A 70355-nucleotide genomic window follows, 5' to 3' on the forward strand; every position below is an offset into this window, starting at 1 on the left:
TAGATCTTACAATTGCTCATTTGATTCTATATAAAAAAGATCCTGTCAAATTGAACAATACTTGTGTGTAAAGTCTAGTAACATGCAGGTAAAGCAATCACTTTAATATTTCTTAAGTAACACTTTTGCCCTGCATCAAAGATGTGTTTACTCAAGAAATACTCTACTGTGGAATAAATATATTGACTTGCTGTAAGAAGTTAGCTTCTATAGTGGTACAAGAATTGAATGCAATACTTATAATGGACAAAAATCATGCTATATAGCACCCTAAAATCTAATAAATTTGGCAAAAAAATTGGAAGCAGCTTCATGAATTTAAGATAGATGAAAGAGTTTGAATTTTTTCTTAGTTCCAATTATTTTTAGAACAAGACCACTCTATATTTATAGAATAAATTATTTAAAATCAATGATTTCAATAATTTATTAGATGTGATTTACTACTTTCATAGGAATGTTAGTTTTATATGCAAATAATTCAAACCTCTTTTAAAAAATGACCAATATCTTATTTAAGATGGTTAAGAACATCATAACAACATGGCACAAAGTAAAATCATACCTGACTTCATGCCTGCAGCAGCAGCATCAAGAAGATCTTTTTGAAGACTCGTTAGAATTTGATTAAGAGTAACTCCCTTATTGCACAATTGCTGCAGCCAACTTATGAGATGTGGTAGTTCCATAGTCATTAGTTATTTAACTTGGCATTCCATAGAAACTCTTTGTGTAGTACCTGATGATAGATCTACCTCAATGTGAGCGATATCCAATATGTATTATTTTATTTTTCCATCAATGAATCTCTGATCCAACACCTTATAAAGAACTTTATTAGTGGGAGCATTTAATTCATACACCAACAAACGTGGTTTAAGGTACAACTTTAGAAGATTCATGATAATTATGATTTATTATATGTAAGAATTTGTCAATGGTCTCCCCATCATCACTATACTAGTCTCCACCATTGGATGGTGATTACTTCTCTGAACAAACACAACCTTGAGAAAGATTTTTTATAAAAAAATTGTATGGTAGTATTATTATTGTACAAAATGAATCATATTCAACATGCTCCATACAAAAGGATTCTTTTCTATTCGAAGTAATCCATGTAGAAGTGTAAAGGGCTATAGTTAACCACCGAGAAAACTATTATTTTTTGAAGTTCTAGCAATAATGTGTGCAACTGCCCATTGAATTGCTACAAGCTTAGGCACATTGAATTTGTTATATATGTGATGTATAAATGGCTTTGTGATGCAATCTGCACAAAAAGGAGATGCCACACCAAAATATCCTAAAAACCATTGTTGCTTTGATTAAAGTTTTGCATTCATGATCTGTTAAAAAATTTGATAAGATAAATAATAATAATAATAATAATAAAATAATAAATATGAAGAAGCTTAAAGAATCGACACCAAAGACTCGCCAAAAAAAAATCTTCTTTTTATTCATGTCTTTATAAGAGATATGGAATCTAAGGACAATATCAAGTTGATCTCAAATATTAATTGATATATAAGGACACACTACTTAGAGGATTAACAACATGATAGTATCCATTAGCTCATTATTTTTCTACAAATCTAATAAGTCCATCACCTTCAAGTTGTTGGATACCAAAAAATATCTACAAAACTATCACAAGGGCTAATTATAAATGTAGATAACATGAATACCTATAACTTTTAACTAGCATTCTAATCATTTAAATAGTGACTTTTATGACATAAAAATATAATTCATAAAGCTTCATGATGAATCCACAACAAGTAAGACAATTAAAGAATCTATTGCAAAATCTTTTTTTTGTGAAAATAGAGCAAAATGTAATGTAGATTGCAATTATTTTATAAAGAAGGATAAATTAAATTCCAAACAATGGTCAAGCAAAGTAGTCTCAAAAATTAAATAGAGAAGGTTCTACTACTACTACATTTAATTTAGCAAACATGTTCAATTACCATACTTTTGATATTATGATCTCATTAGAAATTAAAGCTAAAACTAAAGATAATCTTTCAAACCACTAAAAGAACCTTAAGCATTGGACATACTTTTTAGATCCAAGAGCAAGTTCATGGTATGACTAGAAATGACAAGCAAGGCTAAACTTAGTTTTCTATTTTAAATTATACAAAACTCATTCCTATTGATCTAAACTAATGTCATATACAAAATTGTGCAATAGAAGACGGTATTATAACTTTTTTTTGATAATTGCATTGCTAAAAATTTTAAAATCATCTTAATATTTTATGTAAATTTAAATTGGGTCTTTAACTAGAATTTATGATTATTAAAATAAAATACATCTTTTTAGTCATATTGTATGCTTTGAATATACTTGATGTTGGGAATTATAATAAGATTCTTTATTGATCATGACATCAAATATTTATAAATTTAGTATTTTCATAATCTATTTCTCATGCAAACTACAAAGATTGTCTTAATTTTCCACAATTTGCCTCTCACTATAATATCTCAAAAGCCATATTTTAAAAGGCTAGACATGATTTACCATGGAAATTGTTACTTTTAATCAAAGATAACTTATGCAAAGGAGCCAAAGTCCCTAGCTTTGTTTCAGATGGCCTAATGAATTGAGTCGGCTTTATAGCTAGAAGAGACTTTGTACTAATTAAAGTATAAGAAGGAGGCTCAAAAATCTCCCTTATCTTTTGATGTCAGCCATGCATGCTAATATATAAGTTGCATGCCTTTTTCTTCTATTTTTCTTTAGATACTCTTCTACAATCACTTGTCGTATATTCTTTATCCATATATTACGGTGCCAAGATATTTTTGTAGCTTTCTTCAACACTAATATCTTCCTTCAATGCATGTGTCTCTAGCTCTTTGTTACTAATATCAAAAATTTCTAAAGAAGACATGACTTCTTTTTGGCTATTCAATTTGAAGGAAATTTAACCAAATTTGCTATAGGAGACTCTAATTTTGAAGCTTTCACAATAATATTGACCAAATTCTTCCAACTTCTTTTCTATAATTATATAAATGAATGTCTTTTCTTTAAAGGATGTTAAGGTGGTTGTGACCTTTTTGGTCGTGTTTTTCTATCCAACAACACTTTAGGATGCTAACAATTGTCAGATGCTACAATTTTCTTTACAAACACTTAATTTCTTACTGAAGAGATTTTTTTGCCATCTAGTTTTACTTTCTCATCCTAATGACTTAGGTCTCTATTGCTAAGATGGTCAAAAGATACACTAATTGCCAAGATGTTGCTAAGCTTTTCTAATTTTTCCTATAGAAAATGCTTCTGATTCAAATTCATCTCACATTCTCCAATCTTTATGTCACTTCTACCTTCTTCATCTAATTTCATAAGACATTTTGTTACATGAGGGATTTTCTCCATCTTTTGATTTTTGAGCTATCTTAAAGCTCTCAATGGCTTTCACATCAATTGTTGTTTAACAACCTATTCAATCATCTCTTCACTCGTACTTTCATTCTTCTCAAACTTTTCTAAAATTCTACCTACAATCAACTTCACATCTACCTAAACTTTTCTGTGTACCATAGAAATTACATCATCTTCGCAACCATCACTTTGGATCCTCATTTTAAGCCATCTCATCAGTTGAATTCTATGAATGCATTGGCTTCAAATCTTGACAAAAGCATTCATCTTACCTATCATCTTGACAAAAGCATTCATCTTACCTATCATCTTGACAAAAGCATTCATCTTACCTATCATCTTGACAAAAGCATTCATCTTATCTATCATCTTGACAAAAGCATTCATCTCTTTGGCACTCTCTGGTACTTTATTGTCTCATTTCCTCCTTGTAGAATTCTTCCTTTGCCTTGTTTGAATACTTTCACCAATGTTTGGATATTTTCTAAGGAAATTGTATCTAATTGAAGATAGTTTTAAGTTGTTTTATTTATTTATTTATTTATTTTAAAATAATTAAAATTATAAATATTTCTATTCTAATATTTTGTATATAGTTATAATGTATGCATAAGGCCCTAATTATCCTATGTAGCCATGTAGTATTCAAAGCCATTAATATTGAGGGAAAAAATGCCTTTGAAAAAAATTTACATATCACTTTGTGATTGCTTTTTCTAGTGCTTTTTATGACTCCCCTTCTAAACCACCAAGGTTTGTGCCCTATAACATGTAAATTTATTTATCTTTAAATAATAAAAAATAAAAAATAGAGATTCAATGTATATAAATACTTTTATTGAATCATGAGAGAAGAAATCTTATTTTATTCATTGAATCTTTAATATTAAAGCTTTTATAAACCAATAAGATGTCTTTTGTAGCTTTCTTTAAGGATATTTATAATATGCAAAAACAAAAATAGATGATTAATTTTTTGATATATCAAGATAGTAGTCTTTTGTATGAAATATTGAATTAGAAAAGAATGGTCCATCAAAAACAGCTTGAGTCCAACAATCTTTTTATATTACATATAGACAAGTGATGTGTTTTTTGTTTTAAAAGCACGAAGGTCATGTCAAAAAATATCTATCTAATTTGATACTTTATAGAATTATCTCTATACAATACTACAATATATATACATACACATGTTAATTTTTAAAAATATCCAGATTTAAAATCAACTATTTGTTTTCTTTGAATGGTTATTATTTTATGAAATAACTTACTAAAAAATTAAACATGTGTAATTTTAACAAGATTTATTGTATTAAAATATTTCTACTTAAAAAATAGTATATATATATATATATATATATATATATATTCTTATAAAAAATATGTTATAAATTCATAAATATGTAATTTAATTGTTTACATTAACAAAGTTGTTTTGATGAAGGCCCATCATTATACATTTAATATGCATGTATATATATATATATATATATAATATTATATTAATACTATCACTATAATTTTTGTTATTCCTACCAAAACTTACCATTTATAATATACCATATATATGCTTTGTCAATGATATTATTAAAAATAAGTTTTTTTTATACTAATATTAAGAAATGATATTAAAAATATTTACAAAAAAAATTGTTGGAATAAAAAAAACTGAGGAAATATATCAAGTGAATAACAATGGTAATAGCAAAAATTATAATAAAATTAGCATTTCTCTCTCTCTCTCTCTCTCTCTCTCTCTCTCTCTCTTTATATATGTATATATAAATACATTTTATATGTATAAAATCACATTTTAAATCTATTTTCTATCAAACAGTACTAAAAATTCTAAGATATATTTTTCAAAAGTTGAAGATAAAATCAAAGAACTTATCAAATTCAAAGTTGTATAACTAAGCTATTTTTCAAATAATTGTTATTGCTAAGTTGCTCTAAAGCTAGATTTATTGATATTTTTAATTATAATTAATATATATGAAGGTGGATATGCAATAGTAGAATTTTATATATATATATATATATATATATATATTTCTTTTCTAGCATAAAACTATTGATAAGGAATTTCCAATGTTAAGATTTGAACCATTGACCTCTTTAAACCATCTTTACAATACCATCAAATGATTAGTCTTTTCTATTTAAATGGATGGATGCTTGCCTCAAACCTTCATCCAATGATAGAATTTTATTTCATATTTTACTTATTGTTATATGGTTATATATTTTTTAATTATATATAAAATTATAAATAAATAAAATATTAAGTTAATCCCAACTTTTACTAAATCAACCTACCTATCAAAACTATCATTATATCTCCTTGTGTCTTGTCCCTATTTACGTTCTTAGCACATGTGCCACATCTCAACATCCCTCTCTTTCTCTCTTCGTATCCTCCCCCCTTATCTTTGTTCTTAGTCTTTCTTCCTTGTTCCTTATTGCATATCATTGTAAATAGTAATAACAATCTTGAACAAAGATGTTTTTTATAAAATTATTTTGGGACTAAATGTTGATGATATAAATGTTTATAAAATGTTGATGATATTATATTGTTATCTTCTAATTGCAATTAAAAAATAATACATCTTGTTTTAATTGAAACACTGTTGGATTACTTGATTGTGTTTTGTATACCTATAGAACCTATTGAAATAGACATCATGTATAAAATCCATTGATAAAGGCTTTGAGGTTTAGGATTGGTTTCTCAAGTAAGAAACATAAATTGTTTTGAAAGTTGTATATCTTTTTCTATAAAATGGGAATGGGCATTGGAAACAAGAACAAGGGATGGATGTTAGGAAGAAGAATGGAAACAAGTGAATGTAAGGATGGGTTTGATATGTGGGTTGATTTAGTAAAAGCTTGAGTAAATTTTACATTCTTCTAAATAAAACCACATGAACAAAAAAGCACAATAATAAGAGATAGAGGGAGGGAGAGAAGGTGGCTTCGACGAACTCAACGGTCCGCATCAGCCATAGCCAGACGAGCAGAGGCAGGAACTACAAATGACGGGTACAGTGGCTATGGCGGGAGCACTTTAAAACCCAAGTACCCTCCACTAGCGCTCTTTTCCTGCGCCTGCTCCCGCCCGAAGATCTGCACTCGGTGTGCGAGCGCGCAGTGTGCGTTACATTCTGGAATTTGTGGTTTCGTTGGTCCTCAGATGTGATGACACTTTCTTAGTATTGTGTCGAGGAGCTCGGCGCAAGGGTTTCCGCATTCCTTGCAATTGCCACGCATTGAGATGTAGTCAATCACGCGAGATTGTTGTGCTTGGATTACGCTCGCGGTGAGTGGCACGAGAGTCTAGGGTTTCGATGAGGTTTCCTGTTGGATGCTGGACGTTGTGACTTGGTCGCGGAGAGCGTTGTGTTGCAGCGTTGGTAGAAGCAATGCTCTAGGGTGTGTACCTGAAATATTTTGTTGATTCCTCTTTCTTTTCTCTGTTTTTCTTTTTGTCTTTTTTCTTGTTTTGGCTTTCCTGTATGCAAGTCCGTTTTTCTACTCTGTGCGTACAGATTTATTCGTTACGGATCGATAGTGTCTTGAACTTGAGCAGTGAAAGGGGTTTGTGCTTGCAGTTTTCATGTGTTTCTTTTTCCGTGGTAGCAAAGTTTATTGGTTTTCTGCGCAGGGGCTACGTTTCAATACTGCTTGAATGCAAAGGACTTCGCAATTTGTAGCTCAATCAGGGTTTGGTCGCTGGGCTACAGAGGACTGGCTGTGGCCGGACTAGAGATCGTATATGTCGGCTCCGAGGAAATATCATTACATTGACAAGGGCAAGGTGGAGTGCTTAGTAATTTCTGATGAAGTATCAGCATGTGTACCATGTGGTGGATCATCATGGTTTAAACTTTATTTTACGGAATGACTTATAGAGGTTCTTATAGCACCGCACGGCGCGCGTGCGTGAAGGCGCGTTTCGGGTTCTAGCGTTGATGCGAACGAGGGAGTTTCAGCGTATTGAATGCTGTGCTATTTATCCGAAGATACTGGAGCTGCAGGTTGACATCTGACGGAATCTTAAGGAACTGCTGCAGGCATTTGCCGTTTCACACCTTATTTTCCCAGAGTTGAATATACGTGACGGAGTGATCAATATTTGATTCTGGATTAGATAGCTTCACGCGGACATGGCGATGGTGACTGAACCAGCTACGCGGAAGCGGGTGATTAGCATGCCGCAGTCAGAGAGAAATCCCTCTTGGATGAATAGTCCGTTTGTTCCCTTTACTCCTTTTGGGTTGGCCAATAGGTCCGAGATCACTCCTCCTTTTGAGAAAAGACTAAGAATTGTAGAAAGACCTGTATCCACCTTCAAGTGGGAACCGGATCTGCCTGGGACTCTGCAGTTTTCGGCTGGAAGTGGTTACAAGGATATTGAAGTGAAAACACCGTTGCCTGCAGCTTGGCAGTGGCGTCCATCACAAAGAGTATCTCAGGATTTGTTCACCCCTCCTGCTGTCAAACATTCAGGAGAGAAGTACGAGCTTGTTAAAAAAGAACTGAAAGAGCGTAATTCGTGGTTCGCAAAACTTGATCGCTCGATAGGGTTAGCTGAAAATGCCCTTGATATGGTAGGAAGTCCAGCTATGGGTCTAAAACTCACTTTAGCACCCACTGAATCATACTATCAGAAATATGTAAACGTAAAACGCGAGTTGGAGGATTATAAACGTGTGGTGCAGACCGTGAACTCTTTTATTCCTCTTAGCTCCAGTAGCAATAGCGCACCATTTTCACCTTTGAAAAATATCAGACTACGAGGGAGCAATTTAAAACAGGGCCCAAGGAATCTGTACAATATGCAAAGAGAGGTTGCTGGTGAGCCCGGATGGAGTGGAAGTTTTTTGAATCATGGCATGCCGAATGGAGTTCTGCACAGAACCCTTACAGACGATGAGGCTGAACCTGGTAAAGTCGTTTCTCCACATTCTAGTGCCCAACTTACATCTGAATCAGGTGCACTGCAAGACCAGAGTGAAGTCCATGTGTCGAGGGATGATAGTAAAGCGGAGCTTTGGCGAGCACTCTATGATAGAACTCAAGATCCTGCAAAGCAAGCTCAAAGGGAGTCACGAGAAAAGGACATAGAAGATCTCCAGGATTTATATGCACGATTACAATTGAATCGAGAAGAGGATAGCATAAGACGACAACAAGAGCGTAAAGCAAGTAAAAAGGAAGAGGTGGTATGTCGTCGTCACCTTTGGCATTTGTGTAGTTTGGATTATTGCATATTTTGCCTCTGTCGGTAGTGATTTACTACATCATGTGTATTGAGTGTTTTTCTCAGTATGTCTCATCCTTGTTGCTCCCACTCTGAAGAAAATCCTGGGATCTTCATGCTTAGTATATTGTGCTGAAAATCAGTATTTTTGGTTACAAGTTTGAGTATACTCATGTTATTAGGTCCTCTAGAAATCAGCATAGTTCGGTAGGTAGTCTCAATTCTCTCTCCCACTCTCTCACATATACACCCAACAAAGTAAAATGAATGGCTATATTACTTAACGAGAATTAAAATGTTAAACTCTCAAGTTATGCGGTGTGCTAGATCAGCTTATGTTGAAGCTAAATTCAGGATTTGTGTGTTCTGTGTCATGAGTGCTCCCAACCGTACTTGAAATTCAGCAATAAACTGTGGAGATGTTTCTAAATTAATATATCTTTTCTTATGGTTTGTGCTGTCAGGGCGAAGCTTTTATTCCGTTGCCCATTGATGCCGAAGAGGCTGTGGAGGATGCTTTGTATAACGGCAACAGGTGCTTATTTCTACCATGGTGTTGCACTTTCTAGCAACGTGTACCCGAGTAAGCTATCTTTTTTAGTAGTCATCTGCTTTTGGATAATTTTTCTCTATTCTAATACTAAGTCGTCATCCGGCATGTATTCTGTCAACAGGCATGAGTTACTTATACTTCATGAAGAGACAAACATCGAGGTGACGAGAGCCATCATACAGTGTTTGGTACCGGGTGCATGGCTTAACGATGAAGTAAGTGATTTTAGCAACCAAATGTAATCACCTGTTACTGTACATTTGTCCCTAATTGGCTAGCCGGGTTCGACACAAGTGGTAATCTAATTCTTATGTGATGTTTTTACGGCACTTGTGTAGGTTATCAATGTTTATATGCAGCTTCTGAAAGAAAGGGAGAGTCGCAATCCAGACAAGTTTTTGAGATGTCATTTTTTCAACACTTTTTTTTACAACAAGGTATTTTCGTGTCTACAATAATTTTTTGCAGCATGCTGACAATATGTTGCTATGTTGCTTCATTCGGTACATCAGATGGGTTTTTCTTCGTTTATTCCATCGGAACTGACTGCTGTGGTTTTCATGCAGCTTTTCAAGGACAAACGTAGTTATGATTATAAATCAGTTCGAAGATGGACCACACAAAAGAAAATTGGTTACAGCCTTGCAGATTGTGATAAAGTACGTCTTCGTTCCCTCTTTGTCCAAGGTCACCTGGTGTGATATGTCAAGTAAAATATTTTCTCTGTTTGGGTGCACAAATGTATATATCTTTTATTATCATTATGATATATTTGATCTTTTTTTGGAACATGGTATATTTACAGCATATTTCTGTAAATAATTGTGTTCTGAAAAGAGTTTTGATTCGGTCAATATAATGATATTTTTATTTTACAGCTGTATGAATATGAAGTGGATAATGATTTTTCCATTTGTGCAGATTCTTGTCCCAATTCATCAAGACATTCACTGGTGCTTGGCAGTCATCAATATACGGGATCAGAAGTTTGAATATTTAGACTCATTGAAAGGTCGCGATGAGACTGTTCTTAAAGTACTTGTGAGTTTTCGCCCCACAAGCGGTTGATGTGTAATGTTATAATTTGTTGTACGTGAACACTAATATGAGAGAAACTAGGAAACATACTGCTTGGCCTCCGCGCTTCTATCATTTTGAGTATGATTTGAAAATATTCAAAAAAGAAACTTTCAGCTATTGATTATTGTCTGCATAAGTGTTGAGGTTGGTAATTTAGTAGTATGTTTATCCTATTGAAAGTTCGTTTGTTTGAGAGTAATAGGACGAGAAATGGTTGATAATGCATAGTGCAGATGGAGGCTGGCATGGAGTCTATGTTCGAGTATTATGTGATAAAGAAAGTGTTAGTTAGGCCTGTGAACCCTGTGGGATTGTTTTGGTCAGGCAAAATATTTAGTAGACGAGGTGAAGGATAAGAACAACCGTACTCTGGACGTAAGCAAATGGGAAAGCGATTTTCCGCAGGATATTCCGGAACAACTGAACGGGCATGTATTTGAAATCCTCTTCGTCAGAGTTGATGTATACGAAACACATATTATCATTAATGCGATTAATGTGTCTAAATTCGAGTCTGAGATTCTTCATCATATGATTTGACACGGGTATTTATTTTTGTGCTGCAGTTGTGACTGCGGAATGTTCATGCTGAAATATGCTGACTTTCATGGCCGGGGAGCTCCATTATCTTTCACTCAGGTCTTTAATACAACTTCAGCTATTTCATATACTTTCTGTGTTTGTCGCTCTTCAAATATGTTTTTCCTATTTGTCGTCAAACTAACTTCCAGTGGTACGGCTAGACGTACATTAGCCGTAGAAACTGTTCTGAATCTGACATTGTTTTTGGTGGCAGGAACATATGGAATATTTTCGGAGGAGGACAGTTTATGAAATATTACAGAATGAGGCAACATGACGGGCTAGGAGAGTGTAATAGCTTCGTGCAAAATGACCTCAAGTTCCTGCGCTTAGATGATATTCTGGTACGTGCAATGAATCATTTCTCGTGCGAGCAACTTTGTATTCTGTGAACATTCAGACCATGTGAGAGAACGATATATGACAGCGCGATTTTTGCCTAGTAATGAAAAAAAAAAAAAAAAAAAAAAAAAAAAAAAAAAATCATGTGCTTGACCATGCAGATGCAAAGACCTTGCCTAGCGGGGATGACAAGCTTTCGAAGGATGGAGGTAGAATGGTTGGGATACATTGTGTTAAGTACCTGCATGTCATGTACAAAAAAGTATACCATGTCATCATCCTTCAATTGTCGACTGTAGACCAAAACATCTGAATGCAACGTCTGAAGCATCTCTGAATCTGTACACCCTTCAGAGTTTTTTCGTACGAGATTTTCCTCCAGAACGCTCAGCGTCTGTTCTAGAAAGACGCCTCTTGTGAGGCCATTCATCAAACTTGGTTTCATTTACAAAGTATTTTTGAATTGAATGCATACTCGTGGGTTTTGAACAGTAGTAAGCTTATGAGTTGTGTAATATGCCGCTCATATGCAGGAACATTAATCAAAAATTGCATTTTTTATTTTTATTTTTTGGTTCAAATTTGAATTAGTTTATTAACGTGAAAAGCATAAGATCTTGAGTAAAGCGGTGAAAACAATATAAATACCTAAATCAACTTTACTTCGTAAAATAATCCAATAAATAAACCCATACGTTCAGGAATAGAATTAAATTAGTCAATTTTAGTTGACCAATATAAGCGCAGGACATAAACCCACTTGAATCTAACTTAAGTAAGATTGACATCTTCGATCTAAATCTACATTCGAAAAGCACAACAGCAATAAACTAAAACAATAAATAGTGGATAAAATAATTGATAAATATATTTTATCTGGTTTACTTTTTAATGCTTGAAATAATGTTCAATATAGATACGAAATATTTATTTATCGAGAAGAAATATATATATGCTGATATTTTCCGATGTTTACTATAATTTGGGGTAATTTGTCACATAAATTGAAACCAAGATGTTCTGAGAGAAATTAATTGTTTAGGGGATTATTTCTTAACAGAGCATTTCAACAACAAAACCAAATTTCATACATATCTCTTACAAAGGTGACAACATACAGTGTAGTCAAAGGATATGGCATGTGGCATTTTCTACAACGTTGAATATTTAACAAGAAAATGTACGTTGTTATAGGCATAAACAGGAACATAGGCTATTTGATTTGTTCTTCTGGATTTTATGTCACTATATTTTAATCAATGAATTTGTACACGAAGTTATTGGTATACTTTAGTTTGGTGAATTGTTTGATGATGTAGAACTAATATTAGGTTAATTTTGAGATTTGGGTTAATAATTACTGAAAGGATTGAATATGAAATGTAATGGAACTATCTATGCATACGATATGGTCTGAAAACTATTTCAATGGGAATGTAATTTTTTCAATTATGAACAGAATTGAAAAGTGTACAATAATATCTAAAATAATTTCAGACTAGTGAATATAACATCAGTGTTGTGCGAAACATGTTGTCGCTACTTCCGATGTAATTTGTTCGCAAATGTGCGTAAATGTACGATCGAACTTCGAAACTGTTCAAAAACAGTTTAGTAGGAATTTTCCGGATAGGTAATGGATTGTACTGGCGTACACGTTTCTTCACCTTTTCAGGAGTCTATCAGGCACTTTCTTCATTATAATAATTTTTGCTGCAAGGCACGATATCATTGTTACTCCACATTGCATTTAATGAATTCATCAAAAAATGCACATCTACGAGAAAGATTGTTTCACTGAATTTGAAGGACTACGATTGGAAGAATTTGAACTCTTAATAGTTTACATTCTCAAGTTCTGTCTAACAATGCTCTACACGCAACCTGCGGTTATTACTACATTAGGAATATACAACTTCTTTCCATTTTGATGAGTTTTTCCTGCAACTCAAGTTAAAAACAAATTAAGTATACTTGACATAACTGTGCAGAAGTTTCTCCCTACCCTATACCCACCTTTGAATGTGTATACGTAATCACCAGCTGAGAAATTTAGCAGGCCTCCTTTTCCAGGGGTTCAAGTGTCCACCAACAGTTCAGGGAAAGCTCAGCCTCGCTCGCAGTTGGAAAATAATACTCCATGCTCATCACTCCCCTCCTATCTGCTAACGATGACTTCATGAACGCTGCTACATTAATTAATCTAATAAGATGTGGTCTGCAGCAGTCAGTAGGTACTAACGTTGAACAAATAAACAAGTTGATACAGGTAGCAAGTCGTATATAGTGAATAAGGTGTATACTGGCAAAATTGTAACAAACAAAAAATTAACCAGAATTGTTCCAAATCATATCAAACAAAAATTCAAATCAAGCAAATTACAAACATAGCGATCCACGAAACCTGAACATTTAACGGAGGAGAAATGTGGAAAATAAAATATCCATATAGTTGAAGATCTCATGTCCAAGGTCTGCATCAAATGGTCACAAACCAGAAACCAAACATCCTTCAGAGATTCAACCGCCGCTCAGAAGTCCATGACAGATATGCCTGCATGTGAGTAAAATAATCATGAAAAAGCAAAATGGTTGTTTAAATAAAGTTGACGCTTTTGAAACGTGCTTGTAATGAGAGTTGCGAGAGTAACAATTGTTGGCATGCAGTAGGTACGCACGCACCCGCATTCTCAAACTTTGGAAAAGAAATAGGGTTTAGATAGCCTGTAGACTGACGATTATTGCGGCTTCGATCTTCAATGGATTTAAAATACTCCCCACATGCTCCAATTTCAACGAATATATGAACACTTCGTCAGCAGGACATTGTAAAGATTGGGTCACTACCACACAGAAGCATCTACAATGTTTGAACCTATGAACTATGTAGTGGTTCACAGAAAAAGAGAAGGGACCGAAGTAGAGTAGAAAAGGGTTTGAGTGAAACTCCTCTATGCAGATAGAAGCGCGTGCGAATATACTAATCGGGCTTGTCGACCCCAAGGCTGTTTACTAATGCCACTCCATAGCGTCGATTTTCCATATCATCGGTGTGTAAACAATAGCTGCCAACCAATTGCAGTTCACTGGTGAACGCATACACATGAAACAGACGCAATACTGGAACAGCGCGAACAAGTACCCAATTGACTGAAAGTGAAAACTGTAAGAAAAGGTTGCATATGCCCTGTCGTTTCGGACGGATTGGAGTTGCAAATTAAATGTCTCCACCGTCCCTTCATAATTAGCAAGTAACAAATGGATGGCTTCTTAAAGGAGAATGCCAATCACTGCAAACCAGAATCATCACAAATACATGAACCATTTCTGTGGAGAACGGGTCATAGAAATGAAGAAAGTCCGTAACAATTCGAAAGGGTGGGAGACTCCTGTGTGCAGGTTCAATCTTGAGCGAATTAAAATACTTCAAATGTCCAACGCACATTGCTCCAAGTGGTTACTTCGAATAAGTTGACGTCAACTACATTCATTAGCATGAAAATTAGGTCACTGGCGAATGCCCTTCCAGGGATAAACAAGAAATGACGGTGCTGACCCTTAACATCCAAAGAATTTAAGAGTTCCAGATTGCCTGTTGAATGAAGACATGCGAATTAATGCTGAAGTCAACTTTAAATACTCCAGATGGCATTCACAACCAACTTTTACTCCAAACCTGTCATCGAAACAGTTGAGGTTCTACAACGTTGTTATAGAAAACCATCATTAATAAATGACAGCGTTGAAGAATACGAACGGCTCATGATACAAAAAATAGCCAGAAAACGAGAAGTCAAAGTAAAGATAACAACTCCCATGTTCAGATTTCACCGGATCCAATTATTAATTGAATCCTCCAAAGAATCCATCCCAGTCTGGATAGTTTACTCCCCACGTGGTGTGAATCGCTCATTGAAATAGTACGTAGACATTCACTGTCACCCAGAGGGAGACTAAGGGTAAAAATCTATGCAGAGAATAAACACATCAAAAGAACAGCGCTAATACACAAAATTCCCAGAGAAAAGAGAGGGTTTCAGGTAGCCTGCGGGTTGACGACGCGTTCGATCTTAATCGGTAAATGAGTTAAACTTCTCCGTTCACCTTTCTCGTGCAGAGAAACTCTTAACCTCTACCTCCGGAGCAGAAGACTCTTCTCACTGCCAATCAAAACCATCAACAGTATGTAAACTAGTTCACTGCGAAGGATATTTCTGTCAATGGAGGGTCAAACAGAGTGCGATGGGGTTGCAAAAACTCCTGGGAGAAGACTGGTCGATGAGCGAATTAAAATACTCCAGAAACTCCATCCTGTTTTTCTCAAGAGAATCTCCACGACGAAAGTAGCTCCTTGAGCTGATGAGAAAACGTCCACTGTCAACCGCACGAGAAGCAGTGGTGAACGACTGAATAGGAAATCAGCACATCCAGCAAAACAGTGCCAGCATACACCCACAACCCATGAGAAAACGAAGGTCTCAGGAGCATGTCAACTGATGATTGACTTAATGTTGATCACGAGTTGAGTTAAAATTCTTCACCCTCCACAACCATCGGTTATCTGAGCACTTTAACTGCGGCATCAGCACGGATTTCGGCCACTGCCATACAGAATCATCAGAAATATTTGAACGACTTTCCTGTAGAATGTAGTTCTTTGTTTAATCATAGACTGAAAAACCTAACAGAGTGAAAGGTTACAAGAACTCCTGTATGAAGAAAACACCGTAAGCGAATTAAATAACTCCACATGCTCCACTTGGGGTTGCACGAGAAACCATCCATCCAGCGAAAATTTCCCATTCCGTCTTGATGTCGAGATTCACTGCCAATAAATTATAGTTCACTGGTGAACGGCTGTAGAAGACATGTGCATGAAATGAACAGCGCAAGCATGCACTCAATTCCGATGAAACTAAAGGGTTATGAAAAGCCTTAGGTTGACGATCTATTCGAGTTTGGTCTTCAACCGAATTAAAATACTCCACACGCTCGACTGTCAATATTTGATTTAGTATCTTTTCTTCAGATGCCGTTGGAGATCTGAATCACTGCCATTCAGGACCATCAATGACGCACAGACCAGTGGGAAGTGATTCGTCATTTAAAAACGATAAGTTTTAAACAAGGTATGCTAAGGATTTCAAAGTTCACAGTTTTCGATATAATCATGCGCGAATCCAGACACCCCGAATGCTCCACCCACGCCTGCCAAATGAACTCTACCCACATCGGATAATAACCACAGAGTCGTGGTGTAGGAACCCGCTGCCTGGATGCAGCAGTTTGCAAGTGGACTCACTGAAACCGAACGAATGAAATGATCTGCAAGGGAAAAGAAAGCCAATTCCAAAAGAATCGAATCCACATAGCCTGTTGAATTTTTCCCAGTTCGAAATCGGTATGCCTATCGTCCACTGCTGGTAGTCACTCGATCCGTCATTCGATCAGAGATCTACCTGATCCGCTGCCATCCAAAGCCATCAAAAACCCACAACTTCACTGCAGAAAATGTGGTCACATCTCTAAATAAAAATCAAACAGAGGTACATGAAGGCCTTCTGAAACATGTGTGTAGGGGGGACCACAAGCGAATTAAATTACTCCATTTGGCCATCCCAGTTCAGCCCATGGTCGCTGCCGAAGCCTCTTCGCAGATATGATGTCTGCCATCCAGAGGAAATTCAACAAAGAACTCGGTTGATATATTTGTAGCCTCGTCAAGAAAACATGGCAGATGTGAAGCCAAAACTACAAATAACCGTTTAGAGTTCCTCGAAATTAGCCTCTGAGACGGGTATCTCCCACCGTGCAGCCCATGGATGTCATTTCTAAGACTGCTTAAGCCCGCCATTGCATACGTCCCACGCAAATTCCCAGCGACACGCAGTTATGCACTGTCAGACAAACCCGAACCACCCTTAACGCAAACGCATACCATCCCAACGCAAAACGAGGGAAGAACCAAAACCCAACTCAGTAAGGTTTCAGATGAGCCTGTTGTGTAATCTGTCCGATCGAGAATGCTCATCCACCCTCGCGCAGACGACTCAGTTTCACAACCCAACTCCACACCCTCTCCACATCCGTCACCATCTCCTTTGTCTGCCAATCACCATGAACCCATCGTTGAAGCATCACACCAACACCACCCACCAATCAACTAACAAAACTCGAAACCGCAACGAAGTAAGTCGACGAAAGTGCAAAGAGCCTGTAAAATGATGCACGTCGATCCTTTGAGCGAATTAAAAACTCCAAAACGTTCTCCGCCACAGCGTGAAACCGCTGTCACGCCGCGACACTGAAAACCCAGCGGCCAGACTCTGGGGCTATCAACAAGTTCCAGAACAACCTACAATTGCGACAATATCGACGACAAACCCTGAATAAATAGTGACTTGAAGACAAATTCTGGGCGGTGGAAGGCGAGGGCCAGATCTGGAGGGTTCCAGAATTGGTCGAGAAGGATCAGCGAATGGCTCAATTAGTAAGACGCGCTTGTTCAAATACTTGGCCCCCCTTCTCGTTGCTTCCCGGGCACGTCTTGACCCGCCGCCCGCGATTTCTCCCCCCCAACCCGCGCCGGTCCCCCCCTTGCCGAGTCATTGGACGCTGAACCACCTCCCTTCTGATCCATGGCGTGGGCGGATATGGGTATGGTCGATATTGATGAATGAATTATTACGTGGCATCGGATGCTGGCGACCGATAAATCCCCTGGATTTTTCAGCACCAGCTGTCGTACGGGGCGTGAAACCGTGTCACATGGCAGGTCACGGTCTTGGGTGACCGCGAGCTCGCCGCATTGGTTTCTCCCGCCTTTTGCTCCATGAGTTCCAATGTTGGCACATCGTCCAACGTTTTACTTTTACTTTTACTTTTTCTATTTGTGTATTTTAAACAAATTTACTTCATTTCGTTGTTTGTTTGTTTATATTGTTTCTTGTAGTGTTTTTTTTTAATAAATCCCCTTGTTTGAATATTGTTTCTAGCAAATGAGCGAAAAATCAACCTTTTCTAAGTTGCACTCTGTTTTAGAACTGAAGTGTGTTGAGATAAAAATATAAATAAATGACACTTGTTGGTTATTGGCACTCAACAAGTTTGAGGTTTTACTATGATTTTTTTTGTATTTTTTACTGTAACATGTGCTAATTTGTATATATATTTTTCACACGTAAGCAATATATTTCATGTTTTTTTTTCATTTTTCATGTTACAGTTTACTTTCACGTTTATTAGCTTTAATTGGGCATGTGTAGAGTTACTAGTTTATAATAAAAACTGTGTAGTTAAAATAATAATCATTAATCATATTAATATGTTAACACAGCAATTGTGCCTATTATATTTTTTGTATTTTTATTATTATTATTTGATAAATTTACATATATCATGCACCATGGCAACATCAAAAGAGGGGTGATTACCCAAATTCTTATTTTACAATGACTAAAACGACAACATTTATTTTTTTATTTTCATTTTCCAAGTAAAACTGGTGTTACAAACAATGAAGTCTAGTTAAATATTGAACATGTCAGAGTCAAATTGTTAATGTGCAACTAGTGTAATATTAGCCCTATCATGTGAAGTATTGCTAGTGTTCATACATAAAATGCATGCACACAAAGTGACGACGGTGAGGCTATTTCATTGTGATTTTTGATGAAGAAAATGAATTTATGGGTTTTATACTAGTTCTAATATTGTGTGGTTTTGAAGCTCACGGCATAAATTGATGAGCACTGCCTTGGAATTTGCTCAAGAGGTCTTTCTATATGATTGAAGGTTTCATCAAATGAGGTGTGGCAATTGCACTCTGAAAAAAAAAGAAAAAGAAAAAGAAAAAAGAGGATGGAGACAGTAAAAGATTACGGAATAGTTAGTAAGAAAATGGAGGCATGGGATGTCCTGAAGATTTGTGGACTCCTTTGCTTGGGTTGAATGTTAACATGAAATATAATTTAATAATATTTTTCCTTTGCCTGGTCACCACTCAGTGTTGTTTCTCCATCAACGTCTCTTCTCATTATTGTGTCAGTGATAAAATTTGATTGGCTTCTGATGTCCACAAAAACATGTCACCACTAGGCGCAAGGTTATCTACAATAACAAAGTTTTTGCAGCACATCATGTTTTCATTAAAACATCCATCACAAAGGACAACGAAACAACGCCCAGCATGTGGTACCATGGTTTCATTCCAGCGGAACTTTGGGGTTGCCGATGAAGAAGAGATATTTACGGACACAAATACCCATGCTCTGCATACTCATGTCGTTCAACTGTAAAACCAATATCCATTGCACTTGCACGACTCGAGATAACAAAGAATAGCAGAATAAATCATCGTGCTTGGAGACCACATAAAGACCTGTTTTAGAAACTGTAATTCAGATTTATGATCTTGAATATACAGGGATGGCTCAACTGCAATGTACAGTTCAGCCACCTCTATCCACATGTCTTCAGATCCGACCTGAATTATTCCAGAAAGTATCGTTTCCTCAAGACAATTTGTTTCGTCGCATTTTTGTGAGAAGTAACCTCATAGACTCTGCGTCGGTTGCAATAGGCGCTTCCTATATTACACAGTATCACAACGAGAAGCCATGAATCACTATTTCTGAGGTGATAATAAACCCATAAATACATTCCATGTACATAACAAAATAATAAAGGAACACACTCATAACTGATCATACCTGAAGCATCAAGACAAGGTATTGCTTCTGAGAAACGGTTTAAAAGATACAAGCATATTCCATAATCCCTGGTCAACGCCACCCACAAGATCAATAGCCAATCGTCACAGCTTTGGAATACTTTCTACAAACGAACACATAATATATACACAAGTTCGTAATCCTACTAAAAAAACTACTCGACTGAACTGTAAAGATTGACCTATGGTATTGTACCTCTTGAATGACACCTGGTCGCAAAATCTTAGGTAAACAATGATGCATAGTGTGCTGCAAATAGCAGGATACGAAATTAACGGATTAACATTGAAAGAAGCGGAGAGCATGAGACTTGCAGGGGAAACATCTAGCAGAGTACATGACATCGAGCTATGAACTTCTCAATGTAAAACAAGATATGAAAAGCTTAAATCACAGTTCGTGGATACGCTGAAATCACCTGACGGGATCTTTCCGTTCAAAATACATTCGTTTCAAGTTCGATAGAAGGCGTAGCAAGAAGACTCGATTAGTGATGGATGTGTGCTTCAAGAATTCAGGATTGATCTCCACCAGCACACCATAAACTACAGATAACCTCTCTTCAGCGTCCTGCAGGAAAGTGATCTGCCAGACACAGAAAAAATGATCTTGAATTTATTATTCATCCAAATAGTGCTGTGCAAAAATCCTTTAAAATTGCCAACGTGCACATAGAATTAATATCAAATAGAGATGCACATTTAGGCTACCTTGACACTATCCAAGCAACAAGTGATTCAAAGATTACCAAATTACAAAGAAATTAACCTTGCCATCTGCGTGTGCATCGATGAGGAACTTCAGACCATCACCAATTGAGCGACACATGAAATGTGCAGGTAAATTCACCTCAAACCATGCCCAGCAGTAACAAATATTCTCAGCAAGCTTGGTCTTCGCAAATTGTACTTAAGAGATGTATTTTTAATAATTAATCTGAAGTCAAACGATATGCCAAGCTACTATATATATATATATATATATATACATATATATATATGTGTCAAAGACATTTATCGAGACAACAATATCATTTGTGATTCCTTCAAAATACATTCACACTTCCGGTTCATTCTGGCAATGAAAAAGGGTGGAAAGAAGCTCTAACTTCTAACCAGGAAACGCAGGGTGTACAATGTATCCACATCCAAGTGAAGGCTGATTGAAGTCTTGAGGACTATACATTATATTAATAGAAGAATTAGCACGATTCATATGCAAATAGACACATTCATCATCAATGGGACCATAAAAGTTCAAAAAATTGGAGAAAAAATAAAGTTGGGTACATACCCCTCGCATTAGTAAACCCACACGTTAAGCAAGTTCCATGTACACCAAAGACATTGTAAGCGGTAATCCTGCCAATCGAAGTGGACCAAAAGTGCGTTACTTCACGGAAAATGGAGAACCAAGACACTCCAGCGCAGCACATGAGTTCGACAACTAGGTCATAAAAACAGTAACGCAAGCATGCAACACTGCGGCTAGTTGATTGTTATATTTATTCTATATGATCTAGCAAGGTATCTGAAAAAGCATTTATAGCACACCTCGAATATGCCCTTTAGACTTGTAACTACAATTGCGGATTAACGAAAACTTTTAGTAGGTCTACATGCGGAATTTATGAGCACTTCTGAAATGCGACAAAGGACTCATGCGGGGATATATGTAAATCAATCACATCCAAATTCAGAGTAGGAACATTAATGGGTACGTAAGATGACTGTTTGGTCGTACCTTCTCGGCTCTCTAACACCATGTTTATACATGAATTATCAGGATCAAGGTAGTTTATTTCACCCTTGTATCCTAGTTCATGATAAAGGTACTTATTGATGGTATTGATCATTCGCATTGTGTACCGCCCTGCATGAAAACAATGAACCATCATTAATATGGTTCAAGCATGGAATATGCAACCGGCTAGCAACTCACTGGATTTATCACGTTTCTAGGGTAACTTAAAGCAGAACGTACCACCAGTAGACGGTAGCTGAGGTTCAAGTGCAGCAGCCATCTCATCCATCTGAGTTTCGACTTCTTCGGCACTGATTCTTGGGTACCTACAATGTCCAAAACCCCAAACAACCATTAACAAACTGTGGTAACTACAGCTACACACTGTTCAACATTAAATAGTTACTGCCGGCCAGTGGCTTGTAATTAATTTCAGCAAATCCAGACACTTTATAACTGATCGAGAAATAGAAAGCTCGAAAGGAATATCAAACTCCCGAATCTCACCTGATTCCTAGAAGCAGATAATCTCCCTCATTAATAAAAGAACAATCAGCAAGCTGTACAAGAGCCCACCAAAAATATCATGGACAAGTGACACCAGATTGGTCCACTGTAAGCGATGGAAGTTAACACTAAAAAGAAAAGGAGGTGCTTCAGAGAAGCCAAACTATCTCATATGTTTCCAGTCTATCGATATGCACAACATTAAGTACTACCAAATCTAGCCCGAGGAATTAAAAAAACTAACCAATTTCTTTTCAAGTAGACAGCGATATTATCTCGGATCGTAGGAAGAAACCAGGAAGTGACTTACGCATGCTGACCCACAAAAGTCGCAGCCCGGATTAAGTTGATCTCTTCGTCAGCCTTTGACTCTTCTGCCCTGAAGATATGTAGAGCTCTCATCCGACCCTGTAAATGATACCGCACATGTGGTTACACATCAGATACATTCAGCGATCTTACACCGAACTGCTTGAGCTATCAGTCACGTGTAAAATTCCCAACATGCAGAGAGCAAACCATACCGTGTATATGAACAGCTCAGACTCCAGTGAACCCGCTCTAACGACTGTTTGGTCTGATCGGGGACTTGGAAAATCATTGTTAGTACCATTTTCCTGGGGGAGATCACTGGAGACATCATTCCTCTCATCTTCTCCTTCAGCGCCAAACTCATTATCACCATCATTCAATCCTTCTGAGCCACACCAACACGTGAAAATTCGTGACTTCTTCTTTAATCCCCATGCAGAACCAGATCGATGAACAACTCCACACGTTGAAGCAGAAGACGAGTTACCGCAATAAGAGTAGGTCAACCCATCCTGGGTTGATCCCCCAACCAACATCCCTCTGAATTATCAAGCAAAGACCTACTGCAACCTACATTCGCCAGTAAGGTCTTCCTTCTCATTAAGTGGTAGTTATTTTCTCTAAGCTTGAGTCGCACGAGCCAGCCTATGTCGGAATATGAAACCCACCTCCCATTCAAGCCTTGGTTAAGCTCGCATTCAGGCCTTGGGGAGCAGCTGCTAACAGGAAAGACATACTTGCCTACGTGGAAAGTCTGCACCGATGTAGCCACGGCAGATGATGAGAGTGGCAAAGACGCTCTTGAAGACAAAGTCACAGACAAGATTCGTGCATTGCACAAACCACTGCAAAGGTTCGATGAGATGGGCGAATGCGGAAGATGACTGCGAGCAAGGTTCGTACAAGCTAGTTCCATTGATTACGCCGCACCACTGATAAACCTCTAGGAACTATATTCTTGTGCCAAACCTTCGGCTATACCATGCTGGACGAAGAAAAAGTTTCAATTGAAAGACAGGAGTATACATCCAGTTCCCGTTGCAGAAGGAGAAAACGCTGGCCAGAAGCTGGGTACGCCGAGCTCTGATAGAGAAACAAATTTGAATTCAAACTATCTTCAAGTAATCACAGACGGGGACCAACTTGCAATCCGGCCATGCTTATCACCCCATCATTGAATTTCATGAACAACTCTAAGCTCATATAATCGTTCAACACAAGCTCCGCTCAATCCAGAAAAAAGTACCAGATTCTACCCGTGCGGCAAACAATGCGACTCTCTCCGCCACCAAAAATCTCACACCACCCGCCAAGAAGATAGAAAAAACAAAAAACAAAACAAAACAAACAAACAAACAATCAAACAAACGCTCATTCCCGCAGTTCACACCTCCAATTCGCAAAAACTCTCTCCCCTGCAGAAATCCACGCCTACCTGATACGTAGGTGAGGTGGTAACTCGTCTTCTGCTTCAAAGCTCCCCAAAGCCCGCCTCACTCCCGCATGCACTCTTTAATCCAGCGAGACTGGTGTGCGTGATCACCCACTCCAGCTGCTGCAAAGCACCACAGGAAGCCATCCATCCCCTCGTCCAAGTGTGAGCGGCAAAGAGAGAAATGGGATTGAATGATCGCAATGGATTCTCAATCCACCTGAGTCAGGATGCACCCGTCCTACTGGGCCAACAGGGACAAAATAAAACACACACACACACACACAAACATACACAAACACTACACACGAGAAGACAAGCACAATTGGCGATTACAGTGACGATCGGGAATCAGGTGGCAATGGATGAGTCGGAGAATTCGGCTGCCCTTCTTCTTCTTCTTCTCCTCCTCCTCCTCATCAGTGCCAGTGAAGATCCTCCTCGCTGTCTCGATTAATGCGATGTTGTTTTTTTTGTCTATAAGGGCTCTGCACAAGTGCTATGCTGTTCTATACACCTATATGGGAACCGATCCGGTGTATGTCACTTGAACTTGGAGCGTTCCGCGGGAATACTCATGAGCTTATCTGCTCACCCACTTCCTTGGATTGTTTAGGGTACTATCCATGTAAGTGAGAGTCGCGGTTGACGACTTTGGAGTGCTTAATTTTAATCATATAATGCATGAAAGAAACGTTACAAGATGGATACGCAGAAAATAAAAAAATAAAAAAAGAGCAAATAGAAAACAAAAGAAACAAACAAAATCAAAGAAGAAAAAAAATTCTATATATATATATATATATATATTTAAAATCAAATAATAATAATGAAAAAAAATCCAACAACTACTCCATAACTCTAATGACTACCCACAGGTCTTCATAAATCATGAAAAACACAAATAACTAGAAACTCGTTGAAAATCTTGAGAACCTGAGAACAAATGCTGGCAGTCATGCATACACTATGCATACACTCTACAGTTCAGAGAAGTACAAAATCAACAATAGAAAATTTCCTAAAAATGTTCGATCCCAAGTGGGTTTTCCAATCAACACCTCGACGTGCAGCGGAAAGCATGCAAGCAGGGAAAATGCGGTGAGTGGAGGTGATGGAGTGTGGGTGAAAGAGGGGGAGAAAGGGAGCGGCAAAAACAGACGCAACAGAGAGAAAGGGCAGGTAAAGAGAGAGAGACAGACGGGTGGAGTGAAAGACATGGCGGGGAAGACACATCCGGTAGAGGGAGGGAGTGAGTGCGGACGGAGGACGGACCTGCATCGGTGAGACGCGAGGCGACCCTGAATTAAACTCTGGGTTTCATCTTTGATTCCCTCCTCGCAACGGACACAACGACGGTTCCAAACAGAATTCTAAAAGCTGTGGAGAAGTAGGGTATCGATCCCCATGCCCCAAGCACACTGTGCGAGCGCCCTTCCACTTCAGTCACTTACCCGCAGCCCGACAGCCATAATCCTCATCAGATGGTGAAAAGGTATCAGCGAATCACTTTGACTCTGTTTTGTATTTCAGGCTAAAGCCCCCGATAAAGGTGGAGCACCACCGTGTAAAGACATACTCCGGCATGGTTACGATCGTTGATCAACCGCAGAGTAACTGATGTTGGTTTTCCATGCTCTCGTGAAAGGATTCCAGATTAACGTGCAGGTGTTTGTTGTGATAAGCTTTGCTTAAATTGAAGCAAGTACTATCCGTCCTGATTGCTCTGCTTGTTAAATTTACCAGAACATAGTCAATCATAAATAAATAGAGCTCACCCTCAATTTCGTGGACTCTCTCAAGGTTGAAGAGAAAAGTCCCGTGGTATTGAATGCAGGTGGAGAAGATGGGCCTATATCCGAAGCATTTCGGACATGAAATTATGTGTAGAGAAGAATGCGGTGGATGAATTTGAACAGGACCCACTTTTAGAAAACATCTCAATTGCCTCACTACACACTTTTTATTTGAGAAGAATTTCATCAAAATTGAGAGATACAGTCTGACATTTCTAGAAGGCGGAGTGGTCACTAGTTCGATTTGTGAAGGAGTGCGTATGAATATGTGAGTTGGAATCATGCCTCACAGCAATGCATGTTTAGCAAGTTAGGTTGTAATCCAGGTTAGTAGGATACGCTGAGGATCACTCAAAACCGAAGTACCCATAAATCCGTGAGGGACAAATACACCGTGAATGCATACAAACAACCTGACGATACCTCCTTGCCTTGTTTCCCATACCCAGATCTTCGGCAAAACAAAAATCTCTGGGTATCGCTAACCTAGGATGAGGAACTCTATATTTGCTATATTTCAAGTCACTAGCACATTTCAGAACTTTATCTAGATATTGATCATTACAACCTGCCTATGGTTGACTCATTAACGTTGATAACAGAACTTTCGACTACCCATTCTTTTCCCCAACAGGTTCCCCCCTGCGAATTCCAAGAATCATGCAGTGGTTCATGAGCTTGAGCTAATCAGGATTGCACTAAATTTCCCACTTTTTCATATCCATTCCTGTTGGAGCACTTCCTTCGACCTTCTTCTTGCCAACATCCTTCCAATTTGTGGAAAGTACTGTCCCATTTGACTCCACCTGTTCAAACATAGTGAGATGCAGTCATCCCAATGTAATCAGAATGAGAACATTCCTGCAATAAAACATGCATATTATGGCCTACCAATATTACTTCAAGTCGGGAGACAAGTTCAAAATTGGAAACAATATGGAAAAAGAGACATACGAATGACTTATTCATTGCCCGCCTTGTATCCTCGTCAGCACTCGAGTATATATCTCGAAACAACTTGTTAAGAGCTGCATCCCCCTCTAGTTTTTCATCCTTCTCCTGCAAGGATAGACACCCCAAACGAAGGATTACTACAATATCTAAAAGGTAAAAAAAATCGTTGAAAACAAGACTGTCTGAGAAACCTCAGGCTCAGAAAACTCAAAGACCAAGTGCTTATAACAAGTAAAGTAACCGAACGCATGTAAGCTGAAGCTTCACGAGCTCTGAGTTTGCAAGCTTCAATCATTGGCCTGTGGACATACTTCTTTCTTCACTTCAGCCTCAATCCTGTCCCAATCCTTCGACGGCTTTTTTGTGGATGAGGGATACTCCTTCACATCTGTGTCCCACACACAGGAGAAGTAAGAGTTATTAAGCATACATAGGCAGTCTCTGTCATCAAGTTGAGCATCATATGTTAAATGAAGTTCGAAATGAATCGAAGTAAGGAAACGGATCAAGACCTTTCTTGGTGGCTACTTTAACAGTTACAGACTTCGGGTCGAACTCCAACTGCTTCCACTGCGAAGGGTCCGCCTTGGCGAGCTTGATCTCCACCTTAGTGCTGAGTAAGCTGTAACTGCACTTACTCGGAACAATCTACAAATTCCAAGTTCGCAGTATATCAGAGAGAGGCAACATGTAGCTCACAGAGACTGAACAATGGATATCAAAGCGGCTGAATAAAAGAAAAATTGCACTATAACGAGTCTCAAAGAGAAGAAGACATACCTTGCCATACAGGCGAGTCTGAAAAACGTAAGGCTCCTCTGATTCTCCGGCCTTGATGACCACACTAAGCTGCAACAGAAGTAAACATTCAAACCTAAGCTTAATGTGTAAATTTAAAAATAATAAGACTCGGTTCAGAGCTTAACATACCCTTCCAATCTAGAGAACGTTAATACCACCGTTCTGACCGCTTGTCAAACTAAATCGCAACACATACCTTTAAAATTGCAAGAGCATGAAAATAACACCTACAATCATGTAGGTATGTAGAGACATGCAGCTAAAACATGACTTACTATTTGCTCCCCAAAGTCGACTTCCAAGTCCTCCTTTCTGATTTTTTTTGCGAAGATCTCAATGGAAGTATAAGATTGTGACTGGTACCAAGTGTGCCTGCAGAGTAACAATCGTCCAAAGTCTTAGGAATAGTTTTTGTTTCACAATAATGACATCACTTGATCCTAAGAAGAACCTCAACCGCTATGATGCAGATTTTGAATCGGCAATGCAATTATAGATCACTGTATCGACCTTAGCACAAGAAACTCATTCTAATTAAATCATATTCGTAACTTCATAATAATGACAACAACCGCTACGGAATATTGTCTATGTAGAAATAATAAGTTTCATTCACATCTACATCATTTGACATTGTGGAGCATCACGAAGTAGCGCAGCTGTTGAACAGCATCGCACCTGTATTTGGGGGGTGCAGGTGAAGCAGGCTCAGGTGCAGGCACTTCGCTCGAGGAAGGCTCTTCCTTCTCCAACGATGGCACAACTTCAGAATCTGCAGACCGTGTGCTTGTCTCCATTGGTTCTGCTACCTCTGAGGCACTACTCACCGTAGTTGCAGCAGGTCTAGAGGTTGCAAATACTTCAGTATTCTCCTCTACACACAATTACAATATGTGAATACGTAAAAAACTAATTCTTTGACCTTGCATTTTCGATAGAAATTAAAAACTTTATGAAAATCATTTTCGAAGGATATGAACAATACCGCTTATCTTCGCATCACATTTAGCTATCCAAGTCTTGAATGCAGAGATCGTTGGATCCAAAGCGGCTCCTGCTTCAAAGGATGCCTTCGCAGTTTCATACTCTTCAAGATGGAAGCATGCTATCCTGTCCAACAATAATAGTTGCGTCCATGTGATCGTTGCGTTAGCTTGAGCTCAATCAACAGTGTGATAAGTTAGGGTTTACTGAAACCCCAAAGCAACCATAGAAGGTCTCATTTTAAACCGAAGCAAGGTACTTCCCCAATTCTCGCGAACCTCTTGGATAACTGTAAAAACGGATAGAAATGTAGCAATATTATGTTTGTAATTGTGGCTTCTCTTAGTGAAATTCTATCAACGATTAAAAACATTACCGTGCAACTGAGGTCTAATATATTCTAATTGATTGCAAGAGTAGGAACATCGATAAAACGATTTTTTACCAAAAAAACATCAGCAAGGAAATACTGCGCATGCTACTAGTTACGCTGTAGCGGAGGCATGTAGAAAATCTTGTATCATTTCCTCCGATCGTCAAATCATGATACGAAGACGGCGGCTGAGTACTAGCAAATCAAAGAGTAAAGAGTAATAAATAACAGCAGAATACCCTTTCCGAAGAAACGCTTTGGGTGCCTTGGGATTCAGTTCAATAGCTCTGTTTGCATCTGCAACAGCATCTGTATCAACCAGCATTTGTCCCGCCTGATCAGTGTTGTAAATTGAGAGATTCTTGGATCACACAAAAATTGTTTACGCCAATTATTTCAAAAAAAAGAAAAAGAAAAGGACAAATAATCAGTTTAACTGCAAAAACTGGCAGAAATCGAATTCCTATCTACTAAAGACACTGGCGAACCTCAAGATTCTGATCTCAACCCACTTAATAAGGCTAACATTGTTGTAGAAAACGAACAGTGCACAGATAATAAAGAAAATTTCTAAATATAACAAACACGAATCGCTTGAACTGACAAAAAATACAAGAACGACAACAGTAAATTTGACATTTTCAACGACATTTCCAATATGATGGTAGATGAAGTCATCAAATAAATATTCGAAGGTCACACTAGCTCTCCTTAACAAGATCTGGCTATTGGTCCCATCCATTTGTAACTTTCTAAACTCGCAGCAGCATGATATTTGAGCACACAACATATTTATCAACGCAGTAACCAACACTTATCGAAAACAAAACATTCTCTTCATAGCTCAACAGCTAAGATGCTGAAACCATTTTGGTGATTACGATTGGAAACCAAAATGCACAAGTAGATATATCATTTCCTTCTATCTCCGATGCATAGATGATATTCGTATTATTCGTCTAAAAGCGTATGTAACGAGGAGAAGAGCGTGGAATTGATGATATGGTTGTTAAGGTATATTGATCAGCGACTTATCTAATTAAAGACCTGAAAGATTCTCTACATTGAATCATAAACAAGATAACTGCTCCTGCGTGGATATGTTTTAAAGACCATTTCAGCGAAGAGAAACCAAAAAACATTTTTGACATTCAGATTCAACCTGTCGACGAAGGAAATAGGGCTACGAATACCTAAACGTATGATCAGTTCTCCTAATGCACCACTCTCAGATCTATCGAGATATAGAGCTATTTCTATGTATGTCAAGAACCACTGACACCCTGCAGTCTACCTAACTGAACTCCCACCAAAGTTCAACCATTACCGGTGTAGTTCTCGAGCTTGGTGTGAGCCGCGGCGCGACTACTGAGCACTGTCGCATTCGCAGGTTCCAAAGCCAAAGCTTCCGTGTAAAGATTCACAGCTTCTTCGTAATCCTCGTCCACGAAGGCAGCGTGCCCTCGCTTCTCAATATCCTCTGCCATCTCAAAACCCACCATGATGGCCCAAGACAATACTCCTCGACCAAGCCCCCTCTAAAATTGCAGAAAATTGCAGAAACCCAATAACTACACCAGGGTCGCGACGAAGACACCCCAGATTTCCTTAACGCGAACTTGAAAGATGCGAAGATCAGACACGCGACAAGGCCGTTTTCACTCAGCGACTGCGCACTCTTACCGACACCGTGAAGGAACCGAACACTCTCGAAGGCCCATGTTGCTCTGCTAGTATTGCTGTTTGGGTGGAAAGAACCACCTTTGCAGGGTACACGCGTACCCAATGCGGGGACCGGATAGAAATCGGTGCATACATAAACTATGTATATCAACCAGTTCATGAACAAGAACATAAGCACCCAGTCAAGGGTGCCCTTGTGATTCGCACTGGCGGGAAAGGAGACGGTCTCTGCTCTCTTCTTCTCTGCCGTGGCTGTTCGTTCGAGCTGCCTCGGGCCTCGTTTCCGGCATGCGCACAGACCATGTCAATGTGCTTACAACCTTACGTAAGTTGTGGCATCGTTATTACGTGTAAATTCTATGCGTTGATGATGTTTATTTGTTGGTAGATCAGCGATCAAACTATCTTCGCCTGGCAACAGTGGATATGGAGGCTTCTAAGGAGAAGAAGAAGCCCAAGGGGAAGGGAGCTACTGCCACTGAATCTGTCCTCAAACAAAGTAATTGAAATTCAACCTGATCTAAAATTCCTTGCGATGTTCATGGGTTTCGATCCTTTGGTCCTAAAATCATTTTTGAAATGCGTTGCTTGTAATTCCAATGGTTTTGAGTATCTAATTTTGATTAGGGCAATGCATTGTTGTCGAACAGAGTGTTGTGCGATGGGGTGGTTTGCTGCACAATGCGCTGTCGGGGATATGAATAAGATGGACTTTAGTTATATGTTGACATTTAAACATAACATAGTATGGTTATTTCGCATTTTATTGATTATGCAAAGACAGCAATTATGGCTGTCCCTAAGCTCGAATGATCAGCATCTGCAATGAACGGTGGTGGGGTATTACTTTCTTTGTCTACAATGTCAGTTGGTTTTGCTTTGTCCTGATATTCGTGTTTATTCAAACTGCAGAGTCTCCTGCCGAATTTTTCTCCGAGAATAAAAATATTGCCGGATTCGACAATGTAAGCTTCCTCTTGTCCATGCTTTACAATCGTCTGAACTCATGCGAGACATGTCTAGTGACCTTGTAGATTCTAAAATGGCTTGTAATCTATTAACTTGCAGCAAATGTGAAGACTGCATTGTGAAGCAGATATGAAAAGCTTCTAGAGTGAAAATCTTCAATTGACGCTCTAGTCGACGCATGCACGTACCTTTGAGTGCTAGCCTTCTTTTATTTTCTCTGCCTAATGTCGCATGTACAACTTTTTGTATATTAGTAGAATGGTTTTCTGTTCTGTACATTTTCACTGGACGCAGGATTCTCATCTGAAATTTTTGCATTGTGTGGCAGCCTGGAAAGAGTCTTTATACAACAGTACGTGAGCTGGTTGAAAATGCCCTTGATTCAGCAGAGTCCATTGCTGAGCTTCCTGTCATTGAAGTGACTATGTAAGTTGTTGGAAAATAGTGATTTTTTATTTGTTATCTTTTGCAGATTTTTCATTTGTTTATTTCAGGAGATGTGATAGAGCTGAATGTGGCCTGTACGGTGCCTGTATTATCCACATTATCCACTTATTTTTGCTATTGCACCCTTCTCAAACCACTTTGGAAAACTGCAACTTACAGTTAGCAAAAGGACTTTGAGACCAGGTCTTCTCTCCTCATCAACAACTCTCTGCTAATTGAACTCTTGTAGTTGCATCCTCGTTTTACTCGTGACCTACGTGTGTGGTAATTTGTGAAAGAGCTAATGCTATTTGTGCACCTTGTGCAGTGAGGAGATTAGCAAATCTGCATTTAATGCTATGATTGGGCTTGTTGACCGGGAGCGTATTGATGCAGCTTTATATGACGATTTCGAATCCGAGAAGGCCAAGGAGGTGATTGACCGAATTCGTATGTCTCTGCATATGCGAAAGCTTATTGTTATTCTTCATCGCCATGTTATTATGTTGAAATGAGTGCTCTTTCTTAGCTGTAGCAGTGCATTGCCACGAAGTTATTCTATTCAGTTGAGTCCTTGCTATTGGCCTTGTGTTTATTCAGGTTTTGAGGAGTACTTTTGATTTAGATCTGCAGTTTCCATCTTTTCTCACGATGCATGAGTCTCTATGCAGAAACGACTTGCCAAGGAAGCCAAGGAGCAAGAAAAGGTAGCTAAGGCCTTAGCTGCTGGAAAGAAGGTTAAGGATCCTCATGCTAAAACTGGTAAAGGGCGTGGCGACACATGCTTCTTCAAGGTTACTTGCAAGGTACTCACACTTAAGCAGACTTATACTATGTTGTGCTTATCGTAGTATCTATGCTCGTTCTTGTGAAAAAGATTTTAAAACTCTGTGTGATGGATGTCTTCTGTGGTATATTTTTGAATCCAATAATCGCTTCAAGATCTTTTAGGGCTGAGTTAGGTTGTGAGTGTTGTTCCTCTATTATTAATAATCTGTGGGCATGTGAAGACTTGCTGGAACCAACCTAGATCACTGAGAGATACATACCCAACTGTTTAGTTTTCCAAGCTTAGAAGTTGGATAGTAAAATTATCTCTACTGTAATTTGTATTCGGTGCACAACAGTATCTTGGAAATGAACTAAACTGAAGGTTTACTGACAGGATAATGGGAAAGGTATGCCACATGTTGATATTCCGAACATGCTCGGTCGAGGTATGTGAACTACTTGATTCATTTGGTATGATGACTGCTTTCTGTTCATTAGTCATATTCAAATCAGCGCTGTTGTCGCACGACATTGGAATTAGTAAAGGTTTACTAAAGAAATCTTCGTTTCTAATAAGTTTTGAGGTGCACGTTGTTCATTCTATGCACGGTAGTGATGTGGTGGCATTGTGTGGTCAGCAATTTTTCAGCCCCTCCCCTGTTCTGCTCCTCATACTAACTAGTCCTGATGTGGATGCTTGCTGGTGTATGACAGTTCTGTCAGGAACAAAATATGGATTGAAGCAAACTCGCGGTAAATTCGGGCTGGGTGCTAAAATGGTTAGAGAATATTTCACTTTCACCTCAAAACACGCCTACATCCTATTTAGTTCATAGATTTGCATATGCATTCTATGCATGGCTCACTGGTTGGCAACTTGCAGAAGAGCCAAATATTGCTCTGTTTATCCCAAGTCTGAGATTTACCTTCACATATGTTAGTTAAATGTGATCTAAGCTGATGTAAAATTACCTCGTGCATCCATTAATGAGCAGTCAATTATGTTTTGACTGCTTTGGGCTTTTTTCAGGCTTTAATCTGGTCGAAAATGAGCACTGGTCTGCCGATCGACATCTGGAGTTCTACGAAAGGGCAGGACTTTATTTCTTTCTGCAAGCTTGATCTTAATATTCACCAGTAAGTTGAATTCATTCACAGTCGTGATTTTGCTAAGGAAGAAGTAATCCGCAAGGTCATACTGTATACACACACGCACGCTCACATAATGTATTGCATGCCTTTGTAGAGCTGTCAGCCGCTAACATAACCTGCTGTCTTTTTTATTTTAAAGTTTTTTTTGGAGATAGAAGTATCACAATTTCATCCAAGTCCGTCCAGTATGGCTTGTCATAGCTTTTGGATGCTGTTTACCTGAGCTATGTTACTTCATTAAGATTAGCTACCATATGTACATTCTCCAGAAACATTCCAAATATCCATGTACATGAGAAACGGCCTAATCCTGAGAAATGGCGTGGAGCGGAACTTCAGGTTACTATAGAAGGCAATTGGACAACTTATCGCGTGAGTGCAGCCTTGGCCTAAGTTACCTCACCTTTGATTCAGAGAGTGTACAGTTACCCGACAACTTTTGCTGCAATGTGTAATTGTCGCACATCTGGATCTGTCAAGGATATGTGGTTGGATTGGCTTTCAACATAAGATTCATTGAAGGATGGCGTGCGATTTTCTCTTCAGCTGTTCCGAAGATTGCTTAAAGACATTCCAGTGTTTCCATCGGTCATGGTGAAGGTTGGGAGATGTAAGGAAGTGTGGACTGACAAAAATAATGTCCAAACTGCATCTCTTGTTTTTCACGAAAATGCTGGGTTGGATACAGGCGAAGATAATAAACTACTTGCGGCAGATGGCTGTAATTACACCTTACGCACAATTCAACTTTTCTTATATTGGACCAATACCAGAGTGAGTTTTGTGTTTCTTTTGCACAGGGTATCTGATATTTTTATAAATTTATGACTGCGTCTGCCTCGTGCCCACGCTTCTGCCCCCGGTGGACTTCTAAGTTTTGTTTTTGCTCTATTTCTAGGAAGAATTTGGCCATTCGGTTTGCGAGGCGAACAGATGTAATGCCTCCTGTGCCAGAGGAAACCAAGCATCACCCTTCAGCTGTAGATCTGCTGCTTATCAAAAGACTTATTGCAGAATCAAAAGAAATACACCTCCAAGCTTTTCTGCAGAAGGAATTTGTTTCCATTAATAAAGCACATGCCGAACGACTTATTGGTACGTAATACTGTATGGTTTTTTACTTTGACTTTTGAATAAAAGGACAACTATTCCAAGATTATCCCATGATTTGAATGTTCGCAAGATAAGTGGGTCCTGTCCCTTACATATTCTGTAAGCTGCACCTGAAGATCAATTCATTTCATACTGATCTGGCCTGTAGGTGAAATGGGCCCTGAGTTTCAACCTAAGATGCTAGTGAAATCACTCAGCGATGAGCAGATTGTTCGTCTTCACCAGTTATTCAGACAAGCCAAATTTGATGATCCGAGTGGACAGGTAATACTAGGACTTGTGGGGTTACCTATCTTAAACTCAGTTTGTTCCAGAAAGTTTAGATAGTTGGAGGAAATTTGAGAATTTCTTCAGTGGATGCTTGTTGACAACGCTTCGGTGCAGTGCCTCAGCCCTGCTGGAGAATACAATCTACGCCTTGGTATCATGAAAGAGCTGAATCCAGACCTCGTTGCTACTTATGAGGGCAGGTGAGTTAACTGCAAACACAGATGATGCATACAAGCTTGATAATTGGATTTGGATGTTCTGTTTTAATTATTTAGTGTGCATTGCTACTCAGAATTCAGCTGATTCTGACCATCTGTCATATGGCTTATTGAGGGAGCAAGCAAAGACTAGACTTGGGCTTCATAACGTAGTTCCACCCTTAGGTTGACCAAGTCCAATGACTTCTAGTTCGTTTTCCAAGTATGCTTCGAAAAGATGCAATGTACAGCCTTCCAATTGCCGCAAATTATGCAAGCAATGGTCTGCAAATTTTTCCAATGATCGAAAAGAATCCTCTGGCTGCAGTGCTCAAGTCTTTGAGGGACATCCATTTATAGTGGAGGCTGGGGTTAGTCTTGGCGGTAAAGATGTGAAGCCTGTAAGCGCTCTCTCTCGCACCGCAACACCTCCCCCCCCCCCCCCGACCACGCTCTCTTTCTCTCCCTTAGTTAGTTCTACTGATGCAACTATTTCCTTGTCGTGGTTTCCCATACTTTATTTGTTTAGTTAGCTAAAAAACTGGATGATGGGATCATACCAAGTTTGCATTTCTTGGATTTGGAGTAATATTTAACTTAGCGGCCTTCCAACATTTGCTGCTGCAGCATCTACTTTACACACTAATCCATCGGTCCTCTAGGGGCTAAACAATTCTTTCTATGCTTGTGCCATATTTTAAGCTTCATATTCGTATCAAGTATTTTTTTCATGTTTTTTAAGTGGTTAGCCACCGCAGATAAGACTCTTTCCAATTTGAATCTGGGCAGTGAGTCCTGTGCCAGACCAATGAACTTTATATTTGTTTTGTCGGGTGTTTGATGATTTGTAATATTTTGACGGGGGTTCAGGGCATCAATATTTTTCGCTTTGCCAATCGTATCCCTCTACTATTTGAGCAAGGGGGAGATGTTGTCACACGTACCGCCATGAAACGCATCAAGTAAGAACCTTAACCTTCATAGGGCAAAGGCCATTATATCCAATTTTTCATTTTCGTTGTGAATTTAATTTTAAGTTGTCTTGTAGCTGGGGCTCGTATAAAATCAATCAACAACAAGACAAGATTGGTGTATTTGTGAGCATTGTGAGCACCAAAATTCCGTTCAAGGGCACTGGCAAAGAGTACATTGGTGATGATATATCTGAAATTGCAGCAGCGGTTAAGGTGACTCTAGATTCCGTCTCATTTGTTTTTCATGCACAGTACATAATTGCAAAATAAGACCTTGAGTTTAATACGTTACCCCAAAAAATGAATGCTTTATGCACTTCGAACCGCCAAATCCTTCTTGGTGTGCAGCATGATGCGCTTTTTATCTTATAAAGGAATAAGGGTTTTCCAGTTTCATTTCTCATCTTTGTCTACTGTCAACTATTGAGACACTGAAATGCTGAGACATTTATATTACTCTGCAATTGAATTGGCAGTCATCACTTCAAAATTGCTGCATTCAGCTGAAAGCCAAAATAGTTCGACAGCAGCAAGCTAAAGAAAGGCAGCAACGGAAGCGGAATCTCTCAAAGTAAATATTTTGCTGTTAGCAACGAATTTATGATCATTGGAAATTCTAGTCCTATGTTGCAGTTACTTCTTAAGTGTTTCTATCCTTATTATCCAGTTTTGAATGTCGTATTTGTGATTACGCTAGAAATGCATCTGTATGTATTTACATGCAAGTTTGCAATCCTTGCAGGTACATTCCAGATGTTTCGCGCGCAATTTATGATGTATTGCAACTTATGGCGGGACCAGCGGCCAAGAGGCAGAAGTTTGGTTTTGAATATCAAGATATGCTTGAGAAAGTTGCTAAGCGTGAAATCACAGAAGCCACATTGAAGCAAAAGCTTACACAGCATGTTCAACAGGTTCAAACCTTTTTCTTTCTTTCCTCCTCCTTTTTTGTTTTTTTGTTTGTTTGTTTTGTTAGCGTTATGTAAAAATATATATATATTCTTATTTTATTTTACTTAATTTTATTTAGAGGTTCTCTATTTGTTCTTAGAAACTCGAATGAAATGATTTGATGAAGTGTGTCATGAAGTGTGGTTTAGAGTTGAGTGCTTGGGTCGTATTCTTTCACTCTGGTAACCAATGTGGACCTAACTTGAGCCCAATGGCCCTATTTGATACCCATCACCCATGCTCAACCAACTATTATCATTATTATTATTATTATTATTATTCTTTATTTAATTATTTTCTTTTAGTAGTTTCTTCTATGGCAGCTGAGGAGTCGTTGCTTAGCGTATGTTATATATTAACGGTCATCTCTTTGACATTCGACTCTCATTTTGTAGGTTGACTCGGAGATGGCTCTAGAATTTGCTACCCAGAGTGGCATGGTTGATACTGCTCGAGAGAATGTCTATCTGACGGCTTTAGATGCCAAGAGGGAATTTGCAGTAGAATTTCACAATTCAGTTGGCGTATTTAAACTATTTACAGGATTATAATGCAATATTAATTCGAAGTTATACTGTGATCCCATCACAAACTGTAGGGATTTCACAATCTTCTGATGGAGAATGCAAGAAGTCTTGTAGGCAAAGGATATGAATTGTTAATGTGTTGTGAAGAGAACAAGCATGTAAGTTATCTATATTCAGATTCATTTCTATGAATAAAAATAAGACTAACATTGAATTATTTTAACACATTGTTGTCAAGATTTTGATCCTCTGTCTGAAGAAATATTTATTTATTCAAACAATGTGAAAAAGTTATACATGAATGGTTGATGATAGTTAAAAAATGTAAAGGTTGCACATAAAATTGTAACAATATACTTTATTTTGTTTTGTTTGTTTGTGCACGTATACCTGTCATGTACATTGAAAGGCTTTAGATTCATGAATGTGCGGTACATTGTAATTTTACATGATTGTTATTATGTTGCCAATTTTGAAATTCAAGACCAATTTAAAAATATACTTAAAATTTTAATTACTACATAAATTTGAAATCTAAAGCTGAAATAATTATACTAAAAAATATTTTAAATTTCATAAAATATTAAATAATAACATTTCGAAAATTGATAAGTATTTATGTTAACATTCAAGTTAAAAAAATGAAATTTTTTTATCATTATATTTCAACTAGATAATGTTATTTTTTGTATAAGGTCAAACAAAAAATAAGTTGATTCCTTACATTGTGCCATGTGTGTTCTTATTGAATATCTCTATTTTTTTAAATAACAAAAATTGCTACTTCACCAAAAGTAATATAGCTAGAAATTAACAAATAAGATTTAACTTGTTTTTCATGTTTTATGATTTTTTAAAAATTCAGTTAATAAAAAAAACAATGATCTAAAAATGACATTAAACAAACTACTGCTGTTACAATAATAATAACAAAGTTTTAAATTCTTATAATGATAATAAAAATTAAAATATAATGATGATTTAAAAAACGTTTCTCTAAGAATAAAATACCCAATAAGACAATAAAACACAAGTTAATTTCCTTCAAAAATGTCTCATTCTATGAAAACAGCAAAAAGTTGCTCTTCTTTTTAGTAGAGTCTACAGGAAAAAGAAACTAAGATTGGCCTCCTCTTCCAATATAAAGTATAATATTTGTGATAATCCTTCATTGCTAACCATAGTAACATTCTTTCTATAATGTCAACATAGATAGAATGTTGTGAGAGTTGACTGGTCTACGTCAAGTCTTCTATTTTTTGAGTTTCTCTCTTTCTTGTCACAGTACAAATGACTCACTACTCCACCACCATATAAAACCCATAAACAAAGGTTTTTGTTATCCCATCCACTTGGCACACAAAGATTGAGTAGACATGGCCCATCATAGTGGATGAGTTCTATGTGCCTTCTTCTCACTATTTCTTCTACTCCTTATTATTTTATTATTATTATTATTATTTCTTCAATCTTCTTCTTCTTCATGTGCTTCTTCTCACTATTTCTTCTACTCCTTATTTTATTATTATTATTATTATTATTATTTCTTCAATCTTCTTCTTCTTCTTCATGTGCTTCTTTTAGAGGAGAGTTAAAATATCAATAGATTGGAAGCCAAACATGACCCCACATGGGCAGATCACCAGACTTTGGAAGCCGAATCTGAAGCTTTGCAAAAGCCACGATGGCGATGGAGAAAGGAGCAACATGGACCCACAAGTCAAACCCACACGGCCACCAAGGACAACAACAAAGGGGAAAACCAAGGCTGTCAAAACCCAGGGCAAAGCAAAATGCAAACCAAACCAAACCAAAAGGACGTGCAACAGCAAAAGAAAACCAGTAAGTTAGCATCAGTAGGAAGGGGACGCAACACACAGCTGAGCTTAGAAGCAACGCCGCAGCGCAACAACAGCGGCTCCCCTTTTGGTTTGGTGGGGTCCTTCTTCTAACTAGCTCAGGCATGAAGGAGGGACAACTATCCACTGCCCATTGCCACGACAAGCTTTTCGAGAATAATATGAACCGGGGAGCAACAATAAAACAGGGAAAGTAAAGCACAACAGTAGCAAAAGTCGGTGGTGATGGTGGAGGAGGAGGAGGAAAAGCTGCAGGCGAATGGCTTTCGACCTCCACTGGTCTGCCTGCAGGGCTGCCAGTCATTGGCGTTTACCTCCAAACGTGATCGTCGAGGAGATCTTACACGCTTACTCGGTTGACCTTCCTCTGACACGAGTCAATGCGTCAGAGCCTCGCTAGATTAGAGCAAACAAACCAAACTTTCATAGGTGAGTGAGTGAGTTGGGGGGGGGGGGGGGGGGGGGGGGTTGTTTGAAGTGTTGGACCTAGGAGACGCTCAAGTTTGAAAGGGATGTGCAGGAAGATTGAAAGTGCAGAAAAGAGAGTTGAAAGCGAGGGTGGGGAGCTGAGTGAAGCTCTCAAGGCTCTGCGGCCCCACAATCCACTCTGGACTCCATGCTGACGCGATTTATTTGTTTATTTATTTATTAAATATTATGACTATACTACCCTTTGAGATGAAGATCTGGCTGTGTTCGAACTCTGGCAATCGACACGTAGGTGCCGCTGGAAGTACCCATTCATGATTATTGCCTGGTGCGGAGATTGGTCTTGGCTAAAGATCCATGGTGGAGAGGTCTGGAGAGACAAGTATATAAGGGCAAGTAGTAGTGGACCCAGCAGCGCGGATCTGATGCGAGCTGGAGTACATTTGTATTTTAGCGTCTATGTATTTGGGTGTAGTATAATGCTCGCTGCTTGGAATCGTTGCTTTCGAAGTGGGAACAATTCTGTTGTTGACTCATCTTGTGACGACTAGTGTTGGGTTCCTCGTCAGGTCTGACCACCATGGCGCGATATGTTGAGCTTGTGTTTCACGGTCTAAACTCAGCCGTCTCACACACACAAACACACACACACACACACAGACCAGAGATGACTGACTCTTGTGCGAGTTCGATTGCAAGTACAATCCATGTGCTGTTGCTAAAGAATATAGTGGAGCTTTAATGCTGCAACCACACCTCCATCATAGTGGATTTTGCTACCACTTTCGGTCATAGTGTAGAGGATGCTGCCTGTGAAATGTGTACTCAACGTTGATATAGACAGTTCGAGGATTCAATGTTGAGACAGAAAACTGATCAACGTCGGAAGTTCGATTTGTAAAGTAGGTTGGATAAGGCATGGGAACCACAACTCTCCATCGTGACGCCAGAGTGCAGCCGGCTAAGCAAAGACACAGGTCTTGTGCCTCAAGGCCCCGCCCCCTACTGCAGAGGTGAGACCCAAGTGTTAACGTGCAGAAAAACTCGAGCTCGGAATTGCCAGCCTCATTGCTGCTCTCACCTGCTAGCATGGATCCCGAGTCTCCAAATCCTCGGGTAAATCATTCTCCCCATTTTGCGACTGTTTTCGTACTCTTTGTCTGATATTGATGCACACTAGTGTCTGACCTTAGGACATTTGCATCTACGAGTATTCTACTTGGCAAAGCTAATAGGGATCTGAATTTTGAGAGGATCATGGAAATCAAGATAGTAGAGGCAGCGCAGGAGTAAACCTTTGTGTCCAACCGGAATTATCCTACTTAGGACTGTTCGTTGGGGCCCGTTTTAGATAAGCAGCAGTCATATTCTTCCACAATTCTGGAATCTCTTCCGTCACCTCTGCTTGGTTTTATAGAGTAATTTCCTTTCACAAATGGACCTGGGAAATTCAGTCCGTAGCAGCCAATATGAGAGAATATTGTGGTCCCAGTTTTCTAAGTTCTAGAGAGTGACTTGTGTTGCACATCGCGACTCGAAATCATAGAAACCAGTGGAGTTCTGCAATAAACTAGTACTCATGCTGTAGTCAAGCATGGAACCAGACGGTTTTTTTCTTTTCTCTTTTCAACTTCAAGTTTTCGTTGGGCTATGGGCTAATTTGCAAGTGGAAGCATGTAGACGCATGGTCGCTCGCAGTCGATGGTAGCGGTACTGATGCTGGCATATCAAAGCTTCGGCGTGGTGTATGGGGATTTGTGCGTGTCGCCGCTGTACGTCTTCCGCAGCACATTTTCAGGTGACCTACGTTCGCACATGACGGAGGGCGAGATCTCTGGCGTGCTGTCTCTCATCTTCTGGACCCTCACCTTGGTGCCTGTCATCAAATACGCCATCATCATTCTCAACGCCGACGACAACGGCGAAGGCGGCACGTTCGCGCTGTATTCATTGCTGTGCCGACACGCCAAACTGAGCTTGATTCTTAATCGGCAGAATGCAGATTCGGAGCTCTTGACCCACAATTTAGAGCAGCCGCCAGAGACGCCGCGCGGACAAACAATCTGTAGGCTGCTGGAAAAACACGTATTTCTCAGGAATGGGCTAATCATCGTCGTATTGCTGGGCAGCTGCATGGTCATCGGCAATGGCATTCTCACTCCTTCTATTGCAGGTATGGCTTTCCTTCACACTTCTTGCTATTGCACAAAGCCTTCTCAATCTCGTTCTTCACTGGTTTCGCCCCAGCTATGATGCTACTATGAAATTAATTTACCCATTTTTCACTAAAAATTTAGGTTTCTATCTGAACCAATCAGAATATATCTCACTTCGACTATGGCGGAGGAATCACTCATGTTCATGCTCGTCGTTGGTGCTATTTTTTTGACAGTTTTGTCAGCAACTTCTGGAATCTCGGTTGCGGCTCCTCAGTTACCACAGAGTGAGCACTTCTCTTCCTGCCGCCAGACCCATTTCTAGATTTTTTGTCAAAAATCATGGACTGAGAGTGTGTTCGAGAAACCTTTGAGGTGAGCGTTGTTGGTGTCTGATGAATGTCGACCTGTGGGTGAGTGTGGGTTGCAGGTGTGGCGGTGCTGGTGTCATGCGGCATCTTGGTGCTGCTGTTCGGACTGCAGCACCTTGGCACACACCGAATCTCGTTTATGTTCGCACCCATAGTGCTAATGTGGTTGTTTTGCAATTGCGCCGTTGGGATATACAACCTCGTGACGTACAATCCTCTCATTATTCACGCACTCTCCCCATACTACATCTACCACTTCTTCAAAGTATCAGGAAGAGATGGCTGGATTTCTCTTGGGGGTGTTCTCCTTTGTATCACAGGTGGACCATCTATCTCGATTCCTTCGTGTGGTCCTTCCCACTTCTTGCAACCAACATCTTCACAGTGTTTTCTACTCAGATTACATTCGCAACCTCTTTGACTTGGTTTCGCTTTTACCCTCCTTGGCAGGTTCGGAGGCAATGTACGCCGACTTGGGTCATTTTTCAAAAAGGTCTATAAAGGTCTATCTAGCAACCATCAATCACAGCTCCCTCACAGACATGATGATTTGTTGAGAATTGCTCTGCTTCTGATTGTAACATGAGAAGGGAACTTGTTTTGGTGTTTTGGAGTCTCTAAACCGCTGGCAGTGATGCAGACTGCCTTCACATGCATCGTGTATCCTTGCCTAGTGCTCGGGTACATGGGCCAGGCCGCTTATCTATCCAAAAACCTCGCGGATGTTGATCACGGGTTTTTTCATTCCATTCCTGGTGAGATTTTAAGACGATTTCTGAGCAAATATTATTTCATCTTGTCGCACTTTCCTAGTTTCATTACAATTCTAGATTTCAGGTTGGGTTCAGCTGGCTCAGAGAACGAATTCATCCTCATTCCATGGAGTTTGAATGCTTTGTGCAGGACCTGTATTCTGGCCTGTCTTCATCGTAGGTATTTCTTCTCTCTCAACCTGAGTCTTTTGCATGATTTTCTTCTCATGTTTGCTGATATGACGTATAAGCCTTCTCCATTCTCCATGTTTTATACGTTGGCTGACATCAATCGCAGCGATGTTGGTGTCGATCGTTGGGAGCCAAGGCGCCGTTACTGCGACGTTCTCCATAATCAAGCAGTGCCAGTCACTAGGATTTGTCCCTTGGGTGAAAGTGGTGCACACATCACGTACAATCCATGGACAGATTTACATTCCAGAAATCAACTGGATCATGTTTGTCATAAGCTTGAGTATCACAGTCGGGTTCCAAAGCCCAGTTGAAATCGGCAACGCTTACGGTAAGCTTGCACGCAAAACTAATGAGCTCACTAGCCTTTCACTCAGCATCTCTCCTCATCTTGGAATGCTTTGCAATAGTTCAGAAGCATCTGCTTCTTGTCTCAGTTACTTACATAGAAGTGCTTTCTCTGGTTGATTGTGGCTGCAGGTATTTCGGTGATTTGCGTGATGCTGGCCACAACTCTTTTGATGACCTTTGTCATATACGTTGTGTGGCAGCATAGCATCTTCACGGCCGGTATCTTCTTCCTGGTTTTCACCTTGGTTGAGGCAGTCTACTTGTCGTCGGCACTCTTCAAAGTGAAGCAGGGAGGTTGGGTGGCGCTGGTGCTGGCCGGGGTGATCATGTCCATCATGTATGTGTGGCACTACGGCACCATCAAGAACTACGAATTCGACCTCCAGAATAAGGTGTCCATGAAATGGTTGCTCACTCTCGGTCCAGGCCTTGGGATTGTCCGTGTTCCTGGCATCGGGCTGATCTACACAGAGCTTCTTACCGGTGTGCCGGCCATCTTCTCTCACTTTGTCACTAATCTCCCAGCCTTCCACCAAATTCTGGTTTTCGTTTGCATAAAGTCTGCGCCGGTTCCCTTTGTCCCTCCCGACGAGCGCTACCTGGTTGGGCGCGTCGGTTGTAGAGATTATCGTATGTACAGGTGAAACACTCGCCCATTCTTTGTCGTTTCTTATTCTCAACCCACGACTCAAGCTTGTCAACCCAAGACACCCAGTTATACAATACCCTCACCTGATGCTTAGAACTAACAGCAACTGTGTCCTTTGTTAGGAACATGCAAAAAGCTCTTTCTAAAACGAAGATTAACCGTTTCTACTGGTGGCAGATACGTGGTTCGGTCTGGATACAAGGACACATACACAAACGACGAAAGCGAGTTTGAAAGCCAGCTCATCTACAACCTTGCTGAGTTCATCCGAACCGAGAGTGCAGCCCCATGGGCGCAATCCAGGGGTGAAATGCCACAGGACAGCCGCATGACAGTCATGGGTGCTCTAGGCAGCACGCGATCAGTCGCAGAGACCGCCTGGAGCACAGACATGCCAGCCAACGCTGCGGACAGCTTGGAGGTAAGCAACCATAGTCAAAGTGTGTCAATTCCATGCAACCCGAAATTCTACCCTAAACCATGCAACCAAACTAACACTAGCATACTAATCACCGTCGTAGATTCTGATCACCATGGTCGGATGCAGTCCTCAGACGGCATCACCTCGCCGAAAAGGCATGTGCACTTCAACCTGCCCAAGCCCAGCGACAACCACGTGAATGCTGAGGTGCGGAAGGAGCTAGCAGACCTGGCTGATGCCAAGGAGGCCGGCATCGCGTATGTGATGGGCCATTCTTACGTGAGGGCTAAGCCTTCGTCCTCGTGGCTGAAGAAGTTCGCCATCAATTTTGTCTACAGCTTTCTGCGCAGGAACTGTCGGGAGCCCGCGGTGGCGCTGAACATCCCGCACACAAGCCTCATTCAGGTTGGCATGGTTTACTATGTGTAAAATGAATGAACACACACACACACGTATATGTATATATATATATATATATATATATATTCATACACACACATACAGTCGATCAATCAAACAATCAAACGACCCAGTTCACGGCAATCTGAGCAGCAATTTCTAGGGCAAGAGTCCGGCTACCGACACAGTCGGTGTGAAGCAGCTCCGAAGGACATCATGTATTGTTGTGATATGAAAATGAATGTTAAGTTTTGGAGCATTTCGTGGAGAATGCTTTTCTTGCTCTGCAAGTATGGTGGGATCGTGCCAATGGCCATGTTGTGTAGTTGATGAAATGTTTGTTCAGTTCTGCAAAAGTAGATATTTGGGTAACAATTTGAGTGTTCTGTTCATAGATTATGCTAGTGTATGGAAACAAACTTAATGCTCTGATTTTCTAAACAAATAAAAAAATTAATTTTTAATATTTGGATTCTTTCAGACCTCAGGAACGAAATTCTATAAATTCGAATTGTCACAGTTGTTGTAATATATATATATATATATATATATATATATATGTATATTTATATTTATATTAATTCACTTAATTAGAAATTAGAAATATGTACTCTTTGGTTTTTTAAAAGTATGTTTTCTCTCGAAATGATTGAAGTCTTTTGCAGCAAATTGATTATTACATTATCAAAAATAGAACAAATATTCCAAAAAACTTGTGTTGAAAAAAAAAAGAAAAAAGAAAAAAAAAGATCGTTACCAATCAATTCAAAAACATCAATAAAATTTCATATTTTACCCGAGAAATACTCAATTAAGATAAATGTGAAGAGTTTTTTTTAACTTTTTGATTATTATTCAAGTTAATGTAAATTGTATTTAAGCCAAAAAAACAGATAAAAAGAGAGAAAGCAAAAAGTAAAACACATTATCTGTTGTGTACATTAAGCAACATTGACAACCCATTTCTTAAGAAGTTTTGTGAACCTCTTTTTAAAATATAGATTAGACTGTTATTTCATATCCATTGCACCAATTACTTTGATAAAAAGTTTTAAAAGAAGGATTTGTTTTTTTTTTAAAGTTGGTCAGAATATGCATTTTTGGAGTTTTCAACAATCTTTTGAGTGGCATTGATTTGATTAGTCCGTGACATTTCCAATCTTTTATCCCAAGTTGGCCAATAATCTTCTACTTTTGACTCTTTACTTCCTAAATCCGTAAACTCTTTTGGGTTGTTCCACAATAGAGGATTGTATCCGGGAAATGAAGGAAGAGGACTTGGTGGAAGGTTTAATTTTCCCTTATTCATTGTTTCTACCAAACAATCTTCTATGTATTTTAGTTCTCTTAATTGTAACCTATAGCATTTATAGAGCCAATCAGTTTTGTTAATCACAAATTTATAAGAAACAACTATGCATTTTAATGAAAATGGAGCTAAGAATGTTTTTAAATGCATAGCCTCTAATTGTTCTTTGTATGGTTGTTTTAAAAGTGGGTAAAAAGATGAGGGTTGAAGAACTAATTTTTGTTGCTGTCGTAGAGAATTGTAACCAGATGTTCGGAGATTTTGGCCCTCCATATCACAATTTCGAATTGAGTTTTATCTTTTTTATGAGTTATAATTTTTTTAGAATTAAATCGCTTTTGAAAATATTAAATGATGAATATATCAAGGGTAAAAAATATGTAAGTTTCACAAAGCTTGTAGATAAATACAAATAAGATGATGTGATTGAAAATAAATCAAGGTTTGTTAATAGAAAAACATAAATAAATAAAATAGCTACCATTTGTAGAACTTTGTTGAGTAATAAAAAAATTATTTAATCCACATCAAATCTTTAAAATATTACAATTGATAATATTAAGCTTGGATATTCTTAATCTTTTATAAATACAAATTGAACTCGAGTAAAACTTTAAAAATTAAAACATGAGTAAAATTATCAATATACACATTGAATGGCCTAACACTTGAATGGCAAAAGAAATGTTTAATCATATGTATTGATAGTTATAGAACACTTTGGCTAGGGACACGTCTCTTCATAATAAGCACTTCAATAACTCGTGTAAGTTTCCAATAAACTAACCAATTTTTTAAAGACAATCAAAATCTGGCTAAACAAAGCCTTTATTTGATTGACGAGGACAATGGAAATATGGGGCTGGGGCACTGACACTTTAAGCACAATTGCCGCACCCCAGAATGAAAATAATTATATATATATATATATTCAGTGAAAAAGGGTTTATCGGTACTTTCAATTTTTGAACAAAGACCTTTCTAAATGAAATGCATCCAATTACAAATAAATAAATAAAATTTAATGTTTACAAAATTAGAAGTAACATCAGAGTTGTATGATATGAAAAATAACATTAAATATGAAATTCTTAGTAACGCATAAAAACATATGTAAAATTTGAGGATACAGATTATAATATATCTTGTTATATAAATTACACCATTACTTTTGGTAAAAGATATGAAATCAAAAACAACATTACAGTCAGAAATTAACTGTCCCTGAATAAAACCCCTCCAATTTTTTCATTCATACAATATTCATTTAATTATATTTTTTCAAGTTTTTCAAGAATTCAGTAATTCAAATTTTCATTACAGTACCTTCAATTTTTGTTCAGTTTCCACTACTATCTCTTATGAAAGAAAGTTGTGTTGATTCTAGACTGCATCATATATTTGTTTTCTTGACAATTTCAAATTCGCCTGTATAAATGCGAATTGGATGACTTTTTTTTTTTTTTTTTTTCATGATATGATAATAAATCTTATCAAATATTAAATTTTTTGACTAGAATAAGTTAAGCTGCAAATTTCTTAATTAGAAATTATTAAACTAACATTCACAATAGAATTTGGTACTTTGAGAAATGAATATCATTGGTTTTTTTTTTTTTTTATCTCAAAACAATAATTAAATAGCATGGATGTTTTAGAATCGGATATAACTACATAAACTATATAATCTTTTACTTATGTATCAAAGACCAAACCTGTAATGAAGATTCTTGAGAGAGTAATCAGATATCATTGTTAACATGTAGGACATAATTTCTGTGGTTACTGGACTCATTCGCAACTTGAACATGGTGAAGCAAATTCGACAGGGCCACTTCAAGCAAGTGAAGGTTTCTGAGAAGGTGCAGAATATGCAGATGCTGGTGAATAATTGTCACAACCTTGGGATCATTAGAAAGCAAATGGTTAAGAACATTGCGGGGTAGCAACCCACTGTCGAAGAAAATGAATCCCAATGATCAAATTTATGAAGAAACCCAATTTCACCCGTCCACCACCTTCTGGTGCCTTTCATACACATTCTACACTGATCAAGTAACCATAACACAATTCCCAAAAAAACACAAAAAGAACTTAGTAATCACAATTCAATAAAACCAGAAAGGGAGGGAGATAGGGTGAGCACGAGAGAGAGAGAGAGAGAGAGAGAGAGAGACACAAAGGAGATGAAGAAGACGAAGAAGAATCATCAATGCACCACTATAAGCAAGTTCATGGACAACATTTTCAGAGACGCACTTAATCCTCTTCTGCAGCTTACTCATCTTGTTGCTCAAGAAGCCCTTTTTAAATACCACAAAGTAGAAATCACACAAGAATAGCAGTGCATAACATTACCACTCAAAGCGGTCGCATTTACATATGAAGACAAACGGATACATGATCTTGACTGCAGTAAGATGCTTCTGATTACGAAGTTGAAGGCATCGAATGGACACTTGGGAGAGAGCACCCACATCCACGCAAATCAAGCAGAGGTCATTTGAGCGGCTTCCAATTTAAACGTCACCAATTGCGGACATATTCTTAGGTTCGGCGCTACCAATCGCACCGTCAACATAACATATTATCCAGCGAAAGCATGAGCCAGTCGTGTCTATTCAGTATGAGTTTTGGAAGTTTGTGGGTAGTGGAGCTTGATCATTTTTTAGGATTTGCTCCCTTAGTTTTTGCAGTGATTCAAAGTGTGGGGTACAAAGTTATCCCAGTGTGGCTTTATTGCGGCGCGTAACTTCAACTATATATAACCTTGTGTCATCTAATAAAATTTAGGTCAATGTGTACATATTAGCAACAGGTTTGCAGGTAACTCTATGTTCTATCCTTATCTATCTCTCTCTCTCTCTCTCTCTCTCTCTTCCGACATGTGTGCTCACATAAAAATTGAGAATGTAGATCATAGCAAGTGAATAATCGGGTGTTACTGCCTTCAGTTTTCATGTATTGATGGGATTCAGCTGTGTTCCATGTATTGCAGTCTGTTCCTTGATATTCCAGACACTGGAGTGGAAGTAGACAGTGTCTAAAGCTTTTGGTTCTGTAACATTTGATTATTGAATATTGATTAAAATAGAGTACATCATAGTGACAAGTTTGCTACGTGACATTCTATGTAATGAATCATTTTCGCAGTGGTTTCAAGCCACATTAAAAGTTGTTGGATTGTTTGAACTTCTAAAATGTTGAGAATTTAATAATCTATTCGCCATTGTTGCTGCTTGTGATGAGACAGCAAACTCTAATGGCAGTTTGTGCTTTCACTTGAATTCAGGGGAAATCACCAAGTTTGTCACATTATTCAGCCAGAAAGCATTGTACTCCAACTCCACCTGTACGCAACCACTTTAAAATAGGCTGGCAAGTGGTACATTTCATTTGCTTGAAGTGATGAGTGCGATTCATAATGCAAACAAGTACTCATGCTCCTCAACTGTGAGTACAAATAACCAGAGGAAGTATACATTGGTAAAGTCATTTAACGAAAAAGATATCACAACCGCAACATAGAAGAGATGAAAGCTTGAACCTCAGAAGCTGTGTGAGAAAGGGAGCGACCTTGCAGTGTCCAAGTGAGTAGTCCTTCACAAGTACGAAGGAACCATAATTTGTGCTAAATATAACAACTACCAGAGTTTAAGCTCCAAACCATCCTTCTGTAGGAATCCAAACAACCCATTCCAGATTATTATTATTGAAAAAAGGTGCAAAAGAAACACATATAACAAGTATGTATTTTAGATCTCAATAGTTTTTGTCACAACTAGACACCAGATCCAAAAATCTGTGTGCATTGAATACATAAGTTCCAACTAGTACATGAATCCATTACTGGATATTACAGAATCATTTCAATATCAGCTAATTCACATGTTTTTGCTCTCAGCCACACTAGTACAACGACAAATGCAGACACCACCTAAGAACAGTTCCACGGATGAACGTATAGTACCTCAAAAAATATATCTCACTTTACAAAATCAAAAATGATAATCTCTCATATCTAATAGGGGAATTACACATTCGATTAAATGAATTATATATATATATATATATATATAGCAACGCACATTAGAGAAGACTGCCCACACCTTAGCATGGACTCAAGCATCGATAGGGTAAATTATGAAGTCCAAGTAAGCATTGAAAGTAAAATAAAAAACTAAGAACCAGATTAGAATATCAAAACATCCATATTGAAACTCTAAGCATATGCAGTATCAAACATTAAAATATTAAATTATAAAATTAGTAAGATATTCAATAGATGGACATTAAACTTTGAAATAAACTCTAAAATCAAAAATTTGTCCAATAATTAATTAGAAAAAATTTTAAATATGTGTCACAATAATCAAGATCAATATGAGATAATTGTGTTTTTATATGCTGAAAATATAAAAAATAAAAAATAAAAATGTACTTTGAAATTTGAAACGGTGAAACTTGGAAAACTCTTTCTCACAGTAAAATATTTTCTAAATAAAATTAATAAGATTTTGATAGTAGATAAAAAAAATACATGAAATATGTTATGAAATGAAGAAAAAAAAAAAAAAAAAAAAAAAAAAAAAAAATTGCACACAAACACTTCTTACTTTCACATAGATACTTGATCTGTATTCATCACGTATTTGTTCTATAATCTCCAAGGAAAAATGTAAATTGTTGAAATTCAAAATATTTTTCCATCATGTGTTCTATCTGTTATTTGCTACCTGACATTTTAAGAAATGTTACGTTGTGATAGAAGTTTAACCATTTTTGTTTTTCCACAAGTTGTGCAGCTGCTCAAACGTGGCATTGAATGCTGACGCATCATATCAATCAATCTTTTCAATTTCTTTTCAGTGCGACAGCCGTGTTCGTTTACGAAAATATTTGTAGATAAGTTTCAGGTTAAACATGCACTATAAATAAGCACATCAGAAAGCCAGAAACATAACCCAGCATCATATTCTCCCACGTGACGCTCGTTTTCGACACATCAATTTTTAAATAGCGTTCTTCACTCTCTACACCTTTTCAAACAGTACACCCACAGTTCATAAGTGAAAAAACGCAAAAAGAGGAGTGTGACGATCACACAGATTTATCGTTGATGGGTTTAAGCAACAGTGTCATTTGACTTCGCCAAGACGCACGCCTTCAGGGTTCTTAAAGCATAATATGTCAGTGACTGGCTCATCAGACAAGCAGAAGGCTGCTGGATCTAGCAGAGGCGGAAAGAATTCGCTCCGTGCTACAACCCTTCGCAGCTATATTCGGTCTTGTAGAGTTAATTCCGCTACACTTGGTCGCTATTTTGGAATAGTCAAAAGATATTATATTCTCCAGGTACAATCTAAATGAAGAAATATCCATTAGATTGCACATTCATCACATATAGACTTTCGACTCTTCCACAACGAAAATATGTACTCTTCACCGGTGAAGAATCTGTCATGTGTAAAATGATTTGTCACACCCAGTAAGTATTTTGCTTTGCAATTTAGGGCCATACCAACTTTCCAAATAACACTTTGCCATTTAGTCAGGAAAAAAACTGAGAAGGTTCAAACACAGTGATATGCACAAAAAATACACATCTTGATCAGAGAATTCAGAATATAAAAATGCACATAAAACTCATCCACCACATACAATTTTGAGATCAGTAATGGTGGACCTCATCCCACCACTATTCAATCCTGCACACCCGGCTTCGCCGACTGCACCCCAACTCTCCATTCCAATTACCATACAATATCCAGCGTCATCAAAAATCATCAACCTTCTGTTCATCATGCAGTTGCCATACACCACCTACTCCCTACCTCCCCCTTCACCCCCACATTCCCATTCCCGCTCTCTATCTCCCTCCCCGATCACACCATCACCCGATCACACCATCACAGCCACCGCCAACAGAAAAGAATATTGTCCGTGCTTTCCCTTTCCCACCGCACCGCACGCTACACACAGGGGGGAGCTCATATCACCCCGTCCCCTCATCATATCCCTACATCATCCCACTCCCAATCCCACTCCCACTCCCTCTACGCCTCCGTCTTCTCCCACTTCAGCGGCTTCACCACCTCCCACGTGAAGTCCGGGTCGTTCCTCCCGAAGTGCCCGTACGCCGCCGTCTTCTGGAACCTCCTGTTCCCGCCTCGCTTCAAGTCCAAGTTGATGCACATCATCCCCGGCCTGAAGTCGAAGTTCTCCTTCACCAGCTTCAATATCTCCGAGTCGTGAATCTTCCCCGTCCCGTATGTGTCCACGAACACCGACAGCGGCTCCGGCACCCCGATCGCGTACGACACCTGCACGATGCACCGCCGAGCCAGCCCCGCCGCCACGATGCTCTTCGCCGCCTGCCGCACAATGTACGCCCCGCTCCTGTCCACCTTCGTCGGGTCCTTCCCCGAAAATGCGCCTCCTCCGTGCGCTCCCCACCCCCCGTACGTGTCGATGATAATCTTCCTCCCCGTCAGCCCCGCGTCCCCGTGCGGCCCCCCGATCACGAACCGCCCCGACGGGTTCAGGTGGAAAATCGTGTTCTCGTCCATGTACTTCTCCGGAATCACAGGCTTTATCACATACTGCTTCAGGTCCGCCGCGATCTGGTCGTTCGTCACCGTCTCGTCGTGCTGCGTCGATATCAGCACCGTGTGCACCCTCAACGGCACCATCGCACCCCCCTCGTTCTTGTACTCCACCGTCACCTGCGTCTTCCCGTCCGGCCGCAGCCACGCGCACGTCCCGTTCTTCCGCACCTCCGTCAGCTTCGCGCCCAGCTTCGTCGCCAGCACGTGCGTCAGTGGCATCAGCTCCTCCGTCTCGTCCGTCGCATACCCGAACATGTGTCCTTGGTCGCCCGCGCCGATCTCCTCTGGCTTCTTCGTGAAGTGCCCGTGCACACCCTGGGCAATGTCCGGGCTCTGCGCCTCCAAGTTCATCAGCACCTTGCACTTGTCTGCATCCAGTCCCACATCGTCCGACGTGAACCCAATCTCGCGGCATGTGTCGCGCACGATCTTCTCGTAGTCCACCACCGCCTTCGTCGTGATCTCTCCGAACACCATCACCATGTTCGTCTTCGTGCACGTCTCGCAAGCCACCTTGCTGTCAGGGTCCTGCTCCAGGCACGCATCCAGGACGGCGTCCGACACCTGGTCGCACAGCTTGTCGGGGTGACCCTCGTTCACGGATTCGGAGGTGAAAAGAAATGTCTCCATCTGACCAGGCAAACCACATCGCATGCAAGTTCTTCAGGCCGAGAGTTTGGCTAAGGGGCTGCCCCAATAGAAACTGGAGTAAAATGTCCCTTCAACGCAATGTCTATTTAGAGTCGTACATTTGTACTATCATCTTTGTCGCATCAAGTGCTTGCCAACTAACACCCGGTGGGGTTGGTTTTTCCAAACCCCTGACATGCTTCGGACAGATATTTTGAAGGCCATAATCTACCAGAGTTTGCACTTCCAAGTCGTTTTAAAAAAATACATCTCTAAATCAAGCATAGAGACTCAGGTGTGCAGTAAGGCACGATCGGCTTCCGGAGTACGGAAGTTGGGAAGGACGAAAGAGGAAGACCACAAAAACCTCTCAAACAGGTAACATTCTAGCAATGGTACAAAAAGACACTCATCCACAAGAAAACAACAATGGCATGTAAAGAAAACGTAACAAACATAAAGGACCTCAGTTACACTAGTTATTTCACTCACTACAAACCCCGCTGCACTCAAGTCCTGAAAGCGCATTTTCCTTACTCGTCCTCCCGACAAACAGTGTGAAAAAAACACAATGTACAACTTCAATAATACTACAAGCGCAAGTGCAGTAAAGCTTACATTGTAAAGATATCTGCGACGACGGCAACGACGACGAGCTTCAGCACCAGATCTGGAACTAAAACAAAAATGGCAGCAGCACCACCACCGCCCGAATGGTGCAACGGAGCAAAGGAGGAGGAGATAGAGGGACTCGGAGAACAGGTTCCGCAGTGCGCTCTGGGGCAACTGAATGCTTATAGAGCCCCACCCGACGCGGCGATCTCAACTCACGACGCCCCTGCATCCGTACGATCTTGCCTCCATCGCAAGCGCGTGCTGGCTGGCTCTCGCAGCCATGGTGGAGGAGGTAGCGGGGGGTGGCTGTTCTGAGTCGTAATTAGCCTTCGCCCCAACGCCAAATTCCATTTCGTAACTGTTCTCCCGAACCTGGGCCACATGCACTTTTTTGGGCAGTTCTTTCATAATGGCCCTCCATGTTTAACCCGCCTGCTTCTACGAAGGTGTGTACCTCTTCATTATGGGTGCTGTCACTTTCAGTCCCTTGTGGGGTTCACCTCTGTGTGAAGGGAATGATTCCATTTGGTGTTCTGGATCGAGTGGATGAATGAATAGTTGATACCCTCGTTGTTTCATTCATCCAAACTTAGTTTGTTAGTTACTATTAGCTTTATGTATTTTCCACAGGAGCATTATTACACCTCTCTATATTAGTAAGCTCCCTAAATCATTAGTTTGCGCAGATCTCACTTAAATGCGTTATGCCACTTGGGTACCTAACATCATCCCAATTCCTTAGTAAAATATGTATATGTTGAGAAGTTTTGGCATCATGTCAATGTAGATATAATTTGCTATTTGTTATCTAAGTTTAGGGGAAATTTAAATTCTTAGTGCAACTGTTGTTGTATGTTTGTTTGTTAATGTTTATAATCCAACAACTTGTTGAACTCCTTTTTGTTGTTAGCTACAACGTTTGTGTTGATTAAAAGATGCCGTGAAATATATATATGTTCATACACATGCCCAGGTCCTGAAATACTTGTATTTCAAATTACCAAATAATGTCAGTGATAATACAGAATATGTGTGTGTGTATGTATGTATAGAGAGAGTATTGTTTGTATGATTTAATTGATTGAAAAATATTTGAACACAAATTATGAGAATACATTACACAATGATTAAAACAATCCCACACTCTCTGATTTACAAACTCTTTAAGAAGTATATACAAAGAATGATATTTTTATTGCAAATTACTGCATATGCATCAAATTGTGCATTCCTAAATAACATTAACTTGTTGTATAATTCTCTTAAAATTCAAATGTCTTCACGTTTTAATGTAAGCCTCGTGAAAAATCAAAAAAATCACATGTATAAATTAGATTGGCTTTATTGTAATAACACTCCACTTCTAATTTGATTTTAAATACAAAACTGTTGTAAAAAAAAAAAAAAAAAAAAAAAAAATCATTAATGCTACATAATGTAATAATTATATGAATTTTCAAAATGATAACAATAACAATTACAAATGGAAATACTCTAGATAACTAATTAGCCATGCTGACTTTTTTGGGCTTTGCAAGGTGGAGTTGGATTTCAAGAAGGGATTGGTATTTCTATATTGGCATAACTGGTACCAAGTATGAAAGTTTACAAGGAAAACAATAATAAAAATAAAAATAAAAACAAACAAACAAACAAACAAACAAACAAACAAACAGAAACAGTAGGAGTGAATATAATAGGATTGATGATGCAAACAATTCAAATAAGTAGATACTATTTATATTAAAAGAATAACAGGATATATTTGTGCTAACTGGTATGTATATATCTGGTAATTCAAGGTTCTTTGTTAAATGCAATAAAAAATACACTTTGTTTTTGTAACCCTTCTTTTTTACAATGGCAAGGCCAAGTCATAGCATTCAGTGGATTGGACATTTCCAACCAAAGGTATTCCAAATACAGTCAAAGAAGGATGATGGAGAATTGGACACAAATAAGTGGCTCTACATTCACTTAAGCCACATTTGCTTGTATTCTCCTTCTACTTTTCTTTATATTCTTGCTTTCATCATACACAATTTTTTGCTTAATGGTACCCTTTTCATTAATTAACTAACTAACTAACTAACTATATATATATATATATATATATGGTATCTACTTGTAGCATCTGCAACAACAATGTGACAACTGCCACGTGGCTGTCACTGCTTTCTTTGCTCTTTTGTAACCAACAAAGCAAAGTTGTTACAAAAGTCTTGTTACTTGTAAATGAAAAATAAATCAATGTACATGAAGAAAAAGGTAATGATTTTTGTGTAAAAAATGATGCCACTCCTAATAAACTAAACAAAAAGAACAAAATAAACTCTCTTTGGGGTTTTTACATGCATTTTGCATTTCAATAAAACTCGAGCTTTAGTTTCTGGTGAAGATCATAAGTGTAGTTGGTGGTTTAGAAATTTCAAAGTCTTTTTTCTAATGATAAATTTAAGATTTTTTTTTTTCATTCTTCACTAATGTACAAAGATAAGAATTGGGAAGATGTCTGTTACAATTTAAGTCATATCTGAATAGACATAGTGCCTTTTTAAATATTTCTCTAATAAAATTCTTTGTTTGGTGATTAAAAATGAATAAAATGAAACAAAAAGAGTTATCAGAAAGAACGTTTGCAATGATGTTTTTTTAGTTTTAGTTTATTTATTTATTTATTTATTTATTTATTTATTTATTTATTAGATTGTTTATGTCTTTCGTTCTTTTTTTCTCCTTCACAAGGTGAAGAAATCTGTTAAAGATCAATGATTGGTGTGTTCTTGTCAACATGTTCATTTATACTATTTCAAATGGTGACCACGAGAGATGGGTAATGAAAATTTCTTCTACTTTTACACCCTTTATATATTCATACTTGGTGAGATGAAATCATCACTCAATTTTCCACTTAAAAAATATGTTAGTAGTATTTTATTGTAATTTATGTAAGGGATAAAAGAGGCTCAGAGTCAATCTAATAAAATAACAAATACCTTTTGGATGATATTATTCAATAGCATTTTACAATTTGAAATGTTTTATTTTTTAGAATAACAACAAAACACAGTGTGTCATGGTAACCAGCATCCATGCATATTATACCATTATTCTTCATAAAATTGTGGACAATGTACTTTCTTAATTTAAATTTTTGAGTGTGAAATACTTAAAAAAAAAGTATACTGTAATTGATAAATCGTTATTAAAACAACAATGCCCTTTGAAATAATACATGTGGATATATGATGTTATTAGAAAGAGTCCACAACCTTGAGTCACTTTTTTTATGAAAGTTGTGTATATGATATTATCAACTTGTCTAAATGTAGCAATGATGTTCAAGACAGTGAATTTTGGTGATTGGTTAGTCATAACAGGCATGATTTTATTCATTTTAGAAAAAAAATACTTACATTCTATTTAAAATGGTCTATACATACAAATACAACTATAACTTTGATAATGTCTTTTTTTTTCTTTTCTTCATGAATACTTTCATTCCAAATTTTTAAATAAATTAAATCTCAAATAGAGATATTGTATCCATGATTTTAACAATTTTTTAAGGTCAAAATTATGCTTCTTATATTATCATTCTTGCTTACAATATACCAATTACTTGAGTATAAATAAATAACATTTTTATGTAGGGGAATGCAAAATACACCTTCTAAATCATTATTACCACCCCTTCTGTGACTGTGCACAAGTACATGCATTATGCACTTTTATACACAAGTTATGCTTGGAGTTTGAGAAAATGCATCCTTTTGGATTAATCTAATCTACGATGGATCTCTTTGTATTGAAGAATAATTTAAGTATGGTACTTGCTCGGTAGAGCCTCTTAGACATCCACAAGTATGGTGCATTAACAGATTTTTTAATCCATGTATTGACAATATTAGCCCAAGTAGCTGATTGTGCACATGTTCTTGTTGATGAGGTGCCAAGATTTGATAGGTGCCTCTAACTTTATTAAAAATGGATCCAAAGCTATCCATATTTAGCAATACTTTTGTATTACTTAAAATATCTTAATGTGCAAATCCAACTTCAAGTCCAAGCCATAATATATTATAAAGGTGCCAAAGAAGATGGGAATTATGCACATACAAGTGCACCTTTGCTGGCATGTGAAATAGGTTTATCTTGTAGGGACAATTTATGACTCAGATGTAAAGATACTTACGAGCATGTTTCACACATCCAAGATGTACAAATAAACAGATGTGATACTTGATCAACAATATGGACACAGTAGTCGAAGTAGAAGTTTAATTCCTAAAGTTGATCCACAAGAGCAAGGATTGGCAGGCAACTACCAAGTTCAAATTTTTGGATGCATATTTTCTTGTAGTCAATGGTCTTTGCTATTACTTATGTGCTTGAATTGGCTTGCCTTAGAGTGAACAACATGTCCTTTGGAGCAATGCCAACAGCAGCCATTTATTGCATTACTTCACATTAATTAAACTAAAGACAAAATACACTAGAATGTCTAGCCAAGTTGATAGAAGTCTTGTGGTTGTGCTCATGCTTGATTATTATAATGTATTAAAGTCTATTTGACTTGTGAAAGCATCTATTGAGTTGAAATGAGCAACCAATCTTCTGTGTGGATCCTCTACAAATTCACTTTGTATTTGTTTGAGCTTTTGTTGGGTTGTACTTGCTTCTTCAATCACACTTCAAAACAATCTTCTGCTAAGAAGGATCAAAACATAGCATTGTAAGCGCACAGCCTTAGGTGTGAGCAAATGCCTTCACAAAGTGCAACATGTCTTCTTGTGAGTTGTAGGAAATTTTAGGTTGAGATGACATCCTTACCATTTGAATATAATATAATTTGGTGGTTGATAGTATTTGGGAGTTGAAGGTATTTAGGGATGTACTTATCATCATCACAAGTGCTTCCAAGACAGCCAAACAGTCATGTGGAAGAAAGGGAGGGAATTCCATTTATGAGGTGTAGTTGTATTGAGCATTGCAAGCCAAAAGTCACAGAAGGGGTGGAAATAGTGATGGAAGGGGGTGTATTTAACATTCTCCTTTTTTATATTTCTTGAGTGTATATATATATATATATACGCACACACACACAAACACATGTGCATATTTGTCATGCTTTCACATTACTCTATATAAATCCATAATTGACAAATTTATTTCAACATTAATTTTCATGCTTTCTTCTGCAACACAAACAACAAAGAAAGAAAGAAACCAACAATAAAATTAAACAAATCGAACCATCAATACAACAAATAAGTATATATATGTATATATATATATATATACACACACACACACAGTCATGATTCATTACTATTCATACATACATTGAAAATATACAAATTGTGGACTAGATGACATCCAGAAAAAAAATCAGCTTGTAACAAAAGGAATATGAGGAGAAAGGGCAATCAAATATTAGTTGCCATATCAAAAATACTGCCAATGTCATCTCCATGAGAAGAAAATTTTACAGCTCTCTCATCATTCAGGTCTGCGAATAGATCACATTAACGCGTTCGGGATTACGCTATTGTCCCCTAGCCACCCATCACAGAACCCCAAAATGAAATCCTAGTATTGGAGGGAGCGTGGGAGGCTGCAGTGAGAGGCTATTGTGCATCGAGTGCAGGCACCGAATCATGAAGAAGCGCGCATAGTTCCGTCCGTCGCTTCAATGAAGAGAAAGGTGAAGAAGATGCTGCTGCTGCTACCACCACTAACTTAACTCTCCAGATCTGGACGACACACAAGTAGAACTCCTCTCCAGCAGAACCAAGAGAGATCCCAGCCAGAGAGAGACCAATCCCAGTGAATTGAGACCAGAACCAGGACCGGGATCCCCTCCTTCCTTGTTTCCGCCCCCAGAAATATGGGGCAGGACTGACTGACTAACTGACTGACTGACTGACATTCACTCACCCACTTACTCTCTCTCTCTCTCTCTCTCACTCACTCACGCAGGTCGCCCACTCCCTCCCTCCCTGCCCCCCAATAATGCACCACCGCGCCAACGGAGGAGCTAGAGGCCGAGCGAGGTTGGAGGGGGGAGCAAGCAACCCACCCCACCCCCCCCCCCCCCAATAATGGCAGCAGCAGGAGGAGGAGCCAGTGGAATAAATATATGAGAGGATGGATGCAAGAGGGCAGGGCAGGGCAGGCACAGGAGCCAGCCAGCCAGCCAGCCCACCACGTGGTGGGGTCCTACATCCATCCATTCTTCATCCATCTATCACTTCCAGGTGGAATAATAATAATCCACCTGATGAGGAGGATGGATTCACAGTGCCAACTCCCTCCCTCCCTTCTGCTTCTGCTCCTCCTTTATTATTATTATTATTATTATTGGAATTATTACTGTTATTGTTATCACTGTTCCTCCCTCCTGGAGGGGGAGGAGGAGAGGGCTTTATCTGGCCATCGTGAGCCACCTGAGACTCGCCATTCAGTATATTGCGGAAGGGGGGAGAGGGGGGGTTGGGTTTAGGATTGGATTGGGTTGGTCAAAACTACCTGGCCCAGGAGAGATATATATAGAGATAGATAGACCCCCCTCCCCTTTCCTCCAATCCAATAATGGTTTTCCGTTATTAGTTTGGTTTCAAACTTCAGATTTTGGAATATTTTATTTTTGTTAAGGACAAGAAGGAGAGAGAGAGAGAGAGAGTGTGTGTGCATGAAGGCATGTCGAATTACTTACATTGGTGAAACAAATTGTTCTGGAATTAATCAAAATTTTGAGAAAAAACAGTGCTTTTGGATTATTATATGTTTAACGAATCTGCAAGGATCGCTGCGAAATACAAAAGGTTCTTACTACTAAGAGTAAAATGACAATAAAATAAAATAAACCCTCCCAATCTAAAAGAATGTAACATGACTAGATCCCGTCCAACACTGCTAGAATTTCAATACCGTACCCTTTTAAACAAACAAGTCGTGTATTACAATGACCACTTATCCAATTAACAACGAAAAATTGATGCTTCGTTCATGAAACAAGAAACATAATGACACTGCAAGAATGAGGGCCCGGTGAAGTCGTTATTCATTACAGTAACACCATCCAATTTTAATAGAACTCCCGAAGGCCAGGGAGTCCGGTGCTCCCAGTCGTCAAGTCAGCGCTAAAACACCAGTGTCACCTGGTTCCGGTCGAGATCTCAATCGAGAGGACTGTTTTGCAACTTAAAGGGATGTCGATCCACGGCCCCATTGGCTGTGACCAAGATCCAGAAATTAGCAAGTGCGGACCACTCGCTAATCCAACGCCGAACTTAACGCAAAAAAGAACAAAAAACAAAATACGGATCTCGATCTGGCCCATCACGATTTACATCTCAAAAAGACACCTCGATATGATTTGGAAACGAAAGAGTGGTTGTACTTGGCACGGTCTCATGACAATATTAATATGTCCCCCCCCCTATTATCTTATCGACATCTTTATTATATTATTTTATATTATATTTTGCCTGTGTCGTTATGTTCCTATTTTGTAGGCCGGGAGTGGAGGCATGAGGATGAGCTGGGAACTGAGTCCTGGCTCACATGCGATGGCATGGCATGGTCTCCGTGGAACGCCGTGAAATTTGTGGTTGTCAGATCGATAAAGAGGACAAAACCTGAAGCGGTTTTTATAATAATAATAATAACAAATTGAGTGCATTGGCTTCAGGGAAAAATAATGCACGCCCTATATCTTTCTCTAGTTCTCAGCTTTTCATAAGACCAACTCCTTTTCCAGAAAGAATCGGGCTGAGAGACCCCAACAGTTCTGCATCGAATCGCTCTCCTAGGACTACGACGAATTATTCCCTCGATGCTTTTTTCCGTTTTCTTTCCAAAGGGATCTTCTCGCTAATCCTTTGGAATATGGACAACCTTGGAATGCTGACTGGGCTTTCAAGAAAGTTTGGTCAGAAGGAGAAGAAGCACGGGTCTCCCAGCCCAACCCTGGCCTGACAGCACCGGTCACCCGGGATGAAAAGCTCTCTCATTCCGAAGATTCTGCTCTTGGAGATCCTCGTCGAATCAGGATTCGCAAAAAGTATGAAACTTGTCAGCTTTGAGTTTTCAGTAACTAACGCTAGACCAACAGTTTTTAGCTGAACACAATAATGAGGGCATCTTATACTTCCTCCTCATCCATTCAAAGAGAGATTCCAATTATAAAATTTTCTGGAGTTCATGAAGGTATACCAAATTGTTTGGAGTGAGCAAAGTAAGTTATGTATAATTGAATTATCCTGACAGGTTTAATTCCCGTGCCTCCATTACAACTCACAACACAGGTATTTTTGATGCCAACTTTTTGAGAGCAAAAAAATCTAGTGCACCACTTCTTTTTACATCAATGTTTTTTTGTTTTTTTTTTTTTTTGTTCTTGTTTTAATTTCCAAATAACCCAAAAGTATGTGGTCTTCGAGTTACACTGCTTGAACTTGCACTATGACAAGAAAGTGGGTTAGAAAAAAAGTGTTGCATGGCTTGTGGCACAAAAACAAAGGAACAGAATGTTTCTCATCCACCTTCCATCCCCATGTGATTAACTGAAGAAGCCACACATGTGGCTACAGCAAGTGTGTCCTAGGTGGCAGTGAATGCAGTTGAGGGAGTGGGGATCTGAAGCACAAGGTTTCAGTTTTTCATATATCCTTTTGCATATTCTGCGTTTGGGAGGAAGTGGGAGTTGGAGGCTTGATTAACTAGAACCAAGCATTTCAAAAGACAAAATATCAGATACCATCCTACAAATGCTGTGAGGAAGGGATCCATTGGCACCCATAACAGTTGCATGCCAACTCCCCCTCCTCTAGCACATCCATTCATTTGGCTGCATCAGTTTTAAGCCCTCTCATTTTCTGACTGTGTTGCTTATTGCTCTCCCATGTAGCCTGTGTGTCTGTGACCATGGACTCCCTCAGAACTTTAAGGAAAAAAGGAATTTGTTTCATATTACATATTATTTTCCCTTTAGTTTTTATTTCTTTTAAAATATCTAATGATGACTGAGTAATTAATTCCTCTATTTCTCAATCCATTCCAGATTTCTTGTTAATGCCCAGTGTTAGCATTGATTTCAGAATGTACTGCCATTGTCACCACATTACTGCCTGAAATGTGATAATAGGTTGTTTGGATTTTTTATATTACTAATATTATCAAACGATATTCCAATATCAATATTCATGTGCATTTTTTTCTTTATATATGTATATATGTTTATATGTTTATTTCTTTATATATGCATGTTTGTTTTGATCAGACATATAAACATATATAAAGAAAAAAAATGTGAAATAAAAAACTTACCACTGCTTCTCAATGAATATTGAAACACTTCACAACTCATTTGTCATGCGTGTTTTGCTACTATTGTTGATAATATAGTTTGATTGAATCATTAAAATTTAATTTAATTTAATTTAATGTTGTAAATTTCATAATTGGCTTTTGGAAGAATCTTAGTTAAATGAAGCACAGCTTCATAAATATGAATACTTAACACTACCCGAACGCATCATGTGTTCAATTCATGCAAGATCAGGTTGACTACTACAATACAACATGAGCCATGTTTGGCTAAAATAAGGCAATCAATCCGAATCAAGGCATCCCTGGAAAACTAAAAATTGTTTTTGATGATATAAAAATGCAAGGCAAGGAGGAAACCCAGATGGGAAAGGGCGGGGGGGACCAAGCAGGAGAGAGGAACAATGAGGCGCCATGAAACTTCAAGGAAAGTAAGAACACAAGCCAACCAAACCCCCCCCCCTTTAATGACCCACAACTGTCTGTGCAAGACAGTGTGGACGAGGGGTGACAGTGGAGCATTCTCACTTAATTTATGGCAAACACAAATAAGGGAATCTCATTCAGGTCTCCATTTTCTGAGCCTGGAATAGACCACCTGGAATCGACTGGAAACGCGCAGCGACGACAGGGGATGAAAAATCGATCGGACGGGCCAGACACGCCGCGACCCTTGCACTCCGCGTTGCGAGACCTCTATAAGGTTTCTGTCGCAGGCACTTCCATGGACCATCCCCGCTCCTCTTGTTCTCTGCCCCTTCACCCTCTCTCTCTGCACGCTGCTGCTTACTTCGGCAGCTCCGGGCCTTGCTGCTGCCAGTCTTCGTCGTCGAATCCTTTCACTCGAGGTGTGCTCGGTTTCGTACCCTGATGTTTTTGCTCTTCTTCACTTGCGCAAGGTAGAGCGGTTTCTGGCTATGTCAGTTTGGGCTAGGGGTTGTGAAGTGTACCGTGAAGTTTCTAGAGTTCGCGATCGACTTTGTTTTGAGTGTTAATCTGGTCGATAGCACTATCCCCGTCTAAAAATAATGCGTTCTCATGTGAGGGTTTTGAGTTCCCGTTCTTGTCGAGATTTTGTAAGGATCTTCTAGCACGCGTGCACTATTCCGCTTACTGAGTCGTACACTAGTTCTCAAGGCCGTCGCCATCAATGCACTCCTTCGTAGATTGCAGGGGTTGACTCCAGCAGGATTGTCTGCCTCTTCCTTCCAATGCCATCCGTCATTGTTGCCTGTTTGTTTCTCAAGCTCCGTTTTCGGTCTCGCGCAGATCCTTAAGGTTCATGAAGAGTTTAACACTTTCAAAGCATGTATTTCTCGAAAGTTACCCGAAGCTTACTTTCTCTACCCTCATTACAGAAATGACTTGATCTTACGTTAATACAAATATCGTGATGCTCGTTTGCAATGCATCTAAACAACTTGCATGCGATGTGGTTTGCCTGGTCAGATGGAGACATTTCTTTTCACCTCCGAATCCGTGAACGAGGGTCACCCCGACAAGCTGTGCGACCAGGTGTCGGACGCCGTCCTGGATGCGTGCCTGGAGCAGGACCCTGACAGCAAGGTGGCTTGCGAGACGTGCACGAAGACGAACATGGTGATGGTGTTCGGAGAGATCACGACGAAGGCGGTGGTGGACTACGAGAAGATCGTGCGCGACACATGCCGCGAGATTGGGTTCACGTCGGACGATGTGGGACTGGATGCAGACAAGTGCAAGGTGCTGATGAACTTGGAGGCGCAGAGCCCGGACATTGCCCAGGGTGTGCACGGGCACTTCACGAAGAAGCCAGAGGAGATCGGCGCGGGCGACCAAGGACACATGTTCGGGTATGCGACGGACGAGACGGAGGAGCTGATGCCACTGACGCACGTGCTGGCGACGAAGCTGGGCGCGAAGCTGACGGAGGTGCGGAAGAACGGGACGTGCGCGTGGCTGCGGCCGGACGGGAAGACGCAGGTGACGGTGGAGTACAAGAACGAGGGGGGTGCGATGGTGCCGTTGAGGGTGCACACGGTGCTGATATCGACGCAGCACGACGAGACGGTGACGAACGACCAGATCGCGGCGGACCTGAAGCAGTATGTGATAAAGCCTGTGATTCCGGAGAAGTACATGGACGAGAACACGATTTTCCACCTGAACCCGTCGGGGCGGTTCGTGATCGGGGGGCCGCACGGGGACGCGGGGCTGACGGGGAGGAAGATTATCATCGACACGTACGGGGGGTGGGGAGCGCACGGAGGAGGCGCATTTTCGGGGAAGGACCCGACGAAGGTGGACAGGAGCGGGGCGTACATTGTGCGGCAGGCGGCGAAGAGCATCGTGGCGGCGGGGCTGGCTCGGCGGTGCATCGTGCAGGTGTCGTACGCGATCGGGGTGCCGGAGCCGCTGTCGGTGTTCGTGGACACATACGGGACGGGGAAGATTCACGACTCGGAGATATTGAAGCTGGTGAAGGAGAACTTCGACTTCAGGCCGGGGATGATGTGCATCAACTTGGACTTGAAGCGAGGCGGGAACAGGAGGTTCCAGAAGACGGCGGCGTACGGGCACTTCGGGAGGAACGACCCGGACTTCACGTGGGAGGTGGTGAAGCCGCTGAAGTGGGAGAAGACGGAGGCGTAGAGGGAGTGGGAGTGGGATTGGGAGTGGGATGATGTAGGGATATGATGAGGGGACGGGGTGATATGAGCTCCCCCCTGTGTGTAGCGTGCGGTGCGGTGGGAAAGGGAAAGCACGGACAATATTCTTTTCTGTTGGCGGTGGCTGTGATGGTGTGATCGGGTGATGGTGTGATCGGGGAGGGAGATAGAGAGCGGGAATGGGAATGTGGGGGTGAAGGGGGAGGTAGGGAGTAGGTGGTGTATGGCAACTGCATGATGAACAGAAGGTTGATGATTTTTGATGACGCTGGATATTGTATGGTAATTGGAATGGAGAGTTGGGGTGCAGTCGGCGAAGCCGGGTGTGCAGGATTGAATAGTGGTGGGATGAGGTCCACCATTACTGATCTCAAAATTGTATGTGGTGGATGAGTTTTATGTGCATTTTTATATTCTGAATTCTCTGATCAAGATGTGTATTTTTTGTGCATATCACTGTGTTTGAATCTTCTCAGTTTTTTCAACTATCATTCGCTGGATTTCACTATCAACGTAAGATATTTGGAGAAATGGGATTGTACTCATTTAGATGAGAAATTTTGTTTGTAGCGGGGCTCAGAATGCGACACGGTTAAGAGAAGCAGAGCAGTCAGCAGAGAGAACCATTTTATTTATATCTGATTGTGGACCTAATTTACGAATAGCACCAGAGATTGTATTGTGTCATTGAAGCGAAATTACCTACGTGAGGGTGCTCAATCAAAATATTTTTGACACATTTTATACTATAATACTATAATATGCATGGTGGCTATTCTCGATGGATGCAATTGTTCTCAAAACTGTACAATCAAATTCATGTTTTCTTTAATTTGAAAAACAATCCCTGGCAATTTATTAAAATGTCCAAATTACAAAGTTTCTCTTGTCCTATTGAAAATTTTGAAATTTATGATCTAAACACATGGTTGCAAATGGTGTATAGAAGTAAGCTTGCGCAATCATTGTGGATGATTTTTAATCCACAATAATGGTTCAAACCTAATTCATTATATATTTTTAAATTCAAAAAGTAATTTTTAATTTGGGATTCTTTTCTAAAAATGATCTTAACTCTTAATTTTAAATCAATAATTTTAATTTCTAAAAATAAATTATTAAATTTGGCATCTTTTGTGGATAATAATCAAGAAAAGATTTAGTGTGAATGGAATCTAAGAAAAATGAAAAGAATTGGTATAAAAGAAGTTTAGAAAAGAAACTAGTATAAAAAGGATTAGAAAAGAAAAATTTAGAAATAGTTAGTATCTAGTTACTCATGTGTTTAACATGTGTTTAATAACACAAAGTAATTGTGTAAACAAAGATTGTTACACACAACACATTGAGTGCCATAAATCAACCACAAAGTATACAATTTAAATCAAATACAAATGCACAACTAATAGAGTTTCAAGAAAAGATTATGAATCTACATAAAAATAACTCAAGCTATCTCTCATACCACAAAAGGAGAATCAAAGAACGTAAGTGTGAGTAGAAAAAACCTTATTGCATTATTAAATGGCTAAATCTCCATAGCCAAGCAAATCTATACAACACAAGCTTTCTCTCTTTTAAAATTATTCATAAGATTTGATTTGACAAGAATGTCAAGTCAAGGTGGTTTCTCTATCTAATTTTTCAAATCCTAGTTGATATTAACAAAGTCAACTAACAAAGAATAACTAAATGGATGTAAAATCACTAAACCAAACCAAATTACATACATCCAACAAGATTTGGCATCCAATGCTACATCATATGATAAGGTGGTTAAGTTGCCTTACTATGAAGGATAAGAACTTAAAGAAGATACAATAAATAAGTGAGATAAGTATCAAAGAAAGATGAAAAAATAATAATAAGATAGTATATATATATTTATTTATTTTTTGAAATGACTATTGCCAAAGGCTAAAAATCTAGAGACTCTTGAAATTAGACTAGAAGTAAAAAAAGAATTGACAAGAATGAAGAAGGCTTCACTCTCGCTTCTATATATACTATCTAATTAGAAGTTATATGGCGATGTTCTATAGGATCCTCAATATCTGTTTAATTATCAAGACATATGTCTTTACTTGCAAGACAAGTTTTTTATATGTGTGTCACATGGTTAGCTTATATTATAAGCTATTAATACATGTAATATGCATCTAATTTATTCACTAAGTGTTCATCCTATCAATCATGTGTTGACACATATAAAGATGAAACCATATTAATGGAGCTTTTAAAAAGTTTTTTTATAAAATTTTATCTAATTAAACTATTTTTATCTATTTTAAATTATTCATATTATTTAGATAACTATATCAGTAAATATAAATGTTCATGACATTACCTCTCTTTTTAGAAACAAATTCTATGACAAGTGGTGATTGCATATTGAAGAAGTCCAAAATGCAATGAATTATATTTGCTACGTATTCTAATCTTTATTCTCTTTGAAGGGAATTTGATTGGTCCTCTCATCCATTGATAATGTCTTATTTTAGGGTGTAAAGTCTAAATTATTATTATATCATTTTTGTGGCCTTTGTAACTTTTCTTAAATAAAACATTTGTAACATCATCAAGAGTCCTTCCTACCTCTAATAAAATTACCAAATACTAGGAGTCTCTTTTAAGGTCATAATATCAAATATGTTGTATCTCACCATCTATTTGTTATTCTTCAAGGTCTTCATCTCTATTATGTCATCTTGAAGGTTGTAATAATATCATGGATATACATACTTATTTTAATATTTACCTAAATGATTAAGTAAAAGTTGGTAAAAATAGATTCATTTCATGATATTTTCTAGAGCTCCTTCCTAGAAGCTTCATAGATATTGTTTTGATTTTTGATATGTTTATAGTTGATTGGTAGATTAGATACTTGATCAATAAGTTAACTACGTATTAGTAGCTTGTGGAACAAACAAACTATGTAGCGTACATATAAAAAACTTGCTTTGCAAATTAAGATACATATCTGGTAAAGTCAACGTGTTTTGGAGGTCTTATAGTACAATGCCACATAACTCCTAATTAAGAATATATATGGAAGGAAGAGTGAAGCCTTCTTCAGTCTTATCAATGCCTTTCTAGTCAGTCTTATTTCAAGACTTTCTAGTTTTCTTGTCTTTGGCAATAGCCATTTTAATTTAATATTATATCATCTTTGAGTGATTTTCTAGTCTTTTCAAGTGGCACAAGAATGTATTGAAATTTTAATTCTTTATGATTCACGTCTTTGAAATAAGAGTAGTAACTTACTATTTTTGTCTTATTTGAAAAATGAGTAGATTATCCCTCTTCTATTGTTATATTTTGAAGGTTACAAATTATTTTCTTTTAATTTTATTTTTTGAATTTATTTGAATTTTTTATAGAAGGAAAGATTATAGATGCTACTTTCAGTAGAAGTAAGAATAGATTTGCAACTATTGCATATCTTCATGAGCTTATCAATACTTCAAGAGTCAAAATTTTATATATTTCCAATATGAATTATGAAAGTACTATTTTTACGTTTATAGAAGAAGTTTAAAGTCTATGCTAAGAAGTTGTGCAGTTGAAGGAAGCAAGTAGATTGACTTCACAACCAAATCCAATATAGGTTGAAGGATAATGTCTAAGATTTGTTATTTACAATATTAAAAGAAAAATCTTTGAAACAATTTATTGCTCAAGCCATTACGTGTGACAATTGATTATTTGAAAGTCGTCAAGAATAAAGACTC

At 38.7% G+C, this 70355-nt stretch overlaps 7 protein-coding genes and 2 long non-coding RNA genes across 19 annotated transcripts; 4 read left to right on the top strand and 5 right to left on the bottom strand.

Annotated features, from left to right (window-relative positions):
* Positions 1–6473: 6473 nt before the first annotated feature.
* LOC112275287 (uncharacterized) lies at positions 6474–11687 on the top strand. Of its 7 annotated transcripts, none has more exons than XR_016500076.1 (11): positions 6474–6844; positions 7077–8637; positions 9140–9210; positions 9350–9443; positions 9567–9665; positions 9795–9887; positions 10150–10269; positions 10633–10736; positions 10875–10947; positions 11105–11234; positions 11394–11687. XR_016500076.1 is itself a non-coding variant. In XM_024505529.3 (10 exons), the coding sequence occupies exons 2-10, from the start codon at positions 7579–7581 to the stop codon at positions 11165–11167; spliced, it is 1776 nt and encodes a 591-aa protein (XP_024361297.1). In that variant the 5' UTR covers positions 6474–6844; positions 7077–7578; the 3' UTR covers positions 11168–11447. The 7 variants fall into 7 exon arrangements, 1 of the variants encoding a protein (XP_024361297.1); XR_016500078.1 differs by having other exon boundaries at positions 7077–8634; XR_016500077.1 differs by having other exon boundaries at positions 6490–6731.
* A 968-nt stretch (positions 11688–12655) lies between these two features.
* Positions 12656–17699, bottom strand: LOC112275289 (uncharacterized). Its single transcript, XR_002967683.3, has 3 exons — positions 13915–17699; positions 13249–13786; positions 12656–12945 (listed from the first exon to the last, which is right to left on the bottom strand). It is a non-coding gene; the product is annotated as an uncharacterized LOC112275289 (long non-coding RNA).
* Positions 17700–19562: 1863 nt separating this feature from the next.
* Positions 19563–23211, bottom strand: LOC112274992 (uncharacterized). 4 transcript variants are annotated; one of them, XM_024504904.3, is made up of 9 exons: positions 22215–22267; positions 21948–22033; positions 21708–21836; positions 21258–21325; positions 20733–20813; positions 20383–20549; positions 20160–20213; positions 19944–20011; positions 19563–19820 (listed from the first exon to the last, which is right to left on the bottom strand). In XM_024504904.3, the coding sequence occupies exons 4-9, from the start codon at positions 21264–21266 to the stop codon at positions 19723–19725; spliced, it is 477 nt and encodes a 158-aa protein (XP_024360672.2). In that variant the 5' UTR covers positions 21267–21325; positions 21708–21836; positions 21948–22033; positions 22215–22267; the 3' UTR covers positions 19563–19722. The 4 variants fall into 4 exon arrangements, 3 of the variants coding, with proteins under 3 accessions (XP_024360672.2, XP_073386337.1, XP_073386336.1); XM_073530236.2 differs by lacking the exon at positions 20733–20813; XM_073530235.2 differs by lacking the exon at positions 22215–22267 and having other exon boundaries at positions 20733–20762; positions 21948–22036.
* A 2890-nt stretch (positions 23212–26101) lies between these two features.
* Positions 26102–30483, bottom strand: LOC112275288 (protein SGT1 homolog B). Its single transcript, XM_024505530.3, has 10 exons — positions 30194–30483; positions 29106–29175; positions 28495–28619; positions 28188–28383; positions 27785–27881; positions 27489–27557; positions 27221–27356; positions 27020–27096; positions 26709–26813; positions 26102–26560 (listed from the first exon to the last, which is right to left on the bottom strand). Exons 1-10 carry the CDS (start codon positions 30366–30368, stop codon positions 26453–26455), a joined length of 1158 nt encoding a protein of 385 aa, XP_024361298.1. The 5' UTR covers positions 30369–30483; the 3' UTR covers positions 26102–26452.
* Positions 30484–30760: 277 nt separating this feature from the next.
* On the top strand, positions 30761–38122 carry LOC112275286 (DNA topoisomerase 6 subunit B). The gene is made up of 19 exons (XM_024505528.3): positions 30761–31048; positions 31462–31514; positions 31847–31944; positions 32273–32378; positions 32616–32750; positions 33110–33161; positions 33430–33494; positions 33746–33852; positions 34137–34239; positions 34556–34641; positions 34766–34962; positions 35129–35244; positions 35365–35450; positions 35776–35848; positions 36318–36409; positions 36496–36634; positions 36898–36992; positions 37164–37335; positions 37768–38122. Exons 1-19 carry the CDS (start codon positions 30976–30978, stop codon positions 37921–37923), a joined length of 2004 nt encoding a protein of 667 aa, XP_024361296.1. The 5' UTR covers positions 30761–30975; the 3' UTR covers positions 37924–38122.
* A 2491-nt stretch (positions 38123–40613) lies between these two features.
* On the top strand, positions 40614–45944 carry LOC112275312 (potassium transporter 4). The gene is made up of 11 exons (XM_073530173.2): positions 40614–41303; positions 41868–42360; positions 42580–42630; positions 42774–43034; positions 43165–43217; positions 43355–43469; positions 43618–43647; positions 43765–43989; positions 44139–44649; positions 44836–45079; positions 45206–45944. The coding sequence occupies exons 1-11, from the start codon at positions 41277–41279 to the stop codon at positions 45506–45508; spliced, it is 2313 nt and encodes a 770-aa protein (XP_073386274.1). The 5' UTR covers positions 40614–41276; the 3' UTR covers positions 45509–45944.
* A 6450-nt stretch (positions 45945–52394) lies between these two features.
* Positions 52395–54781, bottom strand: LOC112275184 (S-adenosylmethionine synthase 1). Its single transcript, XM_024505302.2, has 2 exons — positions 54644–54781; positions 52395–54025 (listed from the first exon to the last, which is right to left on the bottom strand). Exon 2 carries the CDS (start codon positions 54023–54025, stop codon positions 52844–52846), a length of 1182 nt encoding a protein of 393 aa, XP_024361070.1. The 5' UTR covers positions 54644–54781; the 3' UTR covers positions 52395–52843.
* A 4225-nt stretch (positions 54782–59006) lies between these two features.
* On the bottom strand, positions 59007–60740 carry LOC149986637 (uncharacterized). The gene is made up of 2 exons (XR_016500098.1): positions 59474–60740; positions 59007–59347 (listed from the first exon to the last, which is right to left on the bottom strand). It is a non-coding gene; the product is annotated as an uncharacterized LOC149986637 (long non-coding RNA).
* Positions 60741–64712: 3972 nt separating this feature from the next.
* On the top strand, positions 64713–66997 carry LOC112275143 (S-adenosylmethionine synthase 1). 2 transcript variants are annotated; one of them, XM_073530280.2, is made up of 2 exons: positions 64713–64872; positions 65423–66997. In XM_073530280.2, exon 2 carries the CDS (start codon positions 65423–65425, stop codon positions 66602–66604), a length of 1182 nt encoding a protein of 393 aa, XP_073386381.1. In that variant the 5' UTR covers positions 64713–64872; the 3' UTR covers positions 66605–66997. The 2 variants fall into 2 exon arrangements, with proteins under 2 accessions (XP_073386381.1, XP_024360983.1); XM_024505215.3 differs by having other exon boundaries at positions 64713–64821.
* The last annotated feature ends 3358 nt before the right edge of the window (positions 66998–70355 follow it).

The sequence above is a fragment of the Physcomitrium patens genome, chromosome 22, assembly GCF_059467195.1.
Source record: "Physcomitrium patens ecotype Gransden chromosome 22, ASM5946719v1, whole genome shotgun sequence".
In the NCBI taxonomy this organism is placed as follows: Eukaryota; Viridiplantae; Streptophyta; class Bryopsida; order Funariales; family Funariaceae; genus Physcomitrium; species Physcomitrium patens.

Coding starts and splice junctions, on each gene's coding strand:
- LOC112275184 (XM_024505302.2), bottom strand. CDS start 54,025: ATGGAGACATTTCTTTTCACCTCCGAATCCGTGAACGAGGGTCACCCC.
- LOC112275143 (XM_073530280.2), top strand. CDS start 65,423: ATGGAGACATTTCTTTTCACCTCCGAATCCGTGAACGAGGGTCACCCC.
- LOC112274992 (XM_024504904.3), bottom strand. Junction 20,550..20,732: donor ATGCACACGCAGATGGCAAG/GTTAATTTCTTT, acceptor TGTGTCTGGCAG/ATCACTTTCCTGCAGGACGC. Junction 19,821..19,943: donor ACCTTGTCTTGATGCTTCAG/GTATGATCAGTT, acceptor TGTGTAATATAG/GAAGCGCCTATTGCAACCGA.
- LOC112275287 (XM_024505529.3), top strand. CDS start 7,579: ATGGCGATGGTGACTGAACCAGCTACGCGGAAGCGGGTGATTAGCATG. Junction 9,444..9,566: donor GTGCATGGCTTAACGATGAA/GTAAGTGATTTT, acceptor GCACTTGTGTAG/GTTATCAATGTTTATATGCA. Junction 10,737..10,874: donor ATTCCGGAACAACTGAACGG/GCATGTATTTGA, acceptor TTTGTGCTGCAG/TTGTGACTGCGGAATGTTCA.
- LOC112275286 (XM_024505528.3), top strand. CDS start 30,976: ATGGAGGCTTCTAAGGAGAAGAAGAAGCCCAAGGGGAAGGGAGCTACT. Junction 33,853..34,136: donor CTTGATCTTAATATTCACCA/GTAAGTTGAATT, acceptor TACATTCTCCAG/AAACATTCCAAATATCCATG. Junction 36,410..36,495: donor ACCGCCATGAAACGCATCAA/GTAAGAACCTTA, acceptor GTTGTCTTGTAG/CTGGGGCTCGTATAAAATCA.
- LOC112275288 (XM_024505530.3), bottom strand. CDS start 30,368: ATGGTGGGTTTTGAGATGGCAGAGGATATTGAGAAGCGAGGGCACGCT. Junction 29,176..30,193: donor CAAGCTCGAGAACTACACCG/GTAATGGTTGAA, acceptor TGGTTGATACAG/ATGCTGTTGCAGATGCAAAC. Junction 28,620..29,105: donor AAAGCGTTTCTTCGGAAAGG/GTATTCTGCTGT, acceptor ATTGTTGGACAG/GATAGCATGCTTCCATCTTG.
- LOC112275312 (XM_073530173.2), top strand. CDS start 41,277: ATGGATCCCGAGTCTCCAAATCCTCGG. Junction 44,650..44,835: donor AGAGATTATCGTATGTACAG/GTGAAACACTCG, acceptor TACTGGTGGCAG/ATACGTGGTTCGGTCTGGAT. Junction 45,080..45,205: donor ACGCTGCGGACAGCTTGGAG/GTAAGCAACCAT, acceptor GGTCGGATGCAG/TCCTCAGACGGCATCACCTC.